This window comes from Gymnodraco acuticeps, unplaced genomic scaffold (assembly GCF_902827175.1).
Source record: "Gymnodraco acuticeps unplaced genomic scaffold, fGymAcu1.1, whole genome shotgun sequence".
Taxonomy (NCBI): Eukaryota; Metazoa; Chordata; class Actinopteri; order Perciformes; family Bathydraconidae; genus Gymnodraco; species Gymnodraco acuticeps.
Window position 1 is genome coordinate 1,941,397 of NW_022990502.1, and position 71,791 is coordinate 2,013,187.

The 71,791-nt window shown below is 42.0% G+C and overlaps 4 protein-coding genes and 1 long non-coding RNA gene across 9 annotated transcripts in view; 4 read left to right on the forward strand and 1 right to left on the reverse strand.

Annotated features, from left to right (window-relative positions):
- Positions 1-8,227, forward strand: part of kirrel3a (kirre like nephrin family adhesion molecule 3a) — a 362,627-nt gene extending 354,400 nt beyond the window's left edge. For 2 of the 3 annotated variants that reach the window (XM_034226819.1, XM_034226820.1), the window contains 2 exons: positions 1,070-1,156; positions 5,708-8,227. In XM_034226819.1, coding sequence (XP_034082710.1) covers positions 1,070-1,156; positions 5,708-6,184 — 564 coding nt within the window. In that variant the 3' untranslated portion in view covers positions 6,185-8,227. The remainder of the gene's footprint in view (positions 1-1,069; positions 1,157-5,707) is intronic. The other variant, XM_034226821.1, reaches the window with a different exon arrangement.
- Positions 8,228-31,581: 23,354 nt separating this feature from the next.
- On the forward strand, positions 31,582-33,134 carry LOC117553019. Its single transcript, XR_004570064.1, has 3 exons — positions 31,582-31,659; positions 32,505-32,588; positions 32,732-33,134. It is a non-coding gene; the product is annotated as an uncharacterized LOC117553019 (long non-coding RNA).
- A 2,886-nt stretch (positions 33,135-36,020) lies between these two features.
- On the forward strand, positions 36,021-38,451 carry LOC117553033 (THAP domain-containing protein 2-like). Of its 2 annotated transcripts, XM_034226784.1 has the most exons (3): positions 36,021-36,627; positions 37,238-37,373; positions 37,582-38,451. In XM_034226784.1, the coding sequence occupies exons 1-2, from the start codon at positions 36,035-36,037 to the stop codon at positions 37,344-37,346; spliced, it is 702 nt and encodes a 233-aa protein (XP_034082675.1). In that variant the 5' UTR covers positions 36,021-36,034; the 3' UTR covers positions 37,347-37,373; positions 37,582-38,451. The 2 variants fall into 2 exon arrangements, with proteins under 2 accessions (XP_034082675.1, XP_034082677.1); XM_034226786.1 differs by lacking the exon at positions 37,238-37,373.
- Positions 38,452-38,679: 228 nt separating this feature from the next.
- On the reverse strand, positions 38,680-48,754 carry LOC117553062. Its single transcript, XM_034226828.1, has 4 exons — positions 48,546-48,754; positions 39,943-40,137; positions 39,776-39,852; positions 38,680-39,658 (listed from the first exon to the last, which is right to left on the reverse strand). The coding sequence occupies exons 1-4, from the start codon at positions 48,639-48,641 to the stop codon at positions 38,680-38,682; spliced, it is 1,347 nt and encodes a 448-aa protein (XP_034082719.1). The 5' UTR covers positions 48,642-48,754.
- An 8,974-nt stretch (positions 48,755-57,728) lies between these two features.
- On the forward strand, positions 57,729-63,202 carry smfn (small fragment nuclease). Of its 2 annotated transcripts, XM_034226767.1 has the most exons (7): positions 57,731-58,034; positions 58,950-59,033; positions 60,900-60,977; positions 61,477-61,588; positions 61,666-61,774; positions 61,978-62,031; positions 62,812-63,202. In XM_034226767.1, exons 1-7 carry the CDS (start codon positions 57,771-57,773, stop codon positions 62,942-62,944), a joined length of 834 nt encoding a protein of 277 aa, XP_034082658.1. In that variant the 5' UTR covers positions 57,731-57,770; the 3' UTR covers positions 62,945-63,202. The 2 variants fall into 2 exon arrangements, with proteins under 2 accessions (XP_034082659.1, XP_034082658.1); XM_034226768.1 differs by lacking the exon at positions 60,900-60,977 and having other exon boundaries at positions 57,729-58,034.
- The last annotated feature ends 8,589 nt before the right edge of the window (positions 63,203-71,791 follow it).

Below are 71,791 nucleotides of genomic sequence, written 5' to 3' on the forward strand. Positions count from 1 at the left end.
ACTGAAACTGAGCAGCCATGGTTACAAGTTGCTGTTGTCAGGGTTGTCATATTGTATAGTCTCTTGAAAAGCATACATTAGTTTGCCTTGGACATTTTCCACTGTGTCATAAAAGCTCACTTTCTTCCATTTACTAACCCTCTCACTGCAAGTTGGTATGTCATTGTTTCCATTATATAGACCTCTTTTATAATATCCATCCACTGTTCTTTAGTATGTGGCTCAGCCTTACACCAGTTTCTTGTTTCTTACTTGTTATTAACAGTATCTTAGATAAGTAGCAATCATTATCAATCGTTATAAAATGTTGCATTCCTTGGGTATTTAATAACCCAGAATGTCTCAGATAGTAGCATGCACATTGTCCCAAAAGGTACTTAGTTTATGACATTCCCAGAAAATGTGTGTATCTGTATATATTCCCACCTTAACGCTGTTGTTGTGGCAATCCAGCACTCACAACAGGAAATAATGAAACAGAGGAATCAATAAAACACAAACACAGATATAGTTGATCAGTAATTATTATTTAGTTGTTGCAACAAACAAATAATAATGGGGAAACATTTACCTTGCTTTAACAGCAACCAATCGCAGAAATGCCCCCCAACAGTAGCAACAATCATACAGCATATATAGCCACTGTAATGAACACACACACATTTTCCCTAACCATGTTTAATTAACATTTGATCATGCAGCCTACCACACAAATGTCACATGTTTATCTTTCTGAAAGCTATACTTGTATATGTTGAAAAGTCATCATCTCATGACATCCTTAGGAGTAGTAAACTAACAAAGGTTAAGTGTTTTTATAACCTGAGGCCTTCTCTGAACTTCCTCTTACTTCGGTGTCAGCTCACTTGAAATGAACACATCTATTGATAATTCAGAACGACCATTGTCTCTCTAACTCTGTGTGACCCAACTCAGTAACACACATCATATGGCTTACTATGTGACCTTAATGAATATGCCAGAAATACGCTGTAATAAGGATTCTGCCATAACACTGTGAACCCACTAAAAATTCCTTATTATTAACTTTATTTGAACTGTGCTGCAGATTGAGCGCGGGGAATTCCAGCAGGAGCCCGTGCTGAAGCAGCTCGAGGTTCTCCAGGAGGAAGAGAAGGAGTTCCAGCACATCAAGGTGGGTGAGAATATTCAGGCAAAATGTCAACTGCAGGACATCCAGCGGGAAATGTGATGGCTGAGCTCCAGAGAGCCAATTAGCCTTTTAATTGCAGAGGCAAAGAAGAAAGCGTTCAATAAGAAGTGGCTGCACATTATGCAGCTGCATAAAAACAATGCCTGTTAGCAGAGGTGTGAAGTAACTAAGTAAATTTACTCAAGTACAATTTTGAGGTACTTGTACTTTACTATACTACTACTCCACTGCATTTATTTAACACCTTTAGCTACTTTCAACAAAATGTATCTCTAAAAATACAACTATTGGACTTACTCTTTAAGTCACAAAAGAGTCAAATGATTTAAATATTTCACAAAAAGTAAATCAGAACTGTGTTTTTCTACAACAGTGAAATGCTATTTGATGCAACAATATTATCTAGAAATATCACATGTATAAATATAATTGTCTACACACATAGAAACGACAATTTTTCTGCACAATTATTACTTTAAATGTGTATACTTTAAGGAAATGTTTTACTGATAATGCTTTTGTACTTTTCCTTAAGTTATATTTTGAATGCAGGATTTTGACAATAATGTATTGGTACTTTTACTCAAGTGAAGCACCTGAACACTTCTTCCACCACTGCCTGTTGGTGTAATGTGAAGAAGTGCATGCTAGCAGAAGTGACAGCACAACACATGCGGGGGCGTTCCAATGATTAAAGACATCTTAGTTAAATGCTGTTCACACCTTTTAATAGTCATGTACTACTTAATAGTCAACAGCACATCAATCTTAATAATCCAGAAATTAGTGTTCAAGACATAAATGTAAAGGTTAATGCATTTGACAAAGGCTTTTTTTACTTTTTTTTATAAATGCCAAGTGGTGCGTGCCTGTCCAAAAAGATCTCACAAATTCAATTTGTCCAATAGCCTGCAGGTTGCGACATACACAGGAGAGATAAACGGAGAGGAAGATAAATGGCTGCCTCTCCCTGCTGATTTTCTATTGAACCCTCTGGAAAAATTAGTAGGAAGAGATAAAGTTATTTATATCTGTATTTCTCCATTAGCTCTACAGCGGGAGCATTATGATTGAGGTCTGGTTTGATAAGGCTCGTATTACTCTCATTTAGTCAAGCATGTTCTTTCTACAGCCTCGTAGTCATTTCAAACTCAGCAGCACAGTCACATCTGAATCAGAGAAATGAGTTAGCCAGTGATGATGTTGACTGCAGCACACCGTGCTTCTCTTCCCACACACTGAAGACCAAGCCGTGACTCCTATTACTTCTTTATTTGGATATACGAAAACAAACTCCCAAAGAGTTTCGTTGCTACAAACGAACAGGATTTCAAATGAAAAAAGGAGACGCATGTGTTACGCAAGTTCAAATGCATTGGTTTACTTTGTATAGGCAGCAATGTTTTTCAGCCGTTTTTTAGCTGTGATACATTTTTTACAAAAAAGAAACCTGCTGCCGCACATCAACAACCAAAAAGGTTACACGATAACACATTGAGGCCTAAACAGTCGGTTAAGAGTTCAGCTGCTAAGTAGCTAGCTTTGAGAGCTCTCTTATACACCGTTGTGATTTTTTCATAAATGTTACCTGTTTTTTCAGTTTGTTTACCCAGGCGAACAAATAATCAGATTTGTCACCACAACGTCTCCCGCGCATCACTTAATCCCACTGTTCTAAATTAACAAGGTTGTTGTTGCGCTACCTACTGCATAATGGAAGAGTATGTAAGTACTTAGCCAGTCACAGCGTTGCAGGCAAAGAAGCTCAATATTGGCAAATTAAATAATGTTTTTGTGCACCGATTTTGTCAAATTTGACACATTTCCAACGGCACAGTGGTTGAAAATCATTGCAGTAGGTAGTATCAAATAGCTTTATTTCAAGTGTTGGCACTGGCTAATACCAAGACAGCGACATGAGATGTAAAAATAAAAGAGCTCAAGGCTTTTAAAAGCAGCCCACATTGGCCTTCTACTCAACGCTTTCTTTGCGTGTGGGCTTTTAAGAAGAGGCAAAGCATTCATTATTTGCAAGTGTGGGTAACAATAATCTTTACGAAATACAGAAAAATACCGGCACACAGTTTTGTTTTTCTTAGTTCTTTTTTTATGAAATAGTTGCATAACAATGTATGAACCACAAACGGTTGAAATGGTCAAACATGGTGTTTGTTGAATGAGCAGCTAAACATCCACCAGGGAAACAAGTGCATTGCCCTTTGATGGCTGGATAACCAATTAGCTGCTGAGCTGTGGAATGGTACCATTGACTCGTTTTGACACATTCCTTTGACAGCAGAAGGGGGTTACATTTGTTATTTGACTTTCTAACTAATAGGAAGAAATGGTGACGTGTAGAGAGCCCATGAGGGCAGCAAATGCTGAGATGCTTCATTATAGCTTTCACAACTACATTCCCACTCTCTCACATTTGCTTATGTCACACACTTTGAAATTCAATCAAGAGGTAAGCCAAGTCTTTCTGCCTACTTAATATACAATACCTTAGTCAAGTGACTACATTAAACTAATCATAATTCTTGAATGAAATGGTATACTCATTACCAGACCACTGAGTACATTTACAAACCCCTAATTTAAGGTTACTTAGTCATTTTACAAGACACAGTTGCACAATGAACTGTAAGTCGTAGCTCCTTATTGATAGACAGACATAGATCATATACATATTTCACTTAAAATACATTTTAAGTGACCTTTATTTCTGGAAGAAACAGGTGAACGGCTCTACTGTACTACACTAAAAACAAATTCTGCTTTTTTGGTCCTTGTCTGTGATCCAAATTCCAGGTGTAATCGCTCTGTTTGACGGTTTTTTCTACTCAGAGCTGCATTTTTTGATAAATGTGGAAATTACAGCTTTAAGTTAAGGGAACTCCTAAATGAGGCAGTTTTGTTTCATGTAAAAAGATGTTTCAGAGCCATGGGCCTCGACCTGGATTTTCAGCGGTATTATTCTTTTATAAGAAAATAATCTTTTGAGGCTCCTCCTCGGTACAAATCATAATGATTTTATTTTTGAGAGATAGCTCTGTTAACACCTACGTACTGTATACAGTATGCCTGCAGTCTGACTTTCTGTTTAGATTAGTTGTACACTTGTTTCTTGTAATCCTTTAAATATTTGTTGTGATGTGGATACAAAAAACTGAAACATTGACTTTAATTAAATGTAATATGTCAACAGATGTCACATAGCTGTATTAGGTTAATAATATGAAGTTTAAACGTAATATTAGACTGTATATACAGTAGCAGAGAGCAGCAGTGAGTTAATATCCACGCATGGTATTAAAAGAGAGAAACAGTAAGAGCAGTTACAAACATTCAAATGTATCAACATATCCTGAACACACGCTGCACAGAAAGATGAATAGAACAGAGAAGCAATTAACTGAATAGATAAGTCAACGGCAGGTCCTTCACACTAACGGCCCGTCTACACTACAGGCATCGAAAAATGCTTTCAACGCTTCGCCCATTCATTTGAATGGGGTGACGTAGAAGATTTTTAAACTTCGCCAAACTGCATTGTGGGGAGCATGGCTTTGCAAGCATCACGAGCATCTATCGGCATCAAAAGTTGAACAATGTTCAACTTTTGACGCCTCGACGGAGGCGTCAGCCAATGAAATCCCGTTTATGCAAATCTGCCAGTACAAGCGCTAGCCAATCAAACCGCGTGTATGCTGGGAGAGACTACGCAGGTCATTTCCTCATATTCCAAAAAATGGAGGGAAAATTCATTATAGCGGTAGTGAATCACCCGGTGCTGTATGATCAGTCTCTGTTCATCTACCGGGATACAAACCGGAGGAGCGAGGCATGGAGGGAGGTGGCAGAGACAGTGGGTGAAACTGGTAGGTTTTCGCCTGTTTGGGGATTTTATATCCAGTTTACTTCGTTTTAACATTGCTATTGCTTTGTATGCCGGGGGCGGGCGGGAGATTCCTGATTGGTTGTTGGTCGCCTTGGGCGCGAGAAATCGCCAAGCCTCAGACACGCCCAGCTTCAAGATTTGTTGATGCCTGTAGTGTAGACGGGCCGTAAGTATGTTCTCTGCTTCAATGTTAGCCTGTTTATTTATTTTGTTAATTCAACATCCCATATCATTACGGTTTGGGATTCTACTTTGATCCTCAGAGGAGAAGGTAACAGATGAGAAAAACTGTTTGTTATGTAGTCCCTTGTCTATTGTGTTTTTATACACTGAAAAAACTGAAACGTTGACTTTCATTAAATGTATTCAACAAGTTTCACATAACTGTATTAGGTTAGTTGAAAGCAATAACATAAAGTTGAACCTTATCTTTGTTATTTAAACATTATGTTATTGCTTTCAACTAATATAATATAGTTATGTGAAATATGCCGACATAATACATTTAATTCAACATTTCCGATTTTCAGTGTAGATGCACCGTGTTTTACGAAACGAAAGCCTCGATTCATTTGAAGGCAACAACAATAATGTAGGTTATTGTCCTTTTTTGCTTCATTTACATGAACAAGGACCCCACCAATGGCTACTACAGTGTCAACACCTTCAACGAGAACCAACCCACCCCCACTATGGCCCTGGCCCAGAGCCAGACTCCCGACTTAGTCCGAAGCCCCCCTGTTGGAACTATGACCTTGGGCAAGCAGCGGGTGCCCACCGGCATGTCCTTCACCAACATCTACAACACCCTGGGGGCCACGCCCAACCGCCTGTACGACTACAGCCAGCGTTTCGTCCTGGGCATGGGCAGCAGCTCCATCGAACTGTGCGAGCGGGAGTTCCAGCGCAGCTCCCTGAGCGACTCCAGCTCCTTCATCGACACGCAGTGTGACAGCAGCGTCAGCAGCTACAGCAAGCAGGAAGGCTACGTGCAGTTTGACAAGGACAGCAAAACCTCCGCCTCGTCCTCCTCCCACTACTCCCAGTCCTCCTCTCAGAACTCAGACCTCACCAGGCCTCTGCAGAAACGCATGCAGACCCACGTCTAACCGTTTTTGGGGGCTTGAACAGGATGATGAGGATGGAAGTGATGTTCCAAAGAGCCATTTTACCTACACAGATGAAGGGTGTTGTTCCAGTGCTCAATTGGTATTACACCAGTGGGACATAATGTGAATTGTAGATGCCAACTTTTGACTTGATGAACCTGCTGGAATCAAAGTGCGATTTCTTATTATGAGCCATCAACAAAAAAAAATATTGACAATCATTTGTCTGTTTTTCTGCTCATAAGAAAAAAATCTGCAGCTTGCTGCAGTTCTCATTTTCTTTCATTCCACAGACTACCTGAACATAAGCACCTAGGGGCAGCGGTATTGTTGGACAAAAAACTAAAAGAAGTAACAAGCAAGTTTTTTTTATTAATGAGAAAACTCTGGGTGTTGTGAGCTCAGCTGCTGTATTGTTAAAATCAGAAAATGGCTTTTCTTCTGAGTACCTTGGAAGGAAAAAAAGGATATGAGCTGGCACAGCAGTAAAACCTGTTATATGTCACTCATTTCCTGTACATCAGTTACCACAACAACCACGGTTATTGCTAGCTGTATTAGAAATGGATTCCTCTTTTGTAAATGTCCTGTACATTGTTTTAGCTCTTTAACGGCTACTATTTTTCAGACATTGTGATATTTTCCTTGCCTTTCAGTGTATGCTATGCGATGGATAATTTATCATCAACTGATCACAGAATGCATGGAGAAATGGACATGTCATCTTTCTCAAACACACGAAGGCAACTCCCCCCGCCCTCCCCTCTTGCCTCCTAAAAGACCGTAAGATGTTTACAAGTGTAGTAAAAGGGTATTGAGGTCTGTAATTTTCCCATTTAATGTGAGACACTTGCAGTTTGTGTGTGTGCTGTATCTCTGGGAAGCACTTTCTAGCTGCCAGAGCAGGTTTGTCACGTCCATTCATTTGCTGATATTGTGTTGTTTACACTAGAGCTCTGTAAAACCCAGCATTTTGTGTACTGTGTTTTGACTACCGAATGACAAAGGGGAAAGATACATTGAGATTCTTGCCAACTGACATTTCTGATCTTCTGGGGACTTTGATGCCTGCTGTTTTAAGTGAGGCAGAATGCTAGAGCTGGACGCTAAATGCTAATATACCTTTGAAGGCTGACAATGAGACTGCTGCACTCAAGAACAATGAAAAAAGGATGTGCAAACTCATGTACGACCAGAAACATCAATATTTCAATGAAGAAATTAATACAAGTCTGTCTGGAATAATTGTGAGTGCCTGGGCATTTTAATAGGCTATCAGTCAAAGCAGCCACTCAATAGAGCGGGGCAGTGATTTTTGTAGGCCGACCCCAAAGTTAGCATCTCAAGGTCTCCCACGATAAATCTATTGTATTTTGGAATATTGCGGAAATAAAATCTGTGGTTTTGGTTCTCTTGTTCAGCCGGATAATCTCCAAATATGGACACTGCTTTATATTTTTGAAGCTTAAATGTAATCAACAGATGTGAAAGCTAACGGCTATAAGCAAACTACATTACATTCCCATGGCTGCGCATAATCTCTTAATCTACTGTAAACCACAGACCTTATTTCATACATCCAGCTAAAAACATGTTAAAATAATGTGGACTTTGAGACGAGGGAGCCGTAAAAAGGCAAAAAAATGTATTTCTGCACCACTTTCTGAAATCATGCTGTTACCATAGACTGTATCTGGCTGATACAAATGAAGGGAAACTTCAGCGTGACACAGCATAGAAACAGGCAAACAAGAAGGTTAAATATTGTCAGTAATCAATGTACATGGAGTAAAGAAAGCACAAAATAGTACATTGCATTTCCACTCATGATCTACCAATGAATATAACAGAAAAGCATGGGTTGATGTACTAAGTTGTACTAAGCACTTAAACAATAAATGTATTCGGCTCACTCTTACTGTGTGATACAATGAACCTTACATTTGGGGATTTATGTTGTGAACATACATTACTGTACAGAAAGAAATATGTTGTGCCAACATTGTGTTTTGATTAAAGAACATTAAATATACCTCAATGCTACTTCAATGTATGTGTTTTTGTTTGTCAATGTGAAATACTTGGGAATGATCGACCTCTCATCCGTGGCTTTAACATCTCATCCTTCTTTCCTCTCTCTGTATTCACGGCCTGTCCTTTTCTCTGAGACTCCTCACTTGTTGTGTTGACAGCACAGGGACATCATGCTAATGCTATCCAGAACCTGCTCTTCCTCTCTCATCTCTATCACCTTCTCTCTTTATTTTCTCTGTCTCCTCATTGTGTCCCATATGTCTTTCTTTTCCACAGGTGAACTTTGATCGATGGTGTATTTCCACTTTTGTATACATACATAGACATGAATATTAACCAGTAATAAGCTAATTGCACAAAATAATATTTATAACTTAACAGCAGCAAAGAGTGCGATAAAACGTTCTCTTGGTTCTTGACTGCATATCGTCTGATGTGAGTGTTAAATATTTTTGGATAAATCTGACAATTTTGTCTGTGGTCTTCCATGTTTTAATACATAATTTAAGATTAGAATATATTTTAGTTTGCAGCAATAATTATCTCATTGTTTTAATTATTATTAATATTGTTATGATTGATCTTGTTATACGTAATATGTTATTGTTTGTATTATTATTGCTTTAAGTGTTTGCTAGTGGCCATCAGGAGGCTTAGTAATTACTACAAACTCTAAAATACTGCTCAACTATATTGGTAGGGAGCAGTTGACATAACTGCATTATGTTGTTTTCCTATTTGTAGATGACTATGTAGAGTATCCATCTTACCAAGCTTTGGTTACTTTTGTCACATGAAGCCCACACAGCAATCTGGGGAATTTCAATGGAGAACCACAGACATGCGATTTTATCCTAATTTTCTAAATGTTTTCTCATTGGCAAAACACAAATGCTCAGCTCTAAAGCTGTTTAAATGTGTTTCTCTTATACCTGAAGTTCTTTGTTGGTGAATGAGAAGTACAGCCTTCAAAAACTGTTGCTTTGCTCAAACTTAAAAAATATGTGTCAAGTGGTTCCAAGCCATTTTAAGAGTTTAGTCAACTTTTGTATTTTTTGAGTTGGTGAAACGTACTTATTTTTTGTTTTCCTCTACTCAATAATGTGTTATTTTGCTAAAACTTAAAAAATATGTGTCAAGTGGTTCCAAGCAATTTTAGGAGTTGGGTAAACTCACTAATGTGATTTTGTCTGCTTGTGAAAAGATGAGTTGAGCCTTCAATTAAAAGCCAAGATATTAAGTGTAACCAATGCAAATAGCAATCTGCTAAGAACCACATAAGACAAGAATAAATAATGTAAATTATAAAACACAATTGAGTTGCCGGAACCTATATGCGACAAACTCTTCCTGATTTCAATCTAACCCTTTAAATATTTGATAGCATCGAAACATTGCAGATTAAACAAATAAATAAAAAAGGGAACGTTATGGACATGTTAATACATTTTATTAAAATGTGATTATTTCAAAACAGTTTTCATAAAACAGTAACAAGTTTGTTTAAAACACATTAACAACACATTAACATACATGGACACATGGTTATTACTTGATGGTTATAACTGCGGCAATGTATAACTTCATGCCGTGCATCACAAGCTTGTTGCACTTAGACCTCTGCTGTTCCCTGTAAATACAAACAAAACACTAAACTGAGTACAAATCAGGACACACCATGTGTTTTCCTCAAAACAAAAATCAAATCCGTCTTGAAAACATAACGAGCCAGTTTACATTAGCTGTTAACAGACGGTAACAGAGGTGCTATTCACATGCATTACAAGGGGTTTAAGTCATCAAAAAAGGCTGGTTTGCAAGAAAATGAACCAAATAGTCATGATATTGATACAGTTCATAAAATGTCCAACTACTTATTTTTAACCCCACCTCATGCTCAGAGATGTATATAAAGTGGCACATGGGTCCTAGAATAAATAAGAACAGACGATTATTTCAACTGTTATCTTGATAAGTGAAAGCGCAGGCCAGTCTACATGAACGCAGGGCAAGGCACGTTTCTGTCCAAAGGTTCCATGATGGAGTCGATAATGTTTTAAAATATCACTTTGAGTGGTGACACTAGTGCTGCATAGTTTTCATCTCTATCCCATCTCTGATTCAAAAAATAGAAATAGCTACGTTTACCTGATGCTCTTTATATTAGTATGTAAACTTAACACGTCTTGAATTAACCTCTGAAACAACAACTAGTCTGACACACTCAAGGGCTTACCTGATGTGAACCTGAAGTCCATAGCAGGGGGCAAAATGTCTTCAAGAGGAGGTGTGACTGTTTTCTGGTGAGGCAAACAAAAGAACAAAACAGTTACATGATGACAATGTAACAATCATTTCAGTAGAATTTATTAAAACATATTTAATTCAATTAATGGAATCAAACATTAAAACACAAGTATAATTTAAAACGGTATTGTATTTATATACATTTATAAGGATGGCATTTATTAAGGATGGTATTGTTAGATACCAGTACAATTCCATGATTCTCTACACAGCAGATCCTAATTACTTCAATATATATACTCCTTTATCTCGTTTGCATACTGTCTAATATCTACTTTATATTAGGGTAAAACATCTCCTTAATAAAACTGTATTTATTGATATTTCTCGCTGAAGACTGCATTTTACTGGACTATATTGAACACATCTTGCTGACGTTATAAATGCATCCTCGCCCAATACACACTTTTACTGAATTGCGCCTGATTGCGCCTGACTGAAGTCACCTCTGTCACTGGCTACTGAGAGCTAACGTTAACTCTCCTGCAGATTCCAACATGGATTTGCACCTATAGCGTTGCATAAGCATGACAAATATAGTTTGCACTTAATTTTGTATAATAACAACTCGATGCTGTAACTGCAGACTATGAGTTTAAATTGGGTACACATCTAAGATTGTAGAAAGATAATTCATTGCTCACAGTAAAACGTTTCAAACGGCGAAACACATACAGAGGAATTCATATCAAATAGGCGCATTAGTAACTTACTCTTACATAACCGCTGTGTTATAAAGTAGTAGGGAATAGTTTTAGCGGAGGTATTTTACCGCACAACATGCACGGCAGGAGAGCCTCTGAGCCCTGCGGCCGCATCACGGTGCCCGGCCAACGCTTAGAGCAGCACAGGGGAACAGTTGATTCTTAATATGTACTCTTAACTTAAAGTGGACCTATTATGCTATATTTGAATAATATATTGTAGGGCCATACCTATATAAAACATGTCTGTGAAGTTTCTTTTTCAAAATACCAAACAGATCATGCATTTTAGCCATGCCTCATTTCGCTCTATTTGCTCTTTTCCAGCCCTGTTTTTGTAAGGGCTGATTCTGCTTTTGTGGCAGACTACAGCGCCACTTACAGGCCTGGCATATGTACTACAGCATCTCCAGCGCTTTCGAGCGGTCTCTCATTCCCCTGATAGGTGGAGAGTTGCCCATATAGGCGGAGCACCCCTTTTCTGACATCAGAACAATTCAAATAATAATCAGATCCGTTGCAGCCCCGTTTTTAGAGATTTGGGTACGGAGGAAAAGAGAGAGGGTTGTGTTTTCTGACACTTGGTGAGTTCCCTGACACACCGGGGACACATATTCATGTATAAAAGACCTACAAAAGTGCATTTTGCATGATAGGTCCCCTTTAACCACTTTTAACAGAATTGCGTTGGTAAGCACTTGATGCAAACTTTGCCCAATACCATTTGCACGAAAAAATAGACTACATGAGCACAACAGGGCTGAGTCTAACTTTAACAGCAGTAACGGCGCTGGCATGCATTAAAATGTCGATGTTCCGTTCAAAACAGTGAATACAAGAAAAGTAAATAATACTTGCTAAAGCAGTAAAAGCACTAAAAAGCAGTAATTAATAACTCAGGTGGCATGCTTACTTGTTTTACGATGGTTTGAAGAGGATCCAACGCAAACACGTGTCCAACTGCTGAAGAATCGCTGCAAAGAGGAACAGGAAGTCTCACACTGCGGTATTTTCGTTTGAGGGCGTGCCATGACCGTGGCGTTGACAAAAACATTTTTTTTATGAACGTATTTATCAGAAAGTTCAGAAAATGTGATATTAATTTACAAATTAATGAGTTCTTAAAACATGTTCTCATTGTTACTTAAGTGTTACTTATTTAAACGCACATTGAAAAAAAACTAATTTAGGGGGAAGTAAATTACATTAAAAAATTGTGTTTTGTTTGCTGTTTTTACAGTGTTGTTAGAGCCTTTGTTTACAAGGCATCTAAAACCTGTTGTTTTATACTATCCGGATGTTGTACCTCTTCCTGCTGTTATCTTGGTTGCCAGACATGCTTTGTGAGATTGCGTCTTGGATCCTGAGAATCAGCAGGTGGAATAATGTTCAACACAAACATGCATTTAGAGAGGCTCCGTTGAGCTTCTCTGTGTGTCTGTGCCAGCTTCTTGTGTGTGATAAAGGGCGGCAAAACACATCAATGGATAAACAGTCGTGCACAGTATGTGGCTACAAAATACAGACTTTGACATGCAACTCAACATTTCCTCGGCTGCTCTGCTGATGTTTAAATTCTGCCATACTGTGGATCAGTTTAAGACTGAGCGTGGCGTCTTGTTTTTTTATCACACAACAACATCCTACAAATAATACCTTAAGCTGACGGGAGAATACTTGCCTCACAGTAAAACTTATTTTTTACACCTGCACATCTGTTGTTGATTGTGAAGGGATTTATCAGGAGGAACTTAAGTCTGACTCACCGGATGGAGAGTGTGGGTATAAGTCTGTTGCAGAGAAAATCATGCGGATTTCTTCTACCCTTCCACTATCTGTGTGTCTCTGTTTTGCATGTGCACCATCGCTGTTTTACCCCCTGTAGTAGAATGATAATGGGAGCAGCGCAAACATAAGTTATTGTCATTCAAGACCAGGGAGAACTTAAGAAAAACATAATTTGAGGCCTCTCTTTTGGGGAGTGTTCCTTGTCTACTGCAAGGGTCTAAGGACAGAAGGTCTTTTGTTCCGTTTTTTTAAAAACCCTTTAGCCTAATTTGTGAAATTGGTTTATATAAAACAAATGTGATCGATGATGAAGACTAAAATATGCTCTTAGTAACCAAGTTTCCAGATACATTTGGTCCTATATCTGCACATTGCTAGAGGGAAAGGTGGCCTGCTTTAAACACATCACTAAGCCCCGAGCAAGCCAGGTAAGAACCAGAATGCAGAGCAGCGGACCAGGAAACAGGATTAGGGCTCCACTGAGGTCTGAGGACCAAGCAAAAAGATGAAAGCATACGAGGAAACATGGGAGGGCTGACTGCTCAGGCAGGGACACTGACTAACAAGCAGAGACTAACTGGGGCAGGCACACAGGAACACAGAGGGACCGGATCATTGCCTGACTGGAGGGAGCTGCTAAACTGTACATCAGAAACACAGCGAGGACCTCTGCTGGACAGAGAGAACAACGCAGCTAGACCCGCAGCACAGACGGGGAAATGACTCAACTGGACATGAAGAGGAGGGAGAGAACAAGTGTGGCAGAGGAAAATGAAAGCTTTCTTTGTAATTTCACAATATAGTGTAACTAAAATATCGATATATGCTGTACCTATTTCCTCCCCACTACATCTACTTCTGACACGAATGGCAGAAGGATGAAAGGAGAGAAATAATAATAACATGAATGGAAATATTACCTCTGATGAATCATATAAAGAGTTAACTTGCCAATCAGTGGCTCAGTCAGTAGGGGCTTGGACAAGGAGCCATAGGGTCCCCGAACAGACCTATATGGAGTGTGGACTGTTACTTGGAGAGGTCCCAGTTCACCTCCTGGGCCCCGCCGTGGTGCCCTTGACTAAGGCACCGGACAACCACCTTCCCCCCTCACTCCCTATTGCTCCCCGGGCGCTGTACAATAGTTGCCCACTACTCCTACTATTAGGATGGGTTAAATGCAGAGGCCACATTTCACTGTGTGTGCTGTGTACATGTATGTGTGACCTTTAAAGAGGGTTTCATCCCTCCGATTCTAATTATATCTAGAATGAATAAATAAGCGACTGCTTTATTAATTGAGTGTACAAAAAGAATATCATTTACAAAAATAAGTTGTGTCAAAATGTCAAATATATTCTGCAATTAATACATGCTGAAATTCCACACTTAATCACCTTCTGTTAAGAAAAGAACAATTATACAAGCTTAAACCAAAGTTGTGTTATTTAATAAAGAGTTATAGCATTTAACAGAATCAATCATATTTCCAGCTGGAAAGGACAGAACCACTGATGTAGCACAAGAATCTGACCAAGTTACACAGAAAAGCATTAGGCGCTTTCACACCGGAGTACTTTCCCCCGTACTTTTCCCTTTTAGTTCCGATAGTTCCTGGGATTTTGCGTTCACACCACAAAGAGAACTTAGTTCATGAGAACTTTTCCCCCCTTTTGTAGTGCCTGCTAGAGAGCAGGTACTTTCCTGGGGAGAAAAAAGTTCCAATTTCTGATTGGCTGGGCGAATTGAAAACCACGCCCCGTAGAACTCTGAAAAGTTTAGTGAAGCCGCCATTGTATTTGCTGGCATTAGCATTATTAGCATTAGCATTAGCCCAGCGCACCAACGGAGAGAGACTAACTTATGGCAACACAAAAAAAAAACATGGGAGCGGTGGAGTGATGAGGAGGTGTCGGCGTTCTGGCGATTTACTCGGAAGCAGCTTCTACTGAAGCCAGTCCCCAACTCCAGGGATATAGGTCAGAAATTGGGACTTCAGAAGAAGAAGAAGAAGAAGAAGAAGAAGAAGAAGAAGAAGAAGAAGAAGAAGAAGAAGAAGAAGAAGCAGAAGAAGAAGAAGAAGAAGAAGAAGAAGAAGAAGAAGAAGAAGAAGAAGAAGAAGAAGAAGAAGAAGAAGAAGAAGAAGAAGAAGAAGAAGAAGAAGAAGAAGAAGAAGAAGAAGAAGAAGAAGAAGAAGAAGAGAAGAAGAAGAAGAAGAAGAAGAAGAAGAAGAAGACTTTTTTTGACTTTTGCAAAAACACTTTATTTACATATGATCAATTATACATTAGATCAATAAAGTGCTTCATTGTGCAATACAATAAACAAATAACTGAATACATTAAAACCTATGTTTTAAAAACTTGTGCAAAGTGCAAATCCTCATCCACCACAGAACACACAATATCTTCATAACACCAACGCTGTTTAAAAGCATACAAGTCTCCAATATGTTTATACAAACGATGCTCCAGCCAGAGTCTGGCTCTGATGTTGCACAGCCAGATCGCTTTTGCCTCTTCCCCTTTCTTATTTTCAACCCTGTTTTTCCTACTTAAATAAATGGCCATTTTTGCTTCGCCAGAGAGGTAATTCAGGAGCTGCCACTTTTCCTTGTTCGTCTTTTTATATGGAGCCCCCATGATAAAAACACTCTCGGTAAAAGCTATACTAAAAAGACTAAAAACCAATGTTAAAAGAGAGAAGAAACCCGTGAGTCTCTTGCACTCTGTAAAAACATGGAAAACAGTCTCTCTAAAACCACAAAATGGACACTTGTTAAAAACAGCAGGATTAATAATGGAGATAAAAGAATTACAGGCGATGGCACCGTGTAAAATTCTCCACTGGAGGACGGCAGTACGTTTTTGTATGGGAGGTTTGTATAAAATCCTCCACTGTGGGCCTGGTCCGCCTCCTGCACCCAGTCTGGTGCTCCACACAGTGGAGGCCCTGTCCTTCAGTGCATTTTTGTTGGTCGTCTTTACAATGTTCATATATATTGTTTTCTTGTCAACTGTGTGGATGGTCATTTGTCCTTGGTTTGCGACCTTGAGCAAGGGGCCGGTCAGTTCTCCGAGCCCTAGGCTCAGGTAGATCTCCGGGAAAGGGTCTGCTGGGTCCGGCTTGGCTCTTCCCTGTCCGTAGCTCCTTAAAAGTATTTTGTCATCAGGGGAGAGGATCTGGCTACAGAGTTGTAGGATCCTCTCGGCCACCCGGACAGAGTGCAGACACAGCAGAGAGCCCAAGGCCCGGGCATCGCTCAGCTCCGGCCCCACTGCATCCACCAGCTGCTGAAGGCACAGGGTCTTGGATCGGCACAGCGCCACCGTCAGGCCGGGTGTTTCGCTGCTGCTGACGTCCAACCTGGCTTTGTGAATCAGAGGCTCCTTCAACAACCAGTACAGAGAGTCAGTCTTTGGACACCTTTTATGGTTAAAAAGGGCCCAAGATTTAAAAACACCCTGATAAAAAGGAGGTAGCCCAATTAACTTTAAAATGTTTAAATCAGTTAAAAACAGAGCAGCATCCAGCCCCAGGTTACTCACGCGTCGGAGAATGCAGCTGCTCACATCTCTCCACACCAAATCAGCCGGGCCGGTCAGATACCTCTGTAAAAACTGTATCCTAAAAGTGGCTGTTCGGCTGGCCAGGTGGATAAGGCCCTGTCCCCCCTCCTCTCTCGATAAAAACAGCACCCCCTGTGGCACCCAGTGTAGACCCTCCCAAAAGAAATCCACCAACTTCTTTTGTATTTGGGCTAGTAAGCCTGAGGGAGGGTCCACACAGGTAAGACGGTGCCACAGTTGGGATGCCACAAGGTTGTTTAAAACCAACACTCTACCTTTAAAAGACATCTGAGGGAGCAGCCACCTCCACTTGGACAGCTTTCCCTCTATCTTTCCTATGACGTCCTCCCAGTTCTTCAGGACTATGCTTTTATTACCTAGGAACACACCCAGGTACTTTAGCCCATCTTTCTTCCATATCATGTTCTGGGGAAGAACTGGGAGACCGCCACTCCACTCACCGACAGCGAGGGCCTCACTTTTCCTCCAATTCACCCTCGCTGCCGATGCTGAACTAAAATCCCTCACGATGTTAACTAAAATGTCTGTATCTTTTTGGTCTCTAATAAAAACAATGATATCATCCGCATATGCTGATAAAACCATGCCTCCACTAAAACCAGGTAAAAACAGCCCTTGCAGTTTGGAGCGTATTTTGTTGAGGAGGGGTTCTAGGGAGAGTGCATAGAGCATGCCAGACAGAGCACAGCCCTGTCGGACCCCTCTACACACTCTAAACGGAGCACACAGCCCACCGTTGAACTTCAGCACACTCTCAATCGTATTATACAACACCTTGATCTTGGCTATGAAACCAGCGCTGAACCCAAACTTCTCCATTACTTTCCAGAGGAAGTTGTGCTCAACGCGGTCGAAAGCCTTTTCCTGATCTAGAGAAATCAGACCAGTATTAATGCCCAATGAGCTGGAGACCTCCAAAACATCTCGAATTAGGTGGACATTGTCCACCATGGACCTGCCGGGCACACAGTAGGTCTGGTCCCGGTGGATGACCTGCTCCACAGCCCTCCCCAGCCTGGTGGCCAAAGCCTTGGACAGAAGTTTGTAATCCACACACAGCAGAGACACAGGGCGCCAGTTTTTGATGTCCTGCAGGTTTCCTTTTTTTGGTAGCAGCGTGATCACCGCTCTCCTGCAGGACATCGGCATCGAGCCAGAGGCCAGACTTTCATTAAAAACGTCTAAAAGGTCATGTGACAAGACGTCCCAGTAGGCTTTATAAAACTCTACGGAGAGGCCATCGATACCAGGAGCCCGCCGTCCCTGCATGCCTTGCAGGGCGGTCTGCAGCTCCTGGATCGTTAACGGCCCTTCGAGCTGTGAGTTGGTCTCTTCGGAGACCTGAGGTAGTTCGTTGCAGAACCCCTCGGACAGAGTTTCCCCCTCCTCATACTCGCTTGTGTAGAGGGTGGAATACAAACTCACAGCTCGCCTCCTGATCTGGCTTGGCTCTGTTATTTCTTGCCCTGTGTCTGACAGCAGTGAGTGGATCACTCGCCTCTGCCCATTCTTTTTCTCCAGGCCGAAGAAGAAGCTAGTGGGAGCATCCATCTCATTGGTGTTGAGGAACCGGGACCTGACTAGTGCACCCTGAACTTTAACGTCCAGCAGGTTGGCTAAAGCCATTTTTTTCTCTTTGAGGATTTCAATATATCCTCGATCTCCTGTGGTCTCACTTATTGTTTCTAGTTCCACGATATCACTCTCCAGGTCTTTCATAGATCTAATGATGTCTTGTGTGACATTGAGGGTGTGCTGTTGGCAGAGCAATCTTATCTCAGTCTTACCATGGTCCCACCACTGCCTAAGACTGCTAAAATCTCCCTTCCTCTGCCTAAAAACACTCCAGAAATAAATAAGGGCCTCTTTAAAATGTTTATCAAATGTTAAAACCGAGTTAAAATGCCAATATGCACTTCTGGGTAAAACATTTCTAATAAAAACATTACATAAAAGCAAAGAGTGATCCGTAAAACCAGCAGGTGATATACTGCACATTTTAAAAATATTAAAATGATGCTTAAAACAATAAAAACGATCTAGTCTAGCTGATGAGATTCTATTCTCTCTGATGTGGGACCTAGGTGTACTGCCTGTTGTCTGCGTGCATCCTTCTCCATACATCCACCAGGCCGTGGGAGTGGACCAGCTGCCTCAGAGCATGCTGGGATGCTGGATGCGGCTCTGCATGGTTGCGATCCAAAGATGCATTTTCTGTACAATTAAAATCCCCACCCAAGAATAAAAAATCCTCCGTGGCACAACCGTTTAAAACATCATTAACTTTGAGTAAAAACAGCTTCCTCTCTGTACCGTTTGTTGGAGCATACACATTTATAAAAACAGCTGTAAAAAGGTCAAACCGTGCTTTTATTAAAAGCAACCTCCCATTGATAAAATGCTCGACCTCCAGAGAGACCGGACTAAAAGACTTGGAGAGGAGGAAGCCCACCCCCCCACTAAGAGAGGTGTTGTGGCTTAAAATGACTTCCCCCTCCCACTCCTTTTTCCAGTCCGTCTCATTAAAAACGTCGCTGTGTGTCTCTTGTAAAAAGAGGACATCGATATGTTTTATTTTTGCAGTCTGAAATATTAAAGCCCTCTTTCTTTCCTCTCTGGCTCCATTCACATTTAAACTTCCCACTCTAAAAGTATCCATTTCGAGTGAGATGTTAAAAGCAAAAATAAAAACAAATAAATTAAACACAGACATTGAGGTTTTTAAAATCACCGCTGCCCATTTGCTTCCTTACTTTAGTAACAATTATTTTTAGTCTGTATATTTCCAGCTCATCCAGGACAGACTGCTCTTTGCGGTTCATGTGGAATCTTGCTGAGGCACAAAAAACGGATCTGGGAAATATTCTTCTATTATAACATTATGTTGGTTTTTTGTCTGCACCAGGTAATTTTTTATCATTTCAGCCGAGTACATTTTTTTTTGTTGGCTACTGCTAAAAAAACCTGGCACATCTCTGCTGTCAGACACACAATTATCCCAACTCTCATCCGCCTGTTCTTGCTCTCTTTCTTCCTTTCCCTCACTCACTACTTTACTGCTTTTTGCAACGGTTGATACATCCTTTTTATTTCTCCTGCGTTTAGTAGCAGTCTTTTTTTTATTTATCATTTCTGTTGCGACCTCCTCTTCCTCCATCTCAGAAACCTCCATCTGCTCACCCCATGTTTTCTTCTCCTCTCTTGTATTGTCCAAATGTGTTTCCCTATCTATATCCTCCTCCTGTGTTTTACTGACTTCACCTGTCCCTACATTTTTCTTTTACCAAATCACCTTGTGGTTCAATGATTATTCCAGGTTTTTTTTCACCATTTGTATTTGTTTTTTTATCTTTTTTTCTCCCATCCCCCTTTTCTTCTGCTTCACACAAAACCACCACCTAATTTTCCTGGACATAATCACCCACACCCTGTGCAACACCACCGCACCGCAAGCCGGGCACAGCAGCAGGAACGCACTGTACAGCGCGCCCTCGCCCGCTCCGCGTCCGAGACGGCACATCGCACGCCACCGCCGACTGCTCAGGAGCAGCGTTGCCGTCAGCAGCAGCGGCCGCCTCCGGAGGGGGCCCTCCACCACCGTAGCGGCTGCGTCAGCGGCCGCCACCGTGAGTGACACCCCTCCCTCAGCAGCAGCCACCTGCTGCTCCATTACAACCGGCGCACCGGCCGCCGGCGCGGCAGTCCGCCTCGGCGCAGCCACGGGCGGCCTCGGCGCAACGGACAGCCCCGGCACAGCCGGGGGTCCCGGCGTGGCCGCGGGTGGCCCCGGCGCAGCGGTGGACGACCCCGCCGCTGGCGCGTTGGACGGCCCAGCCTGCGGGTCATCCGGACCAGGCGGAGCCGGATCCCCTTGCCTCGGACAGGCATTCATGGTGTGCCCCTCCTCCCCGCAACCAAAACACTTCATAACTGATGATGTTGCAAAAATCACATAGTCATAATCATCTACTTTAACGTAAAAACGGAGGTTAAGCTCCGCATTCCGATTGTTCAGTATCATATACACTTGTCTGCGTGTTTCAGTAACTGAGACTTACATCCAGACAGCATCTTTTTTACGGGAGAAACAAGTTTCCCGTGTCTGGACAGTTCTCTACTGAGGAACTCATCAGTTATGAAGGGAGGGACATTAGACAGTACAACTTTGGTTGCGGGAAGCATCAGCGGCTGTACTTGTACAAACATTTCTCTCACCACGATGCCCGTCTCGATGACGCGGTTCACCTTCTCCACCTGATCCAGAAAGATCACCACCGCGCTGTTCATCCGCGCCAGGGACTTAATGCTGCCGTGCCCGACCTTCTCTCCCACAGCCAGCCCGATCTCCTCCACAGTGCATGGGAAGCCGGCTGATATTTTAATGCCGTGCTTCCTCGTGAGTTTGGCAAACTCTCCATTTACCATGGCGTCAAATGCCGGCCGGCGAGACACCGGCAGGACAAGCCCACAAAACACCCCAAAAACACCACCAAAAAGCCAGAAAAGTAAAGCAAATCAAACCACCACCGATAAACTATATTAAATGAACACCCATTACACCAAAATAAACGGAAAATATAACGAAAAAAGTCTCGATCTTCTCTTTCTGTCGCACCTCAAAATCTCCCAGCATGCACCAGAAGAAGAAGAAGAAGAAGAAGAAGAAGAAGAAGAAGAAGAAGAAGAAGAAGAAGAAGAAGAAGAAGAAGAAGAAGAAGAAGAAGAAGAAGAAGAAGAAGAAGAAGAAGAAGAAGAAGAAGAAGAAGAAGAAGAAGAAGAAGAAGAAGAAGAAGAAGAAGAAGAAGAAGAAGAAGAAGAAGAGACGTCACATTTGCATAATCTTCCCTCAGGGACTTATTCCGGTGTGAACGCAATCTGCACTAAGTGCTGGGAACTAGGTACGGCAAAGTACTTGGTGTGAAAGCGGCTAATGTTTCTATCATGGACATGAGAGGTGACACAGCCTGGTGGGGCTGGGTCTGTTGGGTTCAGGAGTTCCTCACTGTGCTCCTTCCATCACCCTATCACCCTCACAGCATCCCATCCTTACTGCTCGGATGGTTCCATACTGAGGGGTCGGACAGTTTTCCAAAACAGCTTTAGGGCTGACCAAAATAATTTGTTAGGGATTGTCTGGACTCCTCTGGCTGCTCTGCCTCTGCCACGCTGATGGTGCTCTCCTTTGGGCCTGTACTTTGCAACCATGACCCAGAACAGAAAGGGGGCCCCCTGTGTTGGGGGGGATGTGTTGGGGGTCAGGTCTCTTCTGGGGCCCCCAGAGTGTCTTCCAGCATCCCTGACCATGATGTTCGAGCACCTTAGACCTTTAGACTACAGCCGCAGTCTCTGCAATTGAAGCTTTGAGCATTGTCTATGCTGTAGGAGAGTGTTTCAGTTCAAATAAATAACACAAAAAGTAAGATATTACTACACACCATGTAGTATGTTTTGCTTTGAGTAAAGTTCTTACTATGTGTCATCAGTTTAATTTCACAGATATATAACCTTAATTAGGTCTACTAAACCTAGTAATTGTGGACCAAACTTGATAAGAAAGTATAATGAAAACTCTATTCTATTGTAAACCCTATTTATCAGTGGTATATATTGCAAGCATTGTGAAAATCCTGTACGACAACAAGCTGGACACTGTGTTTACCAGCAGGGAAGAGACCGGAGGCCAGCACACTAAAGTTTTACACTGAGGTTGCAATATGTTCACCTTTTATGAATCCCTATCTACCAATATCTGCATGTGAATGCAGACGTCATCAGACCTATGGGTTGCAAGATTTCAATTGCCTTTATTTTGTACTTTTGTATTTACTTTTATATCCGTTCCAACTATGATTGTTTCTTCATTCTTCGATACAAAATCTGAGCATTTTTTTGTTGTTGTTTTTTTAATATTTGATTGAAACACAGAAGCATTGTACACAATTTAAACCTATCAATGTCGTTTAATTAACAAAGGTAATCTGGTGTTTTTGAGTCGATGAGTAGTGGAGATATCACTGTCAAATCAATCGACGCTCACATTGCCTTTTAAGAGCTGCCGACATAAATGGATGCGGTGCTTCCATGAGCGTCAAATGGGAATACATTGCAATCAGTTGAAAGCTCTTTGCGTCCGTTTATGAAGCTGAAGGAGCCTCGGCGCGTCACAACTGCACGCCACGAGACCCTGACCAATCGTTGCTCCTGGACGCTTAGGGAGTGAGAGTGTGTTGCTCGACCCGCTGGAGACACTGTAGTACATGCGCCTGTAAGTGGCGCTGTACTTCCGCCACAAAATACACCAAAAGCAACGAACAAGACCGATGACGATTATTATTATTATTATTATTATTATATTGTTATTGCATATAGGAGAGGAAGAGGGATTTATTCAGATTAAAATGTTCCATCAACACTGTGAACGGAGTTATGATATTGTTTTTTACTATTTTCCCAATGTGTTGTATGTCATGTGCTTGCATATGTATATTATTCAATGGGTTACTGCCCGCTGTGAATATTGGGTTTTTCCATAATGGGCATGAAGGGAGGGAAATACCAGTGATGCCTAGCCTCCTTTGTTCAGATGTAACCACACTGATAGAAAATTAAGTTAATGGATTATTCAGATTGGATTTGGGGGAGTACCATAATGAATTTAAAGATATTGATTTATTGTTTTCTGTAATTATTTTTCCTTCCAGCCAGTCCCAGTTAGCTTTTTTCGGTGTCGCTCCATAACCCTATACTATGGAATCTGGCATTATATGAGAGATAATATAAGTATAAATTGGGCACCCCCAGTCCACCTGTTCTCCTCGGCATAGACAACTTTTTATGGTTGATCCGTTGTTTCTTATCCTTCCATATGAATTGAGAGAATATTGTATTTATTTCTTTAAACAAATATTGTGGGATTTGAAGGGGAATTGAGGATATTATATAGGTCAATCTTGGTAGGACATTCATTTTTAACACATCCACCCTTCCCCACAGCGATAGGGGTAAAGTAGTACATCTTCTCTAGTCATCTTTAATAGTTCTAAGTAAGCCTGGACCATTCATTTAGAAGATCTTTTAAATTGGTGATCTGATGTTTATGCCTAAGTATCTCAATCCATCAGCTTTCCAAACAAAAGGAGCAGAGCCTAAGTGATTAGAGTGAGTCTGACAGTTTAATGGCATGGCTTCACTTTTACTCCAATTTATGTTATATCCTGAAAATAATTAATATACAATCAAATAATAAAAACTTAACATCAAAAGGTATAAAGATAGGTTGTCATGAACACCTTGATATGAACCTAAAAAGACTTTTGCAAGTAAGCTTATAGCCCTAGCATGCCTTTCAACTAAACGCCTCGTTCTTATGAACTGGAAAGTCAGAAAACCCAACTGCTTCAATTTAAATAGATGGCCGGAGGACTTAAACATCTTAAGTATGGAAGAAGCTGCTTTCTCCCTGTTATATTTGGTTAAGCCAGACAACAGGCTTTGGGATAAGATAAGGGCTTTCCTGGACTCAAACCATCTCGGCTGCCAACAAGAAATATAATAATATTAATTAATAAATAAAGAGAAATGAGCTATGAAGAAACAGAAAAATAACGGTAATAATAATGAAAGAAGTTAAATTAAATGGGAAATGGATGAATAGGTGAATTAATCATAAAGGAAGAGATATGTGTGTTACAGTATGTACATATGTGTGCATATATATATGTATTTATTTGACTATTTATTTACCGATTAAACAATGAAGTATACCTATATTATGAAGCAAATCATGTATAAATACAACGCCATATGCATACATCCAATTTAACTGACACTGTAATCCCCCTACCCCCCACCCTTCATGTTATGTCCTGTCCTACTTGTGATGTGTGTGAGCCATGTCCTTGTCCGTGTGTTTTTGTCTTTTGAAAATGTTTTATAAAATATAAATGTTAAAAACCAAAAAATTATTATATTATTATTGTTGCTGATGGTTGTGGTAGAGGAGCTGTACATTTTGCACTAAAATCTGTATCATGGTCAATAGCGTCTGGAGCACGAACGCAACCCTGTGATCCGCCATTATTGTTGTTGTTGGCGAAACGCATCAGCAATGACGCGGGGGTGAGCAGGAGAGGTGGGGAGAGGCAGGGCTATGGCGTCATCATTTTCAGGGAATGATCGCATACACACGGAGCCGCAAGCGTTTCGTCCACAGACCTACCCACTTTGGGAGCCGATATCATTGTGTATCGGATTCGAGCTCCGAATACGCGTTTCCGTGTCGGCCTTGTGTGGACGAACCGTCTATACCAGAGGTTTTCAAAGTGTGGGAAGGTGAGCCTCCCCTCAGAGAACATAAGAACAGCCGCGCCCCCCCTCCCTATTATTATTGCCATTATTATTATTATTGTTGTTGTTGCTATAATGCAGGGGTATTCAATTGCATTGCAAAGAGGTCCAGTAAGACAAAATGTCATTAAATGCTCTGTTTTCGCTGCCTACCTTCCGCCATTTGAAATGACTCCGACTGTTTCTCTCCTCTTGTCTCGTCTCTGTGTGTGTTTGAATCTATCGTGCTGAGTCACTGACTGCACCGATTTGATTGGCTGAGTAGCGTCACCTCCTTAAAATATTAAAAAATAACTTTTTTAAACCTTTTTATTTGTATGTTTTAAACATATTGTATACAACTCCCCCACTACTTGGACTATTCCTTGCACCCCTCTAGAATAAGCCCGAATGGTCTCAACTAGGGGTGCACGATAATTATCGGCCCGATAATTATCGGTCCGATATTAGGAATTATGACGTCATCCCGATAAACCCGATACCAGTATTAATAGCCCCGATAATATAAAATATATTTTTTGGGTAAAAAAAAAGAAAAAAATACTGCGGTGTGGGTGGATTGGGATGAGGGGCGCTTGTTTTTCACTCGGCTCCTCCCGTTTTGCCAGTACTGTGGTATTAGTGGTTTAGGAAGAGGGGAGTTTTTCACAAATCCAGCGCTCCCTAACTCATGCCTGGCTGTGATGTAAATAGTGTGCGGCCGTGAAGCCAGGACAGTAAACAAACATGTCGTCGGTGGTATGGGCGTTGGAGCTATGTGCAACTCAAGGCATATGCTCGAACCGGAGCTGCCTGGACGCTGCAATCATGTTGCGCACTATCCGTGCTGAGTGTGCTGACTTTTCGTACAACGTCCCACTGTCTGGCTTCCTGCATAAAGTCAAGTGCTCGGCGCAGTTGTGGCGAAATGTCGCTCCTCTGTTTTCATTTAAACAGCTCCTTATATCCGTTAGCGCAGCTAGCTAGCACCAGATGCTAACAACAACAATGCACGTAAGGTCTCTCTCTCGCTCGCTCGGGCCACATACACACACCCTCCCGGTCCTCCAGATGGCCAGTCGGTGCCTGCCGGTGAGCGTGGAAGTGTGGTCTGCCACAAGCGGGCAACAGGAGCGGGGCTGTCAGCATCAGCTTGTAGATGGTATTTTAAACTCGATGCGCTCTGAAACTACGGGGCGGCCGAGGAAAAAAAATACACATGCGTTAATCGCGTTAAAATAATTAGTGGCGTAAAACATTTTTGTTATCGGTCTTGAGAAGCAGGAAGTTATCGGTATCGGTTTCAAAAAAACAATATCGTGCATCCCTAGTCTCAACCATATTGCATCAGTAACATGCACCTGTTGTTATAACAAGATCGCAAGGACACTTGCTGAGCAACCAATCATTACATTACATTACATTGCATTTAGCTGACGCTTTTATCCAAAGCGACTTACAATAAGTGCGTTCGACCAACAAAATACAAACTTGAAGAAAACAGAATCATATAAGTACATCAGGTTTCATAGAGCCAAACATTTCAAGTGCTACTCAACTGGCTTTAGATAAGCCAGTCCTTTATTAGTATAAAAGTGCTTCGTTAATAGTTCTATCGCTCGAAGTGGAGTCGAAAGAGATGAGTTTTCAGTTTGTGCCGGGATATGTGCAAGCTATCTGCCGTCCTGATGTCAATGGGGAGCTCATTCCACCATCCTGGAGCCAGGACAGCAAACCCACGTGTTTTCGCCGATGGGAACTTGGGTCCCCCTCGCGGGTGCAGCGAGTCGTTTGGCTGATGCAGAGCGTAGTGCACGCGCTGGGGTGTACGGTTTAACCATGTCCTGGATGTACGAAGGGCCAGATCCATTCGCAGCATGGTAAGCAAGTACCAGTGTCTTGAAGTGGATTCTAGCAGTTACCGGAAGCCAGTGAAGGGAGCGGAGGAGCGGAGTGGTGTGGGAGAATTTAGGAAGGTTGAAGACCAGACGAGCCGCTGCATTCTGGATGAGCTGCAGAGGTCGGATGGCACATGCAGGTAGACCAGCCAGGAGGGAGTTGCAGTAGTCTAGGCGTGAGATGACGAGAGCCTGGACCAGAACCTGAGTCGCTTTCTGTGTCAGCTGGGGACGTATCTTCCTGATGTTGTAAAGCGTGTATCTGCAGCAACGGGTTGTAGCAGCGATGTTTGCATTGAAGGACAGATTGTTATCTAGGGTCACACCCAGATTCCTTGCAGTCTGAGTCGGGGAAACAACTGAGGTGCCGATGTTGATTGTTAGGTCAAGAGTGGGACAATCTTTTCCCGGAAGGAAGAGCAGCTCAGTCTTGTCAAGGTTGAGCTTGAGGTGATGAGCAGACATCCACTGAGAGATGTCAGCTAGACAAGCAGAGATGCGTGCGACGACCTGGGTCTCTGAGCGGGGAAAGGACATAATTAATTGGGTGTCATCAGCGTAGCAGTGGTAAGAAAAACCATGCGGGCTAATGACTCATCCGAGCGAGTTTGTGTACAGGGAGAAGAGGAGGGGACCAAGAACAGAGCCCTGAGGGACCCCTGTAGTTAATTGACAAGGATCGGACTCAGACCCTCTCCAAGTTACCCTGTAGGTACGGTCTTTCAGGTATGAGGTGAGGAGGGAAAGTGCAGAGCCTGAAACTCCAAGTTTTTGGAGAGTGCGAAGGAGGAACTGATGATTCACCGTGTCGAATGCAGCAGACAGGTCCAACAGGATGATGACAGAGGAGAGGGATGCAGTTTTGTCAGTGTGCAGTTCCTCCGTGACAGCAATGAGAGCAGTTTCTGTGGAGTGACCTGCCTTGAAACCAGACTGGTGCGGATCCAGAAGGTTGTTCTGATTGAGATAACAGGAGAGTTGTTTAAAGACAGCGCGTTCAAGTGATTTAGACAGGAACGGGAGGAGAGAGACAGGCCTGTAGTTTATAACATCAGACGGGTTGAGAGTGGGTTTCTTTAGGAGAGGGTTTACTCTTGCCTCCTTGAGACTGTTTGGAAAGTGACCAGAAGTTAGAGAAGTGTTGATGATAGTCTGAGGGAGGTTTGAAGGGATAGGGTCCAGAGGACAGGTGGTAGGGCGGGCAGAGGTAATGAGGGTAAGAACCTCACTTGGAGAGAGAGGGGAAAAGGAGGTTAGTGTGTTGGTGGAAGGAGGGTCTGGTGACCCAGCGGTAAGTAAAGGTGAGTCAGAAAAAGAAGAGCGAATATCATCAACCTTTTTTTCAAAGTGGGTAACAAAGTCGCTTGACAGAAGTGAGGAGGGGGGAGGGGCTTTTGGAGGGTCCAAGAGGGTGGAGAAGATGGAAAATAGTTTTTTAGGATTGGAATAGGAAGATTGGATCTTATCTTGAAAGAAAGTGCTTTTTGCCTGAGAGATCGAAGCAGAGAAAGAGGAGAGGAAAGCCTGATAGGTTAGGAGGTCGTCACGGTGTTTGGATTTCCACCGTTTCCGCTCTGCTGCCCTAAGGACGGTTCTATTAGCACGCAGTGCATCATTTAGCCAGGGAGCAGGAGGGGACTGACGAGCCTTCCGAGATGTGAAAGGACAGAGAGAGTCCAGAGTGGATGAGAGAGTAGAGAGGAGAGTTTCTGCAGCAGAGTTTGGAGGCAGGAGTTGGAACGAGTCAGAGGAAGGGAGGGCTGAGAGCACCGATGAGGCAAAGGTAGAGGGGGAGAGGGAGCGAAGGTTACGGCGGACAAGTGCAGGATGAGAAGAGATTAGTTTGTTATGTTTGGAAAGGGGTAGAGAGAATGAAATGAAGAAGTGATCGGATGTGTGGAGCGGGTTTACAGAGAGGTTAGAAGTAGCGCAGTTCCTTGAGAATATGAGATCAAGGACATTGCCAGCTTTATGAGTCGGTGGGGACAGAGACAGTGAGAAAGCAAAGGCGGTTAACCGAGATGTTAGTTCGTCTATCTTCCCCGTCTGGAGGTTGAAGTCTCCGAGAAGTACAGCGGGAGGGCCAGTTTCAGGGATGTGTGAGAGGAGATTATCTAATTCCTCCAAGAAGTCCCCCAAGGCGCCTGGACGGTAGAGAACAACAATGGTTAACTGTATAGGATGGGTTACTGTGACGGCATGGAATTCAAAGGTGGAAGGAGTGAAGTTAGGTAGCTTGAAGAGGGAAAAGCTCCATTTGGGAGAGAGCAGGAGACCAGTGCCACCTCCTCTGCCAGTTGGTCTGGGTGTATGAGAGAAGGAATATGCAGTGGAGAGAGCTGCTGGGGTGGATGTGTTGGATGGAGTAATCCAGGTCTCAGTGAGAGCAAGGAAATCCAGAGACTGCAGGGAGGCGTAGCCAGAGATGAAGTCAGCCTTAGGAACAGCTGACTGGCAGTTCCACAGGCCACCTGAAACTAGATGTTGGATCTCAGTGGAGCATGTGGGATAGACGAGAGCAGGCCGGTTATATCGATTACGAGATACACGGGGCCAGTGATAATTGCGAGAAGACACATGAACAGGAATGGAGAAAATACACATGATTATAGCATGAGGGGCTAAACAACCAAATAAAATAATAAATAAAACACCAGCGATACTTAGCTCAATCAAAGTAGGATTTGCCTCCTCTTTGCCTCCCTCGTGACTCCCACAGGACTCTAATGTCTTTGCCAGTCTTACTCCCACAGGACTCTAATGTCTTTGCCAGTCTTACTCCCACAGGACTCTAATGTCTTTGCCAGTCTTAGCCTGTCTGACGCTGAAGCTGACGCTCCAGGAAAGTGCTACCTAAAATGGACACCTGCTTGCTGAGTTCTCACAGCTGTGGGGCAACGTCCCTTTAATTAGTTAGCTCTGCAGCTGGTGGCCCTCAAAAGGAAATCTAGACTGGCTTCCTCCTGATGTGTTATTGTCTTTTAAGTCAATTACATTAAACCCTAAGTTATACAGTTATGAGTTTAACCCTTAATACAGTTACACCTACTCAATAAAGCTCTTAGTATTCTACAAATGTTTAAATCAAAGTTAACCCTAGCAGTCATAATGGTTGTTCAGTTTGTGTGTTGTGGAACATGCGTGTGCGTGCATGAAAATATACCACACACCCAATTACAATTGCATGTTCAATTCACTATCCTGGAAGTTAATAAAGTTGGAACAGCCTGTGGACAGCCGTTCTTCCTTGCATGTCAGTCGCCGACACCTTCTTACAGAGGACAGGCAAATCTAGCTGCAGCACGACCCGTATATAACACGCCGTGTTCTCAACATATATCTTTTTTAACTTTTAACATTTTCAACATCGTGGATACATCCTTATATGCTCCCGGCAACACACTGAACGTCAACTTTGCCTCCTTATTACACTCACCCACACAGTGATAGATGTTAAGGACTAACGTTTATAATAAATACATCTGTAGGCTATTTATTTTAAGATCTTTTCATAGTTCATACAATCATACGTATTGGGATCATTTGTATTCATGTGGACCGGAGGGAGAGGGTGACGAGCATAAGTTTCACTTTCCTTTTTTATTTCAATTCCAACTTTGGTCATGAAGAATATGTTTCTCTGTTGTCCACGTTCATAAAGCATAAAGCAACAGCATCAGAGCACGGTGCAGAGTCTCTAGATGAGTTTACAGTAGTCCGTCGTTCTTATTAAACATCCATGTTGTAGTCCGTTGTATAGAAAACTGTAGTTTCCATAGTTTCCCCACAGCAGCAGACGCACAAAATGACGTCCGCTGGCGCATCATAAACACGTCGGATAGTGGCCCAGAAGCTCCTCCCCGCAAGGAATTTCTAAAATATAGGATGAATCCCATTTTTGACGCGGCGCAGCGCAGCACAGCGGGTCTGGTGGAATACTGCGAGGCTGCACACACGACGCTCCGCTTCCGCAACGTTTTGAAACTCGCCTGGTGGGTTATGACGCAGGAGGAGGTCGCAGCGCGGCGCAGACGCTTCCGGTGGGATCAGGGGGTAAGTCTCGAGGATAGGAGTCGAGGAGGGGAGTTAGAGAAATGAGAAAGGGCCCCTGGCTTGATTTACCGAGTTGATAACCAGCGTCGTAGGACCGCATAGCGAGATCTCGTTTGTTTGTTTGTTGTTGTTAGTTAGTTTGTTACTCAAACATATCCAGGCAGGTATGTTGAACTGGCTTCGTAGTAGGCTACAGGGCACAGATGGCTGCATAGCAGTGCTAATGTCAAAGACACAAACATATGTTTTTATTTTACCAGGATGCAGTGACAAAAATATTTGGGAAGGCTTAGCCTTCCCTAGCCTACAGTACCCGCCACCCCTGGGTGCAGGGCCGGCCCTTCCCACTGGCGAACTAGGCGGTCGCCTAGGGCGCCAGATCTGGAGGGGCGCTGCGCTGGGAGAAAAGAAAATAATAATAAAAACGTTTTTTTTTTTTATTCTGCCTAATTTTATGCCCGTAATACGTTTACATTAATAATTGAATAAAGTAAACACCCTTTTCACCCCGGGCTGGTAGCAAAATTTAGCATTTGCCCTGTACGATGGGCGCTGTAACTGTCAGTGATGAAAGGGGGGGATGGTCGCTTATCTGGCACCCACGGGCCGCGACTCACAGCCAAATTGACGCGGCAGCTCCAGCTGAAAGTGTCAGAGATTGCAACGATGCAACAGCAAGAGGCAAACAATTACAATTATGAAAAGGTCCAAGCCTTCAGGGGCAACGGGAAGGAAACGGAAAAAAGAACAGGAGGAATCGAAAGTCAAAGACAGAGGTACGTAGGCTTGTGTAAAAAAGAAAAAAGTCAGTATGTACTGTACCGTTAGACATTTGATTTTAAGCTAGCTAGCTAGCTAAGGAGGTAGCCTGCCCATGATACAGCTTTGATGCCATGCTAGCCACGAGCCTCTGATACAGAATGATAAATACAAATGATTTAAAGTTTTTATTTATGTGTTATTATTCTTATATAATATTTTTGTAAATAATATACTACTTTTCTATTGTGATAGCTGTAAATTGATCCTCCAATAGTGTTTAATTTGTCAGATAGTTTATTTTCACGGTCAACTTGTGTGTAGGCCTATATATATATATATATATATATATATATATATATTTATTTTTCTGTTTATTTTCTATTATATTTTAGAATTTGTTTATTTTCTGCTCTTTTTAATGTCTAATCATTGTGCAATGCTTTGTTTTATATGCTTCTGTAACGAAATAATGTGAATGTTAGCCAGAAGAAAGCTATCTGGATAACTGCTCTTTTGTATAAAGTGAGGCTGACCAGCCAATATGGGCATGTGTTATTATTTACATTACATGTCATTTGTTAGATGATTTTATCCAAAGCGACTTACATACATTCAGTACTGTGGACAATCCCCACAGGAGCAATTTGGGGTGAAGTGTCTTGCCCAGGGACACAACGACATGCTGACTGCAGTGGGACTCGAACTTGCTACCCCCTGATTCAAAGTCCAGACCTAACTTTTATATAGGCTAGTTGTGAACTTGCATACAGCTGAGGCAGATTGCAGCAGTTATTTTTGCCTGACTGTATATACATGTTTTTGCTTGTAATGTGCTAATATCTACCCTATAATTTTCCAGCTGCACTTGAGAAATACCTCAAAAAGCCCCCAGTTGCTGGAGAAGGAACATCTGATCTCCCATGTACATCACACTCTGAAGAATGTAAGTTTTGCCAAACATTTATGGTCTCTGTGTAATCGTTAATACACTACTTTTTGTCATTATTATTATTGTTATTATTATGATAAATAATGAAAACTGAAGCATGAATAACTTCTTTGCATGTTTTGATTGCCTGCCTGCAGGTGAAGGAATAACGAGCACAGTATGTGAGTCCACCATTGCAGCCCCCTCAGATCCTGCTGACTGCCCAGGCCCATCTGAGTCCACCATTGCAGTCCCTTCAGATCCGGCTGACTGCCCAGGCCCATCTGAGTCCAACATTGCAGTCCCCTCAGATCCTGCTGACTGCCCAGGCCCATCTGAGTCCAACATTGCAGTCCCCTCAGATCCTGCTGACTGCCCAGGCCCATCTGAGTCCAACATTGCAGTCCCCTCAGATCCTGCTGACTGGCCAGCACTGAGTGATACAGTGAGAAAAGCCATGTGAACATCACATTGAAATCATGGTCTGATACCAGATGGGAGAGTCGGATCAACAGCATAGAGGCTGTAAGGTATCAGGCTGCAGAAGTCAGAGATGCACTTCTAGAGGTGAGGGATAAAGCCACAGATGGAGTTGTAAAAATTGAAGCACAATCTTTGGCTGAAGAGGTTGGACCATACCGCTTTGCAATATACACTGTGGTATGGTATGACATCCTGACCAACATCAAACATGTCAGCAAAATGTTGCAATCAGTGTCAATGCAGCTGGATATTGCTGTTGACCTCCTGATAAAAACAGAAGTTTCTTTGGTCAGCTACAGAAGCAATGGATTTGCTTCTGCCCAAGCATCTGCCAAAAGACATCTGTGGCCAAATGAATGTGGAAGCTGTTCTCAAGCAGAAGAGGCTGAGAACAACCAAGAGACAGTTCTCATATGAGTCCCCGGAGGAGCAAGTGAGTGATGCACTAAAGAAACTCGAAGTTTCTTTTTTCAATATGGTGGTGGATGTTTCCATTGCATCACTGCAGGAGAGATTCAAGGCCTTAGGTGAAGTAGAGGAAAAGTTTGGGGTGCTACTCAACTTCCCTGACCTGCCAAAGGAAGATCTGACGAAGCAGTATGAAACACTCAGCAACACCCTGAGCTGGGGTGGACAGTCAGACCTGGATAAGAGGGAACTTGCACTGGAGATGCAGAATTTCCCAGCTTTGCCAAAAGCCAACATGACCACCCTGGAACTTCTGACTTTCCTACAGGAGAAGAAAATGAACGAAGTGTATCCAAATATGTGGGTGGCCCTCAGGATCGCTGTCACTATTCCAGTGACAGTTGCTGCTGGGGAGAGGAGCTTCTCCAAATTGAAGCTCATTAAAACATACCTGAGGTCGGCAATGGCTCAAGAACGCCTCAATGGATTAGCTTTAATAAGCATCAATCGCAAGGTTTCGGGGCAAATATCATTTGACGATACAATAAATGAATTTGCAGCAAGGAAGTCTAGACGTGTCCGACTTTAAGGATGTGGACTAATTAAAGGACACAATAACATAGCAGAGACGTGTTGTTCTGATTGCCTGTTTCATTTGATTCATAGTGTGTGTAATGTTGTTCATTATCTTAATTTATTTGCAATAACCTCAGTTGTAAGAGTTGGCTATATTTGTGTCCACGTTTGCACTTTCTTTTCTTAAAGTTTTAAGAGAAGCTACTTTTGTTTGATGAGTGATTTTCATTCAATAACTACAATATTAATAATAAGGATAAAATAAATAAATATGTTACATTTATTTGTTATTGGCTGTGGGTTATTGGTTATTAAAATGTAAACCGATCTTTTTCATATGGGTGTTTTAGAGTACTGGGAGTACGCTTATCCGGTCTACATGTGTTTTGTAGACTTGGAGAAGGCGTATGACCGAGTTCCCAGGGAGTTACTGTGGGAGGTGCTGCGGGAGTATGGGGTGAGGGGGTCTCTACTCAGGGCCATCCAATCTCTGTACTCCCAAAGCGAGAGCTGTGTCCGGGTCCTCGGCAGTAAGTCGGACACATTTCCGGTGAGGGTTGGCCTCCGCCAGGGCTGCGCTTTGTCACCAATCCTGTTTGTAATATACATGGATCGGATTTCGAGGCGTAGTCGTGGGGGAGGGGGCCTGCAGTTCGGTGGACTAAGGATTGCACCACTGCTTTTTGCAGATGATGTGGTTCTAATGGCTTCATCGGTCTGCGACCTTCAGCACTCACTGGATCGGTTCGCAACCGAGTGTGAAGCGGCTGGGATGAGGATCAGCACCTCCAAATCTGAGGCCATGGTTCTCAGCAGGAAACCGATGGACTGTCCACTTCAAGTAGGGAATGAGTCCTTACCCCAAGTGAAGGAGTTCAAGTATCTCGGTGTCTTGTTCTCGAGTGAGGGAACAATGGAGCGTGAGATGGGCCGGAGAATCGGAGCAGCGGGAGCGGTACTGCAGTCGCTTTACCGCACCGTTGTGACGAAAAGGGAGCTGAGCCAGAAGGCAAAGCTCTCTGTCTACCGGGCCATTTTCGTTCCTACCCTCACCTATGGTCATGAAGGATGGGTCATGACCGAAAGAATGAGATCGCGGATACAAGCGGCCGAGATGGGTTTTCTCCGCAGGGTGGCTGGTGTCTCCCTTAGGGATAAGGTGAGAAGTTCGGTCATCAGGGAGGGACTCGGAGTTGAGCCGCTCCTCCTTCGCGTCGAAAGGAGCCAGTTGAGGTGGTTCGGCACCTAGTTAGGATGCCACCTGGGCGCCTCCCTAGGGAGGTGTTCCAGGCACGTCCAGCTGGGAAGAGACCAAGGGGTAGACCTAGGACCAGGTGGAGGGATTATATCTCTTCGCTGGCCTGGGAGCGCCTTGGGATTCCCCAGTCAGAGCTGGTTGATGTCGCCAGGGAAAAGAAAGTTTGGGGCTCTCTGCTGGAACTGCTACCCCCGCGACCCGACCACGGATAAGCGGGAGAAGATGGATGGATGGTGTTTTAGAGTTGTACCTCCTATCAGGTCTCTAGTAATTGTGTGCTCAAAGTGCACCAGATTGAAGCATTTTACTTTAAAATGTTAAAAAAAAAATCTTTCCGGGGGGGCATACCCCCGGACCCCCCTAGAGGATGTGACATCCATCCCCCAATTAAAACATGTTCATACAATGAATACATTTGAAACCTTTATGTATATTACATATGTCAATAAGTTTCTGTTTTTGTAGTGTATTGGTCTTTTGTAGAGATTTTTCATTTATTCTTTATATATTCTATTGTGTATTGCTTGGAGGGGGGGGGGGGGGTGGCAACTTACCACATATGTTTTAAAATGCTTAATAAGCACTGTAACTTTCATGATATAATAGGCTACATGCACTAGGGTCTGAGACGTACTTCCGCCTTAGCCGTTATACTGCTCGGACGCTTCCGGGTTGCTTCTGGTCTGCGTAGCTGAGCGTCCACAAATGTTTTACTGTTTCAATCTGTGGTTTAAATATGAGTCGACGGAAGATTTTCAAAACGGAGCATTTGCAAAGACAAGTAAAGAACTACTCCGAGCACTGCTGTGTCCCACTTTGTACGGCGTCAGCTAAATTCAACGGCGTCCTAAGTTTCCATGGCTTTCCGACCGAACTCGAGCTGCGAAGACAGTGGCTGGTTAAAATACGACGCGATAACTTTACAATCTCCTCTCACTCCAAGGTCTGCAGTCGTCACTTCGCTACGGATCAACTAATAGAGCCAAAAACCCTTGATGGCCGTAGGAGGCTTGTGAAAGGTGCTGTCCCAACTCTGTTTGAGTGGAATCACTTCACTGCTCAAACACCGCGGGCTAGTGTTTGGGAGAGAAGGGAGCGGCCCACTGAACCAGTCTCTCGGGAGGAGCAGGAAGAGCACATCGATGTCCGTGACCATGATTACTGCTCAACCCCTGAACCAGCTTCACTGGACATGTCCTCTCAAGCTACAGAAGACAACTCCAAAACATTGGAGGATCTGCAGAAGCAACTGCAGGAGTTAAGAGTCCAGCGAGAGTTTTGCTTACAGCGGTTTGCTGGCTCCGACGACAACATCCGATTCTATACCAGGTAATGTTTTGGCTAAATTCTATCCAAGTTTTTGAGATGGGTTAGCTTATAAAGAATCCTGTTTACCTGCCGTTTGACTGCTGACTATTTGCATGCAGTGTTGGAATAAGTAGGCTACTCAACTTAACTGAAGTATAAGTACAAATACTATGGTTTGAAAATACTCCTGAACTGAACATGTAGAATCATAAATCATGTGTTTTCATAAGTAACTAGAAACTATGAAGGTTAACTAAATGTGGTGGAGTAAAACATACTAATACTAACAACATACTGATAATACTTTACTACAAGTGGAAATCTTCAAAACCTTACCAAAGTAAAAGTACATGTCAATATCCACTGCGTTTCTCCCAGTTGCACACTTAAGAATGAAGAGTAAAAGTAGTCATTCTGTGTAAAATGTTCCCTGTATGTTTTAGATTATTATTACTGCTGCTTTAATGTAGTTGTTACATGTTACTGCTGTATATTACTATACCTGCACCAAGTGCCTTCTTAATCAGTCTATTTGAATTGTAATGTATTATAGCAAACAAGAGGAAGGCATTAGCCCATGTGTTACAGTTAACGAGTCAATGAATGACTGACATGTGTCTTTTGTGTACAGATTCCCGAGCTATAACCACCTGATGGCCTTCTGGTTTTTGATTGAGCCTTCCATTTATAAAATGGTTCGTGTTACAAGAGCGATATCAGCTGCCAAGAGGAATGAATAAGTGGTTACACACGCACGTCCATCAACGGTAGGCTACGTTTCTTTTAACACACAATCTAAACACAAACTGAAGGGAAAATGTTTCTCCAACATTTCATTGCTTTCGTGTAGGCTAAAAGGCTATAGTACTCAATCCTTTTTGAATACATCAGAGAACTAAAACAACTTAATGTTTTTCCCATGGTGTGCTACACTCATGACATTAATATAGTACCCTTTTTTTGTTTATCTTCCAGAGACAGCTGCTTCAGCCAATTGACGAGTTCTTCCTTTTTCTCTGCTTCCTGTCGGTGGGTTTGAAAGAGAGGGACCTTGCAAACCGCTTCAACGTACACCAGTCCACTGTGAGCCGCATCATTGCAACATGGACGAGTTTTCTTACAACTTTATTGGGGTCACAGTGCATCTGGCTTACACCTGCAGAAGTTCAAGCCCACCTCCCAGAGGCATTCAAAGATTTCCCAGACACACAGGTGATCCTGGATTGCACAGAGCTGAGGTGTCAAACACCATCCTCACTCCTCCTCCAAAGTGAAATGTATTCTACATACAAATCTCACTGCACCATGAAAGCCCTGGTTGGCATAGCCCCACATGGCGCAGTGACATTTGTTTCCAGTCTGTATGGTGGTTCTGTCAGCGACAAGGAGATTTTCAAACAATCTGGAATAGCTGCGTTGTTGACTGAAAACATGGCAGTGATGGTAGATAAGGGCTTCCTGATCAGCGATTGCTGCAAATGCAAAGTGTACTGCCCACCTTTTCTGTCAAAGCAGAAGCAAATGCCAGCCTATCAGGTGAGGGAGACACAGGCCATTGCCAGACTGAGGGTTCATGTGGAGCGTGTCATTAGGAGGATAAAAGAGAACAAACTTTTTGATGGTGTCATCCTCCTGTCCCATGCCTACAACATCAACCAACTGTTTGCAGTAGCATGTATGCTGTCAAACTATCAGAACAAAGCACTGGTCAAGAAATGGGTGAAATAAGACAAGATGATGACACCTGTGCAGGTAGCTGTGATTAAGCTGGGTGAGCACACCGTAATCCCGTGTTGCCTGACACACGCTAGTGTTTTGTTTGAATAAATGGTAAATAGCAAATTACAATGCGTTGATGATTTCTTACAAATGCACTGATTTACTATTCATTACACAAATCACTTCACTTTATTGTCTTTTTAAATACAATTGTATATTTATTTACATATATGAAATGTGACAAACAATATATATCAAAAACAAAATATTGAAATCACATTTTGTTGTCATTCAGAACACATGATTGAGGGATTGCCTCCTAAAAACAATGACGGCTGAGCCAGGGTCTAGCAGCTAACTGCTTACAGAGTTAACAATGGCTACAGTGCCAATGGCTACAGTGCCAATGGCTACTTTTTCTCTGATTGCTCTTTGCACTTCTGGATCTGTGTATATTCTTTGCACCAGGTAGTCCTCTTGTGCCCACACTACAAAATCACACCACTGCATCCCAGATACAAGAAGTTGACCCTGTACTTGCCAGTAATAGGCATGGCTTTTCTTGAGCTTAGGGGAGCCACATTCCATCTGCACATATTTGCAGTCGACATAATTTGGGACATTGGGACATTTGAATTCAACAAGGCCAAATTGGGGATATTCTGTTGGGTCAAAAACAACTCCATCAGGGGAGGCACCAAGCCAGGGCGTAGAGGGGTGAATGACAAGGCCACAAGGGGAGTAGTTCACGTTTGCCAGTCTACTGTATTCAGCTGCTACTGTGGGCTCCATCTCGGCACCTCTCCTCATTTCTGCAGTCTGCCTTGTACCTTTGAGTATTCGCTCTGCAAGAGAGTTAGCAGAGCTCTCACCTCTGACGTGACAAATCTCTCTAAACCTAGAGGCAGTAACCCTGGGTTTGCGGAACAGATGCCACTCTGAGCTAGAGCTTTGCTCACGGGTAGCCTCCTCAATTTTGTGAGACATTTCCAAATCAACAGATAAGCTGTTCATATGTAGTTGCTCCTCTTCTGAGCACACCAGCGGTAAATCACATGGCAAGATCACATACCCCTCTATGGGCAAGTGGGGTGTTGGTGGTGTGTCAGTGTGAGGTGTGGTGTACCGAGACGTCAAAGCAGGCATCTGATAGGACAGAACACTGCCCTCCTGCACAATCCCGAAGGCACTTTCCACAAGGGGCTTGTCAGGTCTCATGTTCATTGTGGTCACAAGCGGCCTGTCTTCAATGCTGAATGCTGAGTATGCCTCCGTAACTCTGAACAGGCAGGGATCTGGTAATGGCCCCACCATGCCTCTGTAGAATCCACTCCTACAAAGAATGGCAAAGACAATATAGCACATTAATGTGACAATAAAGGTTAGGAATACAGCACCAGAATTATGAATTCTAAAAACACAGGAAACACAATATTCCAGCTAAAATTACCTTACTCCAGTCTGCACCATCCTATTTGGTACAGGCTTGGTGAAGACCATGGAGTTGATGGGCCCTGGCTTCACACCCTTAAGGAAAATACAATTACTGTTCGTTGAGTCACTTTAAAACAAAAACTCTGTGAAAGATTACAAGTATTTGAACCTCATTGAAATTACCATTGTTCGCGGCTTGTGCCATTGCTGTTCCGATTCAGTACAGTTATGCACAGGTGGCACAACTGGCATGTTCAGTTCAGTGTAGTGTGCTGTTTGGAACAGCAATGCTACTGTGTGATTGCACAAAACAGTTCCTGCAACACAGGAGCACTGGTTGTGCGTGAGCACCACTGGTGATGAATCATGAAGCGTTATCTAAAAAAGAGAGAAGAAATACTAGTGATTAGTAACCTCACTTGTTACTATGAGCCAGGAGGTTATTATGAGTAGAATTATTGGTTATTTTTACTGACCCATTATCCTAGAAGAAGCATGTATTCCTGAATGCTTAGTGTTACCCTCTTACCCTACAATACCACAATGAACTTTCTTTGGAAACTAAGATGCCTTGAAAATTGTATTAAAGCAGTTTTGACTATATATTTGAACCCCCAAACTTACACATCCATAATCAATGTAATAATATCTGACCAATCAGCTGTGATAAAGCAGGGAGAAGTAGGACACTGTTGAGATTCCCTTAAGGTAAACTAATGTTTAACTGAACTGAAACTCAATAAACAGGGGGGAACAGTGTCAATGCTGCCTGCCTACACTCAAACTGTGTGCTGTCTCGCTCTTCCGCATTGACCTGTAGCACAAGGCTCTCACGCTGACCTGCCCTGTCAGCCTGTCTTTATTGGACACTGAATGAAGAAAAACAGAGCAACAGCGTTAGATCTATACTCACGTCAACACATCTATGGCAACATTGATTTACAAAAGCTGATACCATTATGCAGTGTGGCTAACAACAAGATAACCTTGGCTAGGCTATAAGGCTATTAAACGATAGTATTTGTTAGCAAAATGGCTAATGTTTTAAAGAATTAACACCAGAAACAGTACATAGCGTTACCCAGAGCCCTATAGTAGTCTACTATAGTAGTAGTATAATAATAATAATAATAATAATAGTAGTTATACTATAGGGCTCTGGCGTTACCTAGCTTTTGACAGCTAATGTTAGCGTGAAAGGAACATCCGGTTTCACTATGAGTGGTCGCATTTTCGAGAGCTCCCGCTTTGGCGGTTATTCCTCACGATTTTTTACATATGTCATCCTCCTGACAATATGGATTATGGACTCCTACCTCAACTCATCAATGAGACAACATCACTTAGAGAAGGAGAGTAATGAAAGCGGGGATAAAATGAACCACAATGACTTTTACCTTCTCAACGGCTGGGAAAGGAAACACCTCGCTTTTGGAAGTGCAAGTATTCATGCATTATTAACTGCAAACCCGACGCAAAAGTACTTACCCCCGTCAGGCAAACTAGACCGAAGAAATATGATCGTCTTGGTCTTATTGTTAGCGGGAGACATCCATCTGAATCCGGGCCCGGTGCAGACAAGAAGCCAGTCCTGCAGGCTCGAGCAGCTAGCATCTCAATTAGCATCAGAACTAGCATCTCTTCCGCTGCAACAACAACTACGCGACGACAACAGAGACCGTGGAGACAGCGGAGACCAAGGAATAAACGGAGACTTCGAGATTCCCCCGGGGACGCCTCGGCAGACAGACACGCATGAGGCAGTGACGAGAGGAAGAGAACCGAGATCAGAGGGAACAAATATCCGCCATGTTGTTAGCCACCCTGCTAGCATATCAACGGCTAAAGCTACAACGGAGCCTCTCTCCCCCCACCACCACCCCACCTCTCCAAACACCACGGCAAGCCGGTTGCTGTAACGGACAAAGACAAATATCTGCAAGCTGACGACATTGTGCATTTAAGCAACAAAAATGGACTACATATTTTTCATCTGAACACGAACAGCCTGAGACACAAACTGGCTGAACTCAGGCAGCTATTCATGAACGGTAAGGCAAGCATATTATGCTTTTCTGAGACCAAATTGGACAATTCCATTACAGATTCAGAGATTGAAATTGAAGATTATCTTGTAGTGAGAAGGGACAGGAATGTGAATGGAGGTGGTGTCTGCATGTACATACATAAAGACACCAATTTCAAAAACCGTACTGACCTGCATCATGAAAATATTGAATCTGTGTGGGTTGAAATTATTTTTGACAATGCTAAATCTGTAATAGTCGGGACAATCTATCAGTGGTGGGCCGTCAGGGCCAGCAAGGCCTTCTCTGCTGGCCTAAACATCATCAGAATATAAATTTAATTTTGATATATTTTTTCCACAAATATGTATTAAATTATTCCCCATAGTCTATTCTTTTCATTTCATAGCTTTCCTCTTGGTTGCGCTGCTTCCAGCCTCAGAACAAGATTTGGAGGGCTGGCCTTTATGTTAGAGCTTTTATCCAATCATATTTCAGCCATAATGTGTTGCCAGGGTCCAATAAATCTGCCCTTAGGCCTTCAGAATCAACAGTGCGGGCGCCTGTAGCTTAAAATGAACGGAAACAAAACTGTGGCGTTAACCAATCAGATTTTGAGTTGGCGACAACGGGCCAGCTAGCAGGCGTACGATTACGTCAGCACGTGCACGTCTTTTGATTGGATACGCACTATTGAGAGGCAGAGCTATGTAGAGCTAGCAAACTGAACTTGAATTTGAACGAGCTAATTTGTGTAGATTTCTACAAGCTGTTTTTTTTCAACCCACAATGGCTGAAGGAGGAGAAGAGATCGATTTGGTCGCAGATATAATTACAACGCCATTTTCAAGACGAACTTTTCAAGAAAAGCTAGACATTGTGAGAAGAGAACGGCCAACCCCGACGCTAGCGAGCCTATCACAGCGGGGAAAAGGGTTTGTCCGCCACTTTCAAATCACTAACTACGAGCGGTACCCCTGGCTCACAGCCTCCGAGAGGCACTGCAAATTGTACTGCTGGGAATGCCTGCTATTTGCAAATGATCGATTTGGTGTTTGGAGCCACACTGGATTTGCAAACTTGAGTTGTCTAACCAAGGCAGCAACGAGACACCAAAGCACGGCTGGGCACTTACAAGCAATGGTGCTTTTGAAAACCTTTGGGGACACCCGAGTGGATCTACAGCTCAACGAACAAGTGCGCCGGGAAACGGAGCTCCACAACGAAAGGGTGAACAAAAATAGGGAAATATTGAAAAGACTGATTGATTGTGTCCTGTTTTTGGGTAAACAGGAACTTTCATTTAGGGGACATGATGAAAGCGCCGAGTCCAGAAACAGAGGAAACTACGTGGAGCTTCTTTCTTTGCTTGCTGAGAACAACACAGACTTGCATTACCACCTGTCCACAAACAAAGTGTTTACTGGGACGTCAGGCAAAATACAAAACGACCTGATTTATGCTATTGCTGAAGTGATGGGAGAAGAGATCAAAATGGAGATTAAAAAAGCACCCTTTGTCGCTGTTATGGTGGACGAGACGACAGACGTGGGTAATGTAGCACAGCTGGCACTTGTCCTGCGTTAGGTGACGGACACAGGTGTCAAGGAGCGGTTTGTCAGATTTGAAGATGTTACAAGCGGCAAGCGAGCTGATGACATTGCCGCTCTTATTTTCCGTTTCATGGAGGAATATGAATGTAGTCTGGATAAAGTTGTGGCACAGTGTTATGATGGCGCAGCGGTCATGGCATCTGGACTAAATGGGGTGCAGGCTAAAGTTAAGGAGAGGGCACCTATGGCCTTATTCATTCACTGCTATGCACATCGACTACATTTAGTACTGACTCAAGGGGCCTCAAAGCTTAAAGAATGCAAGGTCTTTTTTGCCAGCCTCAATGGCCTTGCAGCATTTTTCTCCAGATCCCCTAAGCGCACGCAACTGCTGGATGACATTTGCAAGCGTCGTCTTCCTAATGTTGCACCAACGCGGTGGCAATATACATCGAGATTGGTCAATGCAGTCTTTGAGAAGAGAGTTTCCCTAAAGGAGGTGTTTGACCACATACTGGAACATCATGAGGAGTATGATGGGGATACTATGCTTAGCGCTGATGGATTTAATGCACGTCTGGATGATTTTGAGTTTTGTTTTTTGCTTGAAACATTCAATGGGATTTTTAAGCATTCAGATGTGCTCTTTGGAATACTACAGAAACAAACATTGGATGTACAATTCTGTCTGACAAGGGTGAACGAGTTTTGTGACACAATTGAGCGAGAGAGGTGCCAGTTTCGTCAGATCTACGAGGACACAGCGCGCATCTCAAATGGTCCGAGCGCACGCAGAGGCCCACGTACAGCACAAGGAGACCTTCGCGCATACTACCAACAACTCCACAGCAATATTCTGGACAACATTCTTTGCCAGATACGGAGTAGGTTTCAAGACCACGAAAAATTAATGTTTCTCTCTCTCCTGGACCCCCAGCACTTTCAGACCTACCGGAAAAAATTCCCGCAAACAGCCTTAGCCAAATTAACACAGAGTCACGGAACACTGTTCGATCTGTCCCGGCTAAAAACAGAACTGACTGTAATGTATGCCATGACTGATTTTGATGGGAAAAGTCCCACTGATCTCCGAAAAAATCTGAGTGAGAGCATGGGGCAGCTTTACACATTGGCATGTGTGGCAGTGACTATCCCTGTGTCCACTGCTTCTGTCGAGCGGTCATTCTCGGCCTTAAAGCGAATTAAAACTTATGCCAGAAATTCTACTGGACAGACTCGGCTTTCATCATTAGCCTTCATGTCTATAGAAAATGACTTATTGGTGGAACTGAAACGCACAGATAAACTGTACAACAGAGTCATTGAAGTCTTCTTGAGGAAAGAAAGGAGGATGGATTTTGTGTTCAAATAATCAGTTGTTTTGGTGAGTACAAAGCATTTTTTTATTTTTTTTATTTTAATATATTTTTGTCATTTTATGTCGTTAATATTAAATCAATATTAACGAATTAATATATATGTAATTAAAATGACAAATATATAAAAAATAAATGTTTGATGCTTCTGCAAGAGATATAGAGATGTGTGTGGCGCACTGGCTCAGCTGTGCAGTAAAAGTACTCAAGGAGACTTGTTGAATTGTTTTGGTTTAACCTTTATCAAAGTGGACATTCAGGGCTAGGAATACACTTTCACCACTGTCGCAAATATATCCTCATGAACAAATGCAAATTAATTGTTTGTTTTCTTTTATTTTCAGTGAATAGTTTGTCTTTATCGTCACGTTTCTTAAATGAAACTGCTTTGGGTGCGACAATGCGCTGTTTAGTGAACAAACTTGTTAAAGCTCACATACTTTTGGTGGACTTAATAAAACTTTGTAGACTAATGCCTTAAAAGCCCCTTTTATTTTTAAGTTTTGACAGTATCCAAGCGATCTTAAAGCTGGTAGTTTAACACTCTTAATTGTAAATGCGGATATATTGATTATAAATGCTTCGGAAATATTAATATAACTCTGTTGTACTGGACTATGTTAAGGTGATGCAACGCCCGGTTATACTGCGTTTCTGTCTAAATGTATAGTTTCTAGAGCCATGGCGTCATAATGATGGTATTAAGAGGTGGAATAATTCAGGTAGGACTGTGTCGGACATCACTGAAGGCCTAGGTGTGAAATGCACGGCCCGCCACTGCAATCTATAGACCACCGGAACAGAGTGACTTTTATGATACATTAGATGGGTGTTTGGCTGATGTGGGGGATGTAGAGACAATTATTATTGGAGACTGGAACACGGATATGCAACGTAAAGACACGTCCGTCTTCAAGTCCTTCAGTAGGATTTGTGATCTGCACGGCTTCAGCCAGCTAATCACCCAACCCACCCGGGTATGTGAAACAACACAAACTACCATTGATCTCATTCTGACCTCTGACAAGTCCAGGATCTCCAGTAAAGGGGTTATAGCATGCGGGTTAAGTGATCATTATATGATATTCTGTACCCGCAAAAAGCTAAAACAAAGGGCCGGCTGTCACAAAACAGTCATATCTAGAGACCTCAAAAACTACTCTAGCGAGGCCTTTAACCTAGAACTGGAGAGCCTGGACTGGTCAGATGAGCTCAGTGGTACACAAGTTGAAGAAACATGGCTTGGTTTCAAAAACAAATTCTCTGCAATACTCAATGATTTGGCCCCCCTAAGAACAACCAGGGTAAAACATCGCGCTGAGCCGTGGATGCACTCCGGCATACTGACCGCCATGAAAACCAGAGACAAAAAATGCTCTGAGTTTCATAAAAGTCAGTCAATGCTTTCCAAAAGCACGAGCAGTGAACTCCAGGCCCACGTGACTGAACTCAAAATTGAAAGAAACAGACTAAGAAATGACGTAAGCTCCATGATCAAAACTGCCAAAAAGAATTTCATCAATGTCAAAACTGAGGAAAACAAAAATAAACCCTGTGAACTTTGGAAATTACTCAATAACCAGCTTGGCTGCAGTAAAAAACTCAAAACGAGATTTTCTAACTTAAACATAAAGACAGATAACAGGCTCATCACAGACAAACTGGATGTGGCCAAGTACTTGAACATTTTTTTCACAAACATAGCCACAACTCTTGTAAATAAATGACCCTCCCACTCAGGGCTTTTTGGAGTAGATCACATCATGACCTACTACAAAAACCTAGGGGTACGCAAAGATGATTTCAGTCTAGCAAGGGTAACAACAGCAGAGGTACTCATTAAACTGAGCGCCCTCCAACCTAACAAGGCCACTGGCCACGACAATATCCCCTCCAAATTCCTCAGAGACACAGCAACCGCCATCTCACCAGTCATAGCTCACATAATTAACCTCTCCATAAAACAGGGAAAAGTACCCAAAGACTTCAAAATTGCAAGAGTAACCCCCCTGCCCAAAAAGGGCAGCAAATTGGACCCAGGCAACTACCGCCCTGTTTCTATACTTACCTCCATCTCGAAAGTCATGGAAAAAATAGTATATGAACAGGTCGAAAAGTACCTCGCGGAAAAGAAACTAATCTATGAATTTCAATCTGGCTTTAGAACATCCCACTCCACTGACACATGCCTTCTTTATTTGAGCGACCACATCAAACAAGAGGTGGACGAGGGCAAGTACTGCGGCATGGTGATGCTGGACCTACAAAAGGCTTTCGACACTGTCAATCACCCCATTCTGATTGACAAGCTAAAAGCAATTGGTTTTGATAAACTATCGGTGAGCTGGATGCAATCCTACCTGGAGGGGAGAGAACAGATGGTGGAGGTAAACGGTACTCTGTCCCCCCCCCCCTCCCAGTGAGCTGTGGTGTTCCACAAGGAAGCATATTAGGTCCGTTACTGTTCCTAATTTATGTAAATGACATGTCATCAGCATGTGACTGCAGCTTGTTCCTGTTCGCGGACGACTCAGCCCTGCTGGTCTCTGGCAGGAACAGGTTGCAGGTTGAAAAAACCCTCAGCTCCCAGCTCGGCAGAATCTGCACCTGGCTCGCCGATAATAAATGATCATTACACCTGGGTAAAACAGAGTCCATTCTCTTCGGTTCGAAACATAATCTCAGCAAATCCGACGACTTCTCAGTTGCAGTGGGCGACATTATTGTCACAAGTAAGAAGGAAATTACATACCTAGGATCTATTCTTGAGGCAAACCTCTCCTGTGACAAAATGGCATCCAATGTAATAAGAAAAGTCAATCAAAGAACTAGATTCCTATACCGGATCTCCTCTCTGGTAAACAAAAACACCCTGAAAACTGGCAGGAGCACTCATTCAAGGGTACTATGACTATGCTTGCACGTCATGGTACCATAGCACCTCCAAGGCGCTAAAAATAAAACTTCAAACATCGCAAAATAAACTGGTCAGACTACTGCTTGACCTTTCATCTAGAACCCACCTCACCTCTGCCCACTTTGACAACCTAGGATGGCTTAGAGTAGACGACAGAGTACAGCTACTTGCAATGGGCCTGGTGTACAAGATCCACTACACCTCGATGGTACCCATGTACATGTCAAAATTCTTCCCAAAGGTCAAGGAATACCATGATCATAACACCAGAGGGAGCTCCACAAATCATGTGAAACCCAGATTTGGCACAAAAAAGGGGAAATACATGTTTCGCAATTATGCCATATCAAGGTGGAACGCTCTTCCCACTACTGTAAAGGAAAGTAAAACTATACTTACCTTCAAAACCTCTCTTAAAGAGCACCTTCGGGGGAGAGCATTGCAAAACTGGCCCCGGTAATGGTACAAATCTCAACCTGTCGTTCAATGGACAGCTTCCCCCCCCCCCATCTATGTATATACTCGCATTTTAGACTCTGTTACTAACTGTATATCTGTAGACTTGGTATGTCTTAAATGTCCGGTTAGGATGTATTAGAACGAAATCTAAAATGAAAATTGTAAACAAGCAATCTGTATGTAAAAAAACCACCTGTATGTAAATTGTAAATAAGCCATCTGTATGTCAAATATGTCTTATATGTCTTAAATGACATGATGAATTGGAAATGGGGGACCCTGATGTAAACAAGACGAAAGTCTTTCTCTGGTCTGCATCCCCTTAACAATTGTATGTTTTGAGCTGTACTGTACTGTACCCAATATACAAGCTGTTAATAAACTTTTCAATTAATCAATCAATCAGCGTAACCCGGAGCATAAGCTAGCTGGTTAGTACCGGTTACCTTCTTACCTTCATAGTTGTGTATATATGACGCAGCATATAATTTGAAGCCTTTATCGAGTTTGCTGGCTGGGGCTTTAGTCGTCCGGCAAATCCGATGAACATCTGACATTTTTAATTTCGGAAGCTCTTGTAGGCAGCGGGTGTAGAAGGTCGTCATTTTCAAACAGGAAATGAATCGGCCGCTATGAGTAGAATGCGGAAGTGACTGTGCATGTAGCCTATTTCTCCGTCATAATCGTTTGTGTCCATGAACGGCCGACTGTTGTGTGACGTCAAATGCTGCGGCTGCAAGGCATTGTGGGGCAGCATTTTCTCCTGTGGTTCCTAAGCTAAAGGAGGTTATAAAGGAAGTTTGAAACCTTCTTTCCTTTCATTTGGAGAATCCGAACGGCACTTATCATGGCTGCCACTGAGGGACTTCCGGGTCATTTCACTCGGTTAGGAAGGTTCCTAAGCTAAATGGACTATTCGACTGCAGCCTGAGACTCCGACCAGGCAGCTCCTGTGATGCCTTCAGGGACAAACGGAAAATAGGAACAGGCAAAAGCATTCCTGATATCAGAGGTGAGGCAGGGGCTGTCACAATGGCCTTTGTTATGGTCTACTATACTATGAGTTTTTATCAAGTGCTATATTATCAATTATTTGTAATGACAGCCTACACTACGACTATTTAAACGCACATTACATTTCTGTGATAGCAATATGCACTTTGACTTTTTAAAGACCTACTTTGTTGTCAATACGTTTTTATGACGTACTATAAAATAAACGTATGAGTTACCATATTATTACTTTTTATGACACACTATTATTTATTTATGACATACTGTATTATATTATCAATATTATTATTTTGAGATATCTTTTAAATACTATTAAAAAAAACTATGACAACATATTTTATCAATTATTTTAAGATATACCCATACTGGGATATTGTTAGGACATACTAGAATGTATAATTGTATTTATGACATACTATGTTATGGCTTTTTAATGACATACTGTTTTACATGTTGTTATGGAATATATATAGGCTACTTTGCCTTTTTTTATGACATACAATGTTATCGTGTTGTGCTCTCCTGACCTCTAGTGGCGGAAGTTGTGTAGAGTTTTCTAATAGGCCTACATGTTTTTAACTCAGGTTAATATTCTGATATTGTACTATTATACTAGTTTGTCCCTCCTAACACCCTTACCCTGTCATGAAGACATTATATGTTGACCTCACTAGATTTTTAAATACCTAAATATATTCTAAATGTGTGTGTGAGACTGAGTGTTCATGCGTGTGTGTGTGTGTGTGTGTGTGTGTGTGTGTGTGTGTGTGTGTGTGTGTGTGTGTGTGTGTGTGTGTGTGTGTGTGTGTGTGTGTGTGTGTGTGTGTGTGTGTGTGTGTGTGTGTGTGTGTGTGTGTGTGTGTGTGTGTGTGTGTGTGTGTGTGTGTGTGTGTGTGTGTGTGTGTGTGTGTGTGTGTGTGTGTGTGTGTGTGTGTGTGTGTGTGTGTGTGTGTGTGTGTGTGTGTGTGTGTGTGTGTGTGTGTGTGTGTGTGTGTGTGTGTGTGTGTGTGTGTGTGTGGTACTGTCTCAGCAGTTGCCCTGTCTCCTGCAGGACGCTCACATCTCCCCACCCATACAAAAACATGAAGCAGGTTTTAAAGGGAACATCTGGACTCACATCCAGCTGGACCCCCTCCAGCATGGCCTGTGGGGGGGGTGTAGAATCAGAAACGGGTTTATTGCCAGGTTCACACGTACGAGGATTGCTCTTCTTCCAATTGACCGCAAAACTACAAACACAGCCCCACCTAGTGTCAGCAGAAAGTATTAAAAATAATGATTACAACAAAATGCAAAAAATAAATTAAAAAATATATAAAATATTTTTTAAGATCATGTTTAATCATCTGATTCGTCTGTACATTGCTGTTTTAGTCTGTGTTCTTCTAATTATTTATTTATTTATTTATAGAAGGACCATGCATACAAAAACATTAATCTCAGCAAAGAGAAGAGATGCAATATGCCAGATTATAGCTAATAGCTCATTTCCATCTGTGGTCCTCAGACAGGTTCATAACAATCAATAAACAAATAATAACATTGCATGATCTCTATCAAGGCAAGGCAAGGCAAGTTTATTTATATAGCACTTTTCAACACAAGGCAATTCAAAATGCTTTACAAAAAATGAAAGACATTAAGAAAAAGGCATTTAAAATCAGTCATTAAAAATAAAAGCTAATAAAATAAACATTAAAAGAAAAAATACATGGATAAAAGTTTCAGTGCAGTCTAAGATATGAATAGTTCAATTAAAAGCAGCGACAAAAAGAAAAGTCTTCAGCCTGGATTTAAAAGTAGTCAGAGTTGCAGCGGACCTGCAGGTTTCTGGGAGTTTGTTCCAGATATTTGGAGCATAATAACTGAATGCTGCTTCTCCATGTTTAGTTCTGACTCTGGGGACAGAAAGCTGACCAGAAGACCTGAGAGATCTGGATGATTCATCATTTAGCAGGAGGTCAGAAATGTATTTTGGGCCTAAACCATTCAGTGCTTTATAAACCAGCAGCAGTATTTTGAAATCTATTCTTTGACACACAGGAAGCCAGTGTAAAGACTTCAGAACAGGAGTGATGTGATCCACTTTCTTAGTGTTAGTGAGGACTCGAGCAGCGGCGTTCTGAATCAGCTGCAGCTTCCTAATAGATTTTTTAGTGAGACCTGTGAAGACACCATTGCAGTAGTCGAGTCTACTGAAGATAAAAGCATGGACAAGTTTTTCCAAATCCTGCTGTGACATTAGTCTTTTAATCCTAGATATATTCTTTAGGTGATAGTAGGCTGATTTAGTAACTGTTTTAATGTGACTGTAGAAACTCAGGTCAGAGTCCATGACTACACCTAGATTTCTGGCTTTATCTGTTGTTTTGAACATTGCACACTGAAGCTCAGCGCTAACTTTTATACGTTCTGCCTTGGCTCCAAAAACCATTACCTCAGTTTTATCTTTGTTTAATTGGAGAAAGTTCTGACACATCCAGTCATTGATTTGTTCAATGCACGTACTCAGTGTTTGAATTGGAGCATAGTCTCCTGGTGAAATTGTCACGTAAATTTGTGTGTCATCTGCATAGCTATGGTAACTTATTTTGTTGTTTTTCATTATCTGAGCCAGTGGTAGCATGTAGATGTTAAAGAGAAGAGGCCCCAAGATGGAGCCTTGAGGAACCCCACATGTCATATTTGTCAACTCAGATGTGTATTTACCTATAGAAACAAAGTTGTTTCTGTCCTTTAAGTAGGATTCAAACCAATTTAGAACTGTTTCCGAAAGTCCCACCCAGTTTTCCAGTCGGTCTAGTAATATGTTGTGGTCAACAGTGTCAAACGCAGCACTGAGATCTAATAATACTAACACTGAAGTTCTGCCACTGTCTGTGTTTAAGTGGATGTCATTAAAGACCTTTACAAGAGCAGTCTCAGTGCTGTGGTTTGGACGAAAGCCTGACTGGAACACATCGAAACAGTTATTTAAATGCAAGAAATTACTCAACTGTTGAAAAACAACTTTTTCAATGATTTTACCTAGAAATGGCAGGTTTGATATGGGCCTGTAATTGTTCATTACTGAAGCATCTAGATTATTCTTTTTCAAGAGCGGTTTAATGACTGCAGTTTTCAGGGCCTGTTGAAAAATACCTGAGTGAAGAGATTTGTTTACTATATGAAGTAGATCTGAGGCCATGCAAGGCAAAACATCTTTTAAAAATCCTGTTGGAATAATATCAAGGCAGCAGGAGGAGGATTTCAGAAGTTGTATAATGTCCTCTAGGTTTTTATCATTAATCTGATGGAATTGTGTCATGATGTCTGAATTGATGTTAGGTGGACACAGAGACAACACATTTGCTGTTCCTGATGCAGAGGCACTGACTGCTTGTCTGATTTTCTGAATTTTGTCAGTGAAGAAGGAGGCAAAATCATTACACGCCCTGGTGGATAGAAATTCAGAGGCTACTGACACTGGGGGGTTAGTTAGTCTGTCGACGGTAGCAAACAAGGCACGTGCGTTGTTTTTGTTTTTGGTAATGATGTGAGAGAAGAACGATTGTCGTGCGTTTTTCAATTCCAAATTATAAAGGCCAAGTCTCTCTTTATAGATTTCAAAGTGAACCTGGAGTTTTGTTTTTCGCCACCTGCGTTCAGCTTTTCGACATTCTCTTTTTTCTGTTTTCACGGTCATGGCCTTTCTCCATGGAGATATTTTCTTGCCAGACACTTCATTTACCTTAGTTGGAGCAATGGCATCTATAACATTTTTAATTTTTTAATTAAAATGATCTACTAGCTCATTTACTGAGATGTTAGCAGGGGCAAGTGTGGAAGAAAAATTCTGAGTAAACATTTCCCTAGTATTTTTAGTTAAATATCGCTTTGTGGTTATCTCTTTTTGAACATTTTTGTGAACAGAAATAGAGCTCTCAAAGAAAACACAGGAATGCTCAGAGAGTGCAACATCAGTCACCACAACCTTAGAGATATTCAGACCCTTTGAGATAATTAAGTCCAGAGTGTGCCCCTTATTGTGCGTGGGCTCCGTCACATGCTGAGTCAGTCCATAGCTATCAAGAACACAAAACAGTTCTTTAGCCCCTCTGTCCTAGGGGTTGTCAACATGGATGTTAATCACCAACAATGACTAGACGGTCAAAGTCAATACACACTATAGACAGCAGTTCAGTAAAGTCATCAAAAAAGCTTGCACAGTATTTGGGTTGTGGGAACAGAGCTCGGGAGGAGCATTTCAGCTGAAGGGCCACATATTCAAAATAATCAAAGTTTCCATACGATGTCTTCCTGCATTGAATGGAATCATTGAACAGAATAGCAACTCCACCCCCTTTCTTATGCATTCTTTCCTGACTCATAAAACTAAAGTTGGGAGGGGTTGATTCGATAAGAACAGCTGCACTGTGATTTTGTTCAATCCAAGTTTCTGTTAAAAACATAAAATCGAGATTGTGCTCAGTGATAAAATCATTGATTAAAAATGTTTTTCCTGCCAAAGACCTGACATTTAATAAAGCTAGTTTAAGTTTGTTAAACACACTATCAGTCATGTTTTTTGTAACAAGCTGTGGCTGACATGGAATCAATGCTAAATTAGATAAACTCACACAAACGTTTGAGCGCTTCCTGTTTCTAAGATGATTCACCGCTCTTAATCTATTACCTATCAACACAGATATCAGCAAAGCTACTGGCAGGCAGGACCCTGGAATGTCCTGGAAAGAGTTGAGAGTGCCATACGCCCTTGAGCCTGGACCCAGCACATATCAGTAAGAATTTGTTGTGTTTTGTACACACACATCCTTATCAGGCTTCGGAGACTGCAGATGCTTTCTTGAAGGGAGGGGAGGTGGTTGACCAGGGGGGGGAGGTGGTTGACGTAGGCGCGGTGATGAAGACGGGGGAGATGGTGCGCATCTCTGCTTCGGTGATTTTGGTGGGCGTCGTTGAGGGGCGGGGGTAAAGGACATGCTGCCAACCCTGCGTGTCGCCGTCATGCGGTCATTGAACTCCAGGGGGGTGGGCGAGGGTGAGAGGGTGAGCGGAGAGTAGAGAGAGCTGGGGGATGAATGAAGAGTATCCTCAAAGGCGTTGACAGGGAGGGTGACGGGCAGTGGAGACTCCTCCATTTGTGTCATAGGTCTCCCATAATCAGAACATTCCTCAGGCGGGTGCAGTGATACTTCTTCAGGGTTTTCTGCGCGATGTGTTGTGTCTTTCTCCTGTTTTGATTCCTCTTGCCGCTTGTCCTTGGCAGAGGGAACAGATTGATGACGCAGGCAGTTGAATATGTTAGAGATAAACAATTTCACTCCTGACTTGTTCAGACAAACTCCATTTGCCTTAAAAAGATGTCTGCGGTCCCAGAAAAAGTTAAAATTGTCAATAAAATGGACAGAATGGTCAGTACAGGCAGTTGAAAGCCAGGTGTTCAGTGCAAACAATCTGCTGAATCTCTCCACTCCTCTTCTGACTGGCGGTAGAGGGCCACTGATGAACACCTCTGCATTTAGAGAGCTGACAGTTTCCAACAAACATTTAAAGTCTTCTTTCAGCACTTCTGACTATTGTTTCACAACATCATTTGTTCCAATTTTTTACATTCTGATGTTCAGCCCCAATATGCAGGATCTTCTCAGCCAAGTCAGAGACCACATCCTTGGGAAAACAGAGTACTTTGGTGTTGTTCTTACTACACAGACCTTTTACATCTCTTAAAGCAGAGTCACCCACAATCAGAGTTTCAGGCCCAGTCGTTAGCTTTCCCTCTAGCCTTTTACTTTTGGAGTAGCTATTGGTCCTTACCCTGCTGTGTGAAGAGGACAGGTTATCCGGGTCATCAGAAAGAGATCTCCGGCTCTCGGTCAGCAGAGCGTATCTGTTCTGGATTGGCACACTTGGTGGTTTAGGAGGATTGTTTGTAATTCTCCCTTTAGCAGCTGTCCACTGCTGTTTCCTAGTATGAACAGGGGTTGAAGAGGCGCTCTTCCTGGGTGATAACAATGCAGGCCAGCCGGTCGCATCACAGATTTCAGAATGCTGGGCTCTGCCTGTTATCCGTCCTCCCAAATCCCATGGAAATGATTTACTCTTAGGCTTTGCACCCAGAGAGTTCCAGGGAGGACTACCACTTGTAGATGTATTACCCGGTACACAGCCCTCCTGTTCCTTGGAATCCTTGTAGCTGCTAACTAGCTGTGAGTTAGCATACCCTTTTCCATTATTTTGCAACACTGGTAAAGTGGTGTCATTCCCACGACATAGTCCATTCACTTCCACGTTAACTTCCAACCGTTGCATTTTCATTTCCAACACAGCCATCTTCTCTATAAGTTTGTGGAAGTCATCTGTAGAGAACGGAGGCATTTTGCTACCAACTAGCTTAAGCTAAATAGCATGCAGTAGCCTACCAGGCTTTAGCTGTTGCTAGGCCACGCTTCTGTAAGACTGAGGTCGTCGTAAAAATGTTGAAATACGGCTGAAACCCTCCGTCTATTTACGAAGATGAACTGTCCCAGTGATAAGTTAATGTCCAGGAGCCGCTGCTCGAAGTTTTCAGAGAATAAGAATAGGAAAATCAGCATAAAATGTAAGCAGAGGCAGGAGCAAGCAGAAAAGCGTCTGCACTGTAAGAAAGATAAACAGAAGTCAAACAATTTTTAAACCTGATTTAAGTACAGCTCAATAAATTAATACATAGTACACTTGAAATACACTTACATGATCTCGGTCACTCAAATAATTACAAAGCCTGATTTAAATTCAGGTTACGAACATAACACTTAGTACACTGTGTTAGTAATTATTAGTGTCTACAGTGTGTGCCTATTGAGCTGTTTAGAGCCATGTGGGACAAAACCCGATCCTGCCCCTCCCTCTTACTGTCTAAGTGAACGGTGACTGTAAAAACTACACTGCGCATGTTCAGAATATTTTCCTATTTAATGTGTGTGGCAAAAAAATAATGACCATAGGGGCATTGAGCTGCCATCCCCACCATACGTCATCTCACATCATTCAGAGCTGATTGGCTGTAAGTACGTGTGCCGCGAAAAGTGTGGTGTGTGAAGAAGAGACGAGAGAGCTGCAGTGAGGCGTCCTAAAACCCGGAAGTAAGCTGCGCATGGCTTCCCTCCACAAAAAAGCAATGATATTTCTCCATAGGATTTTAGAAAATAGCTCCAAATAAGGTCTGTGGGAAACGTAGCTGTTAGATAAATGCACGTTTTGTTCAGCCGGATAATATCCACATGTCTACCCTACTTTTATAATTTTTGAATCATAAATCTATTGATTAGATTAGATTTATGATAGACTTTTGAAACTACAAGAACATAAGGAGGACTTTTACAAAAAAGTAATAGAGAATTTTGTCCAGAAGGATAGGCAAATGGACTTAATCTTTAAGTCAAGGTAAGACTGCAATTTTATTGAAAATGGGATCTTACTAAGAGAGAACAATTCAATATTTAAATGATAAAATTACATTTTTTGGGTATCCTTTTGTTGAACTTTCTGTTTAAAATTAATTGAAGCATCAGACAAAAAAAGCTTTTGAAAATAATATTATATTTTGATTTAGGTCAAAATATAATATGTAAACCTGAAGAGTCAGTGCCAGTGCCTCACCAGCCATGAACCTCACTGCAGAAGCTATAGACATCTAAGTTTTTTGTGCCCCACCACTTTTGTACATATAAAAACGCCACTGGTTATGTGTAGGAAACATTGCCCATTCCCTGGACCTGGCCATGACTATGAGGTCGTCCAGATAAAAGGAAACCCTCATGCCATGGGCAGCGCACAGCGGCTGAAGCGCTGTGACCACACATTTACTGAACGTGCGTGGGGATAGGGAGTAGCCGAACGGTAGTCTGTTGTACTCGTAGGCTATCCCCTGATGCAGCCCAAAGTGCTTTACAGAGTATGGCAGAAAATGACAATAACAAATGAGGAACATAGCCTAATTAAAAACAAGGTATTAACAAACAGAAAGAGTTATATCACTGAACCATAAAACATTAACTCTGATACTACTAAAAATAAATATTTGTATTCAAAGTTAAGCCATTAGAACACTTATTTTTTTATTAATAAAATAACTATGTTCATGTTGATTGACAGAAGACATCTTGAAGTTAGGGTTGTTGTTGTCATGTGGCTTGTATCTAATTTGTCCTATAGCCTAGAGGACAACATAAGTAAAAATGTGTGTATGAATGAAAATCCTTTAATATATGGACACATAAATGACTGCCAACCAAGGTAAGAAGGAAAAGGATATTCTAATAAATGCATGATTTAAATTTGGATTTATTTATCTTTGATTGGCTCTCTAAATATAAAACAATGTTAAGAACAGTAAGTTCAAATGTGGCTTAGTTTGGAAAATAAAACATATTTAAAGAAAGCAATATGTATTATGAAGATGCTGATTTACATCGTGGATCTACATTGGTCACGGTCAGCCATTTATAAGATGCAACTAGTAACATCTCACGTTTTGAGCAGTCTATAGTTTTGAGAAACAACCGTTTGCAACCTGTTTGCAACTCATGGATGTAGGTAGAACTCTCGCGATAGTTACGCCCTCTGTGTCCCCTGATGGGATGTAGTTGTTTTTACGACAGATCAGATCGGAAGCCGGCCTAGGATGCTAGTGCTCTCGCGGACCTCCTCGGCATGGGCTCCAGTCATTCTAGAGTTTGTTTGCCAGAAGAGAGCTCCCGTCCTGCGGCAGATAACGGCAGGCTGTCACTCACACTGCAGCCTTGTTCTGCAGAGAAACGCACCGGTTAGCCGGGGAATAAACACATTCACCTCCAGATTCGTTTCAAGTTCGGACGTCCAGTTATCCAGAAAAATCAGCATGTCGCTCAACGCGATGTCGCAGAGAATGGTGTGGGTGGACCTGGAGGTAAGTCACCGGCGAACAACGGCTCTATCCGTGTTCTACACCTGAGGCTACTGGCTGTAGCTTCTCTGACATGTGCTAATAGTATGCTACACCAAGCTAACCGGTAACGCTAGCCGAAAGGATGCTGAGTATAACGTTTCTATGTGTAAAACTTAAATAATGTGTTGGTTAAGTACATGAGGACTTTTTAACGTTAGCAAATCATTGAACACCCCGAAATTAAGAGCTATCGAGATGGGTCTACAGACTTTATGTTATGAAATGGCAACTTCACGTTCTGCCAAGAGATTGTTTGCTATTTATCCATTTAGTTTGAAGCAACATTACGGCAAGTACAAACATAATAGCCAGTAAAACAGATGCTGCACCAGGCTAACCTTTTAAAATGTTTAACATATGCTTGTAAACGTACACATGTGTACATGAAGGCTCAAGTTTATACGAAAAATGATGACATCCCAGAATAACTGATCAACTAATGGATGATTGAGCAGATAAAGACAGCAAGTCTAGATGGCTTTACATGATGTAGATCTCAGACATCATTTGTGTTAACCAGACCATACAATTCTCTACAAAATGTCCCGTCATAATGATTGCTATTAACATTACTGACATGTGACTCTCGGCTCAGTTTAAGTTGTGTTCGGTAGGAACTTCACCAACATGGAATATAGTTACTCTTTACATTTTTAGTTGTTAGCTGTTTTCATATCATCCTCCCAAAAACGTCTAATTGGCAGTGTTGATTATAGAAAATGATAGGTGCAGGCACACTATCATTAAATACTATTTAGCCATGTTGTGAACACATCCATGCTATTATGGCAGGAAGTAATTGCTGTAAGGAATTAAGTGATGCTGTTTGAGTGCCAGACACATGTCACATCTTGCTGTCTTCTGTCATTTTTTTAGATGACAGGTCTGGACATTGAGAAGGACCAGATCATTGAGATGGCGTGCCTGATCACAGATTCTGAGCTGAATATTCTGGCTGAGGTAACAAAACACTATTTTAAAATAAAGAAAATGTTGATTGCTGCTTCTATTCTGTATATGTTGATAACTTAAAGGTCCCATGTCATGGCCATTTCTACTGATCATAATTCCATTGTTGAGGTCTACTAGAATATATTTACATTGTTCAATGTTCCAAAATCACATTGGTTTCTCAAACAGCATCTCTGTATAGTATGTGTATTCACTCTCTGTCCTAAACGGCTTGTTGGAGCTCCTGCCCCCCCCCTAAATGTATGCTATCAATAAAGGCGAATTGCCATATTCTTATACTATATTTATACTTTTGAATCGCACTATTAAAATGCGGAAATATATACAATCTCAGCCTGTGCTCCTGACATCGCGTTCACTCACAGTCACGAACGCAAACGGCTCGCTTCACCACGCTTCACCTCGGTTCACACACCTGAACACAAAATGCAGAAGACTTCAGCTGTGTGGGACCATTTTAAATTGGACGACGGTAAGAAGAAGGCAGTGTGCCAAATATGCGACAAGAAACTGGCCTACCACGGTGGCACAACAAATCTGAAAAGTCACCGGATGCTGTAAGTACTAGCCTAGCTTAGTTTAGCTGTTGTCAAGTTGCCATGATGAAGCTGCTTTATCCGCCGTTTAAACAGTAACGTTACACATGGTAAAATCGTGTAATCGTGATAAAAATACTTTGTTTGGAAAATAGTTGCAAGCAAGTAACCGAATTGTTTTTTTATATTAGTTTTTCAATTGTATCCGAATAGTGAAAATAATAGGAGCAATGTGGGAACATCTGGGGCTAAGGCAATTATTGGCATACAGTTCGTTCATTTATTTTCCGTTCTTCATTTATTTAAATACTGTTTACTGTATCGGTAACAAGTGTTACCCTGTTAGGCCTACTGTTACGGCTATGTTATTAAAAGTATTGTTGTTATAACAGAAATATGTGTTTTGTATCTTCAGGTTGTAAAACGTTATAATAATAATAATAATAATAGATTTAATTTGTTAGCGCTTTTACAGGTGCTCAAAGACGCTTTACAGATATAGTGAAGGGAAAAGAAAAGGAAGGAACAACAAATAAATATATAGTTAATGTTAAAGTCAAATAATACAAAAACAATCACACATTAAAAGCCAGATTGAAGAGACGGAATTTGGAACCAGATTTGGTCCCCGGGCGCTGCACTGCGGCTGGGTTAAATGCAGAGGACACATTTAGTTATAATGTATGCGAGTACTGAGACAATAAATAAATATAAATCGTAATAGTATGCTCTTTCTGTGCTTCTGCTTAACAGCGTGTTGTCAGGTGTCTCGGAGCGTGTTATGAACATTAAAACAAACAAAAAAATCTCTCCGATTCGAATATTCGCTGCTGATTACTACCGAATATCCGGAGCCCGAAAAATGGTATTCGGGACAGCCCTAGAGCACACACATGTGAGTGTGTGGCAAACTGTGAGTGGAGATCCACGCAGCTGCGGCTGAGAAAAGATCTATGCAAGTCAATGGGACTCCCTGATAGTTGAAAATCGACTCTAAAGGTCCCCCCACTGCGTTTGATAGTGACACCAAGGGATCCTGGTGTGTGAGGAGCTCCACGGATTGGTCCATTGGGTCGTCGTTACGTCACTTGGTTCCCGGAAGAACAAATGGAAAAAGAGAAATGTCCAACGAGGCGTTCTGGGGCAGCACAGACAGGTCTTCTCTGTGTTAGAGTTTTACTCGCTACAGGGTGTACTTTGAGGGTTTGTGACTCTGCAGACCGTTCACATGCAGAACAAGCTACATAACACAAGGGGACGTGTAATAACCGGAAAAGCATGACATGGGCCCTTTAACACATGTGTTCTCGGTCGGCAGGGGCCCAACTTGATCATTAACCAGCCAAAGGCGCTGCTGGACGGCATGTCGGAGTGGTGTGTAGAGCACCATGGAGAGGTGAGCTGTCTCTGCTGTAGGGGGTGGGGAGAAAGACGGATACAAAGAACACATTTATCTTTGGGTTTAAATTGAAGACATGGCTTAAAAAGTAGAGAGTTTGTACAAAACCAATTTTATATCACAGTCCAAACGGGTTTATCTCTGTCTTCTGCCCTAGCTTACTCATGTTGAGTCATAGAATGCATTGAGCTGAATACCCTCTGTAAATCTGCAATTCAGCATTAATATATGATTTAATACTTATACACCACTGAATGTGTTTTAATATATAATATACACATTGTTACCTACATAATACATACTGTATGTTGTTAAATTGTACAAATTGCATATTTCTTATGTTGTTTCCTTTTTATTTTTTCTTGATTGCACGTTTCACTTTTTAAATGTAACTTGTAAGCAAATGTAAAGAAACCCAGTTTTCCCCAGGGATAAATCAAGTGTAAATCAGCTGACTGACTGAAGGATGTTTACAGCCAGTGTGCTTGTGTCTCAGTCAGGACTGACCCAGGCGGTGCAGGACAGTAAAATCACTTTGGAACAGGCAGAGTATGAGTTCCTGTCCTTTGTCCGACAGCACACACCCCCTGGACAGTGTCCCCTGGCTGGTGAGTGACCTTCAGCTGTAGTGTGATATAATTCAACTGATGTAGCTCAGTCATGTCCTATACTTCTCCTCCTGCAGGGAACTCTGTGCACGCAGACAAGAGGTTCCTGGACAAGTTCATGCCTCAGTTCATGTTCCACCTGCACTACAGGATCATTGACGTCAGCACCATTAAGGAGCTTTGCAGGAAAGTGTTGGTGTGGACTTTTGCACAAGGATTTGAATATTTTCCACATTTGTCTCTCACAAGTCCTCTGTCCTTTGTTTCTCGTCATTAAGACTTGTCATTTATTAGCCCCACTAATGATCTTATCTGCATGCATCAGTTAGCTAGTCATTGCAACTGTATTATTATTTTAATATGGGTTTGTTCTTTGTAAATACTTTCAGACGGTGGTATCCAAAGGAATATAAAATTGTGCCTCACAAGAAAGCAGCCCACAGGTAAACAAAAACGCATCAACATAAACATAGAAGGAGGAATGTGTTTTTCTTTACTGAGGTCAGGCTTTTGTATATTTGCCATTTGTTTCTACTAATTACTAAAGTAACATTGTAAAGAAGCCATGGTGAACAAAGATTTTTATAAAGCCAGACGATGCGTACCAAGCAGTCAGACACCTTCACAAGTATGGAAGTGCTGAGGAGTGTGTTGCTTCAATCAACTACATCTACTTTTAGCATTAATTGACATTTGCAAAGAAACTGTACATTTTCGTTTTCAAGGTGATGAGTGCATTTGTTTCACAACCAACAAAACTGATAGGAAAAGCGTCTTGAATAAGATCAAAGTTGAAATTATAAAATGATCCAGGAATGTGGTTCCCCAAATAACCAAAGGTTTATCAAAATCACAATGTGGACTAGAGCAATATCGAAATCGCAGTAAGCACAACATTTGTTTTACATGAAAATACAATTCTGAATTTGGTGCACCAGAGAAGTCCCAGCCGAGCGGTACTACAGACCTATTGAATAAGCCTTGTTTGGTACATTCCCTACAAAACTCACCATGGTCGTTTTGATATGTTTTCAATGATAACGTGAATCATATTTCAAAGAGGCTCATTCCCTCTCTGTTCAAATCATATCGCAATATCAGTCAGAATACTATGATAATATATTTTTAAAATCCTGCAGCCCTATCCTGTAAGCTTGATTTAAGGGTCATTGTTTATATGCATAATTCAAGGAATACAGTTAAACTGTGGTTTCCTTCCTCAGAGCCTTGGATGACATCCAGGAGAGCATCAAAGAGCTGAAGTTCTACAGAGCCAACGTGTTCAAGCCCTCAGAGGAGAAGAAGTGCAAAATATCCGAAAACGGAGGCAGCAGCAACAACAGCTGCCACACATGAGAGAAGCTATGGAGCCTCACGTGTTGTGTTTCTTTCAAAAAGAGGAGTTTAGTTTCTGTTTATATTTAGCGGCCAAATATTCCTTTGTTTCCTGATTGTTCCAAAGTTAAATATAAAGGTTTCATCAAAGGGAGCATGATTCTTCTTGTTTATTCACCAGAAACCTATTTTTCCAAGTTTAAAATATATTTGTTTTACTTTAGTGTGGGATTGACTTTGATTTTCCCTCGCTTTTAAAGTGAAACTAATAACACTACATTCTACCTGTGTCAATCTAATCTATCAACAACAAACACAAGCACATCTGGTACATTCATGCAGGAAGTGACTGAATTACATAACTACATACATATTCCTTTGTGTTCTAAATGTTCTTTTTGGAACGTGTTGATGGGCACCTTTATCCCCCAAAGCAATCAATTCACTGCTGCAAGACTAGTAGAACATCAACAAACCCTAAATGCTTGAAAACTGTTTTTGTCCTCCTGATATTAAGTCTGCAAATGATGCAAAGGAGCTTTTCTCTTCCTGTTATCAGAATACAGCACAATACATGACATATATTTAGGAACAACACTAGATGGCAGTGTGCACTTTGGTAAGATTAAAAAGGCAGCACAATGAAAACGTTAAAAACTGAGAAAATGCCTGGAGGGAAATGAGGAGATGAGCTGGGATTTACATGAATTGATATTGTTTCATAATGCAGAAGTATGACTCAGCATTTACGATAAACAGCAAAGCATCAAAGTATTTTGTTAGTGTCAAATTCAAGAGCTAGGTTCACTGCATACACAGGTAAACAATTAACGACTAAGTTGACTTTGTACACATACATTTTCACAGATAAATAAACAATAAGTATAATCATGGGTGATATTTCACTTTTTTGTTACTGTTTTTAAACACCAGTTGAGTATTAACATATGTTTTGTAGTAGAACAAACCGTGTCCTCTTGTTTAAACCACAGACCTTATTTAGGCAACTAACCAATAACATGTTCAAAAAAACTGTTGACTTTGAGAAGGTGGAACTGTAACTAATTTCTTTGGAACGTCTGTAGAGAGACCTGGGGGGTCCAAACATCCTCAGGTGTCCGCTTCCAACCTGACAGAGCCTGATGATTGGCTGCTGTGAGGCCTGATGAGTTCAGGGTCCTCAACCTTATGTCACTTTCTTTTATTTGCTTGAAAAAAGTGATCTAAAATGATGTTTTGGCTTTGTCAATAAGGGATATTTAGTCCAAAAATAATGAGGGAAAAAAACACCTCACCGTTTTATTATAAGGCATGACATGACAGAATGTAAAAAGTCAAGGGGTCGGTATACCTTCTGAATGCATTGTAAACATGGATTGGTTGGTTTCCTTTAAATGTATTTCCAAACGTGTCAGTTCAAGGTCAAGGTTCTTTATTTAGTCATGCGAACATAGCTACAGTGTAGTTATGCCGATGAAAATCTTGTGTGACAGGCTTCTCCAACAGTGCAACACGAACACAGATAACAGAAAAATATAGTGCAAGTCAATAGTAAATAGTAATACAAAAGAAAAATGGTTAGTGCAATAGGAGTCTATATGCAAGCTAAGAAATATGATATTTTCTTAATTATTTCTCAGGTAAATAGAAGTAGCAGCCAGATGAATATTAAGGATGTTGTTTCAACTGTTCAGGTGTTTAACAGATTTAGCTTCAACAGTTCAGGGGCGTCATTTATAAAGCCTTGCGTAGGATTCACGTGGGAAGGTTGCTTACGTAGGACAAAGCAAGTAAATACGCACAGACATTTTCTGATTCATAAAACACTGCGTACCGGCGTAGGACTTGCGTGCGGCACGTCCTACCCGGTTTCCCTTTATCAATCACAATCAACTCGAAATGCGGCGCAGCTTTAGCGGGCTTCACGTAACGCCCATATTTGCCTGTAAATAGTCAAAGAAACGCCCCGTATTAATATTCATTTTGACTGACTGCATGAAGAAGATCACAGGAAATGACAACAGAACAGCTAAAAAAGACATCTCACTCTGGGTGTTTCTCAATGTCGAGGAAGGCTGCTCCAGAGCCACTGGCCGTTTCTCAATCTGGAGGATACTGGCTTCCAAGCCAATATTTCAAGGATGCTACGTCATCGAGTGCCGCCTAAGTACTGTTCCAATCTCCAGCATACTTGGAATTCCACCTTGGTTTGGGGGAAATTTCGAGGCTGCACATGGGTAGACTTTGCGTCCTTAAAATCCCCACAATGCTTTGCGCACGGACCAATTTCAAAAACCCTTGCGGAGAATGGCTGAACCGACGCAGCACACATTTAAATGTAAGTATGTAGTGGCGTAGAACATGTGTTGGTAAATATGTTACTTTGTTACATTGTTTGTTATCACCAAAAATGTGTTCCGTCAAAGTAAAGCAAGTTCATAATTAGATAGACATCGTGAGGTATTTATTTTCGGTACAGTTTATGTTGAAACCGTTAGAGAGAGGTACAATTGTTAGCCTGTTCTATTCTTCTTCATTTTCCGAAGCCGTGGCCTGGAAGCATACTACCGCGACTACCAAGCCAGCATCCTCGAGATTGAGAAACGGCCACTATTTCAAGCATACTTCTTCATCGAGTGCCGCCGAAGTCCTGTTCCAATGTCCAGCATACTGGGAATTTTACCGAGGCCGGCGTACTACGTAGCGAGAAATTTCAAGGCTGCACATGTGTAGACTCTGCGGTCTTAAAATCCCCACAATGCTTTGCGCACGGACCAATTTCCAAATCTTTGGCGGAAATCGCGCTCCATTTAAGGCGGGGCCTCGCATATGACGCACACCTGTTAGCCTGTTCCACAATTCTTCGTTTTCCGAGGCTAGGAAGGATTCTTGCCTCGCTTCTGAAGCAAGTGACTCGGAAGACATGTGCTACCAAGCAAGCGTCCTCGATATTGAGAAACACCCACTGTGTCAGATTTAGGTTATTTTGGGAAGGTGGAGATAAATCATATTGTTTGGTGGATGCAGTTTGAACCAGAGTAGCAGCATGGAGGTCGGATCGTCACCAAAATAAATAAATAAATCGGAGTGATTTCTTTTGCCGACAGTCTCTCGATTCAAGATGTTGAATCGGACCACACGGACCACTATTGCGGTAAGCATGTTGTAACTTCCGGTTGTTGTCATCTCCGGGTATCCCATGTGCCTGTTCTGCTGCTGATAGCTTATTATCTTAACTTAATCGATCGTTTTAAAACTCTTGATCACGGCAACTGCCTGACGTTGTAATCACACGTTACTATAACTTAAGCACTCACAACTCTCCTTCTCTTAGCGACTGTAACTCCACAGTTGCCTACACTCTTTTCGGGTTTGCTAACGGTAGCTACTTTAGCTTGATAGCTAGCCATGGCTCTTTCTCCACCCTCGGGTGCTATTTCCTGCTCTAACTGTCTCATGTTTGGTTACTTCCCTACCTCCTTTACTGGTACCGGTACATGTGTTAAATGTAGTATAGTTGTTAGGTTGGAGGCGGGAATTATAGCCATAGAAGCCCGGCTCCGCATCTTAGAAAGTAACTCAGCTACAGTAAAGCCCATGTTAGCCGGTGCGGACCGGCAAAAGGTAGCTCCTATTAGCCGTCCCCCGGCAACTCCCGAGCAGCAGGGAGACTGGGTGACTGTTCAGAAGAGGCATAACGCGAAACCCGCAGGTCCCCACCAACCCGTTCACGTATCTAACAGATATTCCCCACTCAGCGAGACACCCGCTGAGAAGCCAACTCTGGTTATTGGTAGCTCTATTATGAGACACGTGAAATTAGAGACCGAAGCCTCCACAGTCACATGCATTCCGGGGGCCAGAGCGGGCGACGTTGAGGCGCATCTTAAACTGCTGGCTAAAAATAAACGTAAATACAGTAGGATTGTTATTCACGTCGGTGGTAATAATGTTCGTATACGCCAATCAGAATGCACCAAACTTAATGTGGAGTCAGTGTGTAGTTATGCTAAAACAATGTCGGACACCGTAATCTTCTCTGGTCCCCTCCCCAATCTGATCAATGATGACATGTATAGCCGCATGTCATCATTTCAGCGCTGGTTGTCTTGGTGGTGCCCAGCAAACAATGTGGGCTTCGTAAATAATTGGACAGCCTTCTGGGGAAAACCTGGTCTGATTAAGAGAGACGGCATTCATCCTACTTTGGAAGGTGCACATCTCATTTCGGCAAACATTTCAGGGCTTTGTGGACTTAATCCATGACAAACTGGAGTTGAGACCAGGAGGCGGAGTCGCAGTCTTACACGCTTCTCTGCGATCTCTCCTAGGCAGTCATCCATAGGAATTCCGAACCCAATAAAATACCCAATATTAGCGGTGTGTGTGTCTGCCCAAGGACAAGTTAAGGTAAAACCTAATAGAGGTGTCATACATAATAACCTAATAAAAGTAAATGTAACAACTACTACAGTGCAACAAAACAGGAATATTAAATGTGGTCTCTTAAACATAAGATCTCTAGCATCTAAAGCAATATTGGTAAATGATTTAATATCAGATTATAATATTGATATATGCTGTCTCACTGAAACTTGGTTGAGACATGAAGAATATGTTAGCATAAATGAGGCCACTCCACCCAGCCATATCAATACTCATATTGCCCGAGGCACGGGCCGAGGAGGTGGAGTTGCAGCAATCTTTGACTCAAGTTTACTTATCAATACTAAACCAAAATTAAATTATACCTCCTTTGAAAGTCTCGTTTTTAGTCTTACGCATCCGACCTGGAAAACTTTGCAGCCAATCTTATTTGTTACATTGTACCGTGCACCAGGTCCTTATTCAGAATTCTTATCTGAATTCTCTGAGTTTTTATCAACTTGGGTTCTTAAAACAGATAAAGTAATTATCGTAGGTGACTTTAATATTCATGTTGACGATGATAAAAATAGCCTTACTGTTGCATTTAACTCTATATTAGATTCTGTTGGTTTTTGTCAGAGTGTAAATAAACCAACCCACTGCTGTAATCACACTCTCGACCTTGTTCTGACTTATGGTATTGAAATTGAGCAACTATTAGTCAAACCGCATAATCCTGCTTTATCCGACCATTTCTTAGTAACTTTTGAAGTACTGTTACGAGACTACAAAGCATTAGTCAAAAGCTCCTAGCAGCAGAAACCTATCTGTTAGTGCTATAGCCAAATTTAAGGAAGAGATTCCACCAATACTTAACTCGATAGCATGTCTGCATGTAAGGGAGGAAACTTATACAAAATGTACACCACCCCAAATTGATCATGTTGTTGATAGTGCTACAGATGCGCTGCGAATAAAATTGGACTCTGTTGCTCCTTTGAAAAAGAAGAAAATAAAACAACATAGATTAGCTCCATGGCATAATGCCGAAACCCGCAAAATAAAGCAAAAGTCGAGACAACTTGAAAGGATATGGCGTTCCACTAAACTTGAAGAATCTCGTTTAATTTGGCATATTACTCTCAATGAATATAAGAAAGCACTGCGTAAAGCGAGAGCAGCCTACTACTCTTCATTAATAGATGAGAATAAGAATAATGCAAGATTTATTTTCAGCACTGTAGCCAGGCTGACAGAGAGCCATAGCTCGATTGAGCCTTCTATTCCCATAGCACTCAGTAGTAATGATTTGATGTGCTTTTTTAACGATAAAATTGTTACTCTTAGAAACAAAATTAATGACCTCTTGCCTCTGACCAGTATAGTGTTATCAACAGCTCCCGGAAACGTAAGTTCTAATATTACACTAGATAGTAAACTAGAATGCTTTTCAGCCATAAACCTTGAACAATTCAATTCAATGATTCTCTCTTCTAAACCATCAACGTGTATGTTAGACCCAATTCCAACTAAGCTGTTGAAGGAAGTTTTTCCATTAATTAGCACTTATTTATTAAATATTATGAATATGTCTTTATTATCAGGCTATGTTCCACAATCATTCAAAGTAGCAGTGATAAAACCGCTTCTTAAAAAGCACAACCTCGATCCAGAGGTTTTAGCCAATTATAGACCTATTTCCAATCTTCCGTTCCTCTCAAAAATTCTTGAGAAAGCGGTCGCAAAACAGTTGTGTGATTACTTAAAAAACAATGATTTATTTGAAGATTTTCAGTCTGGCTTTAGAACACATCATAGCACAGAGACAGCTCTGGTTAAAGTCACAAATGACATTCTAATAGCCTCTGACAAGGGACGTGTCTCTATTCTTGTTTTGCTCGATCTCAGTGCTGCATTTGATACTATCGACCATGATATCTTATTGCAAAGACTAGAGCACTTAGTTGGCATACAGGGAACTGCTTTAGACTGGTTTAGGTCCTATCTATCTGAACGCTCTCAGTTTGTACGTGTCAATGATGAATCTTCCACACAAACCAAAGTTAGCCATGGAGTGCCACAGGGCTCAGTGCTCGGACCTATTTTGTTCACATTATATATGCTTCCGTTAGGCAATATTATAAGGAATCATTCTGTAAACTTTTATTGTTATGCGGATGATACTCAACTATATTTATCAATCAAGCCTGATGAAATTAATCATCTAAATAAAATTCAAGACTGCCTTAAGGACTTAAAAACGTGGATGACCTTAAACTTTTTGATGTTAAACACGACCAAAACTGAAGTTATTGTACTTGGCCCGAAGAATCTACGAAACAAATTATCTAAGGATATACTAACTATGGATGGCATTAATTTGGCCTCCAGTGAGACTGTAATGAATCTTGGTGTTATATTTGATCAGGATTTGTCCTTTAACGCCCACATAAAATCTATTTCAAGGACCGCCTACTTCCATCTACGTAACATTGCAAAAATCAGGCATATCTTGCCTCAAAACGATGCAGAGAAACTAGTCCATGCATTTGTTACTTCAAGGCTGGATTATTGTAACTCTTTATTATCAGGGTGTACCAAGAAGTCAGTCAAGTCGCTTCAGCTGATTCAAAATGCTGCAGCTCGTGTACTAACCAGAGTTAGGAAAAGGGACCACATTACTCCTGTTCTGGCTGCCTTACACTGGCTCCCTATAGAACACAGGATATAATTTAAAATTATTCTTCTCGCCTACAAAGCCCTTAATGGGCAGGCGCCATCTTACCTCAAAGAACTCATTATACCCTACTGTCCTACTAGGGCATTGCGTTCCAAGAATGCAGGGTTGTTGGTTGTTCCTAGAGTCTCTAAAAGTACAATGGGAGCCAGAGCCTTTTATTATCAAGCTCCACATTTGTGGAATCAGCTTCCAGTTTGTGTTCGGGTGGCAGACACCCTATCCGTTTTTAAGAGTGCGCTTAAGACCTTCCTTTTTGATAAAGCTTATAGTTAGGGCTGATTAGATTCAGCCCCTAGTTTTGCTGATATAGGCTTAGTTTGTCGGGGGACATCTTACTTCTTCCTTCTCTCTGTCTATACCTGTGTACTCTCATGTTCCGATTAACCCAGCTTCCCCAAATGTCTTTCTTTTTGGTGTCTATATACGCCGGGATCCGGAGTCATGGATGATCCTGCGCTCCTCTGTCCTGGATCGCGAGCCCTGGATCTTGAGTCGTGGCTGTGGTCCTGGATCATAGGTCCTGGATGGATATCCTCGTGGATTCATTTTCCTATTATACACACATGCATTTCCAAACATTTGGACTACCTATGTTGCAAATGTATTATCTTTTCAATTTACACACGGCATCTATTGCACGTCTGTCCGTCCTGGGAGAGGGATCCCTCCTCTGTTGCTCTCCCTGAGGTTTCTCCCATTTTTCCCTTTAAACTGTGGGTTTTCTTTGGAAGTTTTTCCTTGTACGATGTGAGGGTCTAAGGACAGAGGGTGTCATATTGTCATACTGATATTTTGTACAAACTGTAAAGTCCACTGAGACAAATGTAACATTTGTGATATTGGGCTATATAAATAAACATTGATTGATTGATTGATAAATGGTCCGAAAAAAGTTAATGACAAAATACACATAACCTTCAGGTGTCAGTGTGTGTTTGTGCCAGGGACAGGAGACCCCCCCCCCCCCCCCATGATGAGAAACTGTGAGAAAGTATCGGGGACCCCTGCGGAGTGGAGTCAATTAATGTATATTTTTTTATTTGGTGGTTTATGTTCCAGCTGTCGATCAGCTGTGTCTCCACTGCAGCCTGTGCGTCTCAACCCCCTCCCCCGCAGCAACTCTATATCCACCAGTTTCAAGGAAATACAACTAATGTGTTGTGTTATATCAGCTGCCAAATCTACCAAATATATGGTGTTCTTAGTTTCCATACCTCCTGTGTTTTATGAGCAACTTATCAAGTCTTAGCAAACGGCATAAAACATGATTAAACATAATAGTAGATAAAACGATGCTCGTATCTATACAACCTATAGAAATACAAAACGGCCTCAGTTTAGACGTAATTCTGTCCTCCTGCTTACCGCATCATTTATGAGAACACAACATATTCAAGGTGGTTTTCAATAACATTTCCGTATATATTTATTTCTCCAAGTTACGTTTTTGTGTGCACTGAGGAGTCTCAGACAGGCGTTTGTTTAATCAATGTTTGCAAATGAATTCTTCATATATGATAAATGAGAGGTAACATTTTATTTATGGTATTATTTTCACATATTTCTCTCCATTCTTCCTTCTGCCAACGGTGTCGCAGTTTCTGGTCTCTGCGTACGCATGGGTCAGAGTTTGAGTGGAGGACCACACATTTTCCCGTCAAGATTGTTTTTTATAAATCGCAAAGCTGTGTAAAAGCTGTCTATGAATCTGGTGGTTTTAGTCCGGATGCTGCGGTAACGCCTGCCAGACGGCAGCAGAC

Coding starts and splice junctions, on each gene's coding strand:
- smfn (XM_034226767.1), top strand. CDS start 57,771: ATGCTAGTGCTCTCGCGGACCTCCTCGGCATGGGCTCCAGTCATTCTA. Junction 58,035..58,949: donor TGGTGTGGGTGGACCTGGAG/GTAAGTCACCGG, acceptor TCATTTTTTTAG/ATGACAGGTCTGGACATTGA. Junction 61,775..61,977: donor ACCATTAAGGAGCTTTGCAG/GAAAGTGTTGGT, acceptor AAATACTTTCAG/ACGGTGGTATCCAAAGGAAT.
- LOC117553062 (XM_034226828.1), bottom strand. CDS start 48,641: ATGTTCATCGGATTTGCCGGACGACTAAAGCCCCAGCCAGCAAACTCG. Junction 40,138..48,545: donor ATATATACACAACTATGAAG/GTAAGAAGGTAA, acceptor TCTCTTTTTTAG/ATAACGCTTCATGATTCATC. Junction 39,853..39,942: donor GGCACAAGCCGCGAACAATG/GTAATTTCAATG, acceptor ATTTTCCTTAAG/GGTGTGAAGCCAGGGCCCAT.
- LOC117553033 (XM_034226784.1), top strand. CDS start 36,035: ATGAGTCGACGGAAGATTTTCAAAACGGAGCATTTGCAAAGACAAGTA. Junction 36,628..37,237: donor AACATCCGATTCTATACCAG/GTAATGTTTTGG, acceptor TTTTGTGTACAG/ATTCCCGAGCTATAACCACC.